Source organism: Cygnus atratus, chromosome 1 (genome assembly GCF_013377495.2).
Source record: "Cygnus atratus isolate AKBS03 ecotype Queensland, Australia chromosome 1, CAtr_DNAZoo_HiC_assembly, whole genome shotgun sequence".
In the NCBI taxonomy this organism is placed as follows: Eukaryota; Metazoa; Chordata; class Aves; order Anseriformes; family Anatidae; genus Cygnus; species Cygnus atratus.
This window is the reverse complement of record NC_066362.1, coordinates 79791822-79863308: the sequence shown is the minus strand read 5'-3', so window position 1 is coordinate 79863308 and position 71487 is coordinate 79791822. Positions and strand designations below refer to the sequence as shown.

The 71487-nt window shown below is 38.2% G+C and overlaps 4 protein-coding genes across 10 annotated transcripts in view; 2 read left to right on the top strand and 2 right to left on the bottom strand.

Annotated features, from left to right (window-relative positions):
* LIPI (lipase I) overlaps positions 1 to 7365 on the bottom strand; it is a 20704-nt gene extending 13339 nt beyond the window's left edge. The window contains exons 1-3 of one of the 2 annotated variants that reach the window (XM_050708256.1): positions 7193 to 7365; positions 3454 to 3830; positions 2183 to 2291 (exon numbers count right to left, since the gene is read on the bottom strand). In XM_050708256.1, the coding sequence (XP_050564213.1) occupies positions 2183 to 2291; positions 3454 to 3830; positions 7193 to 7271 (565 nt within the window). In that variant the 5' untranslated portion in view covers positions 7272 to 7365. The remainder of the gene's footprint in view (positions 1 to 2182; positions 2292 to 3453; positions 3831 to 7192) is intronic. The other variant, XM_050708257.1, reaches the window with a different exon arrangement.
* A 5244-nt stretch (positions 7366 to 12609) lies between these two features.
* Positions 12610 to 21463, top strand: RBM11 (RNA binding motif protein 11). Of its 2 annotated transcripts, none has more exons than XM_050708258.1 (5): positions 12610 to 12777; positions 16405 to 16567; positions 17429 to 17507; positions 18195 to 18288; positions 20193 to 21463. In XM_050708258.1, the coding sequence occupies exons 1-5, from the start codon at positions 12670 to 12672 to the stop codon at positions 20535 to 20537; spliced, it is 789 nt and encodes a 262-aa protein (XP_050564215.1). In that variant the 5' UTR covers positions 12610 to 12669; the 3' UTR covers positions 20538 to 21463. The 2 variants fall into 2 exon arrangements, with proteins under 2 accessions (XP_050564215.1, XP_035396701.1); XM_035540808.2 differs by having other exon boundaries at positions 12613 to 12777; positions 20205 to 21463.
* Positions 21464 to 24391: 2928 nt separating this feature from the next.
* Positions 24392 to 60091, top strand: LOC118245127 (multidrug resistance-associated protein 1-like). Of its 5 annotated transcripts, XM_035540809.2 has the most exons (28): positions 24392 to 24582; positions 26014 to 26075; positions 29704 to 29845; positions 30284 to 30447; positions 31497 to 31674; positions 33442 to 33696; positions 35234 to 35299; positions 35924 to 36061; positions 37447 to 37593; positions 38810 to 38894; positions 39008 to 39074; positions 40359 to 40485; positions 41933 to 42109; positions 42499 to 42666; positions 43736 to 43922; positions 46617 to 46686; positions 47656 to 47716; positions 48815 to 49034; positions 49509 to 49663; positions 50781 to 50936; positions 51928 to 52127; positions 52966 to 53092; positions 54500 to 54601; positions 55494 to 55637; positions 56746 to 56904; positions 57890 to 58056; positions 59016 to 59210; positions 59705 to 60091. In XM_035540809.2, the coding sequence occupies exons 1-28, from the start codon at positions 24541 to 24543 to the stop codon at positions 59814 to 59816; spliced, it is 3873 nt and encodes a 1290-aa protein (XP_035396702.1). In that variant the 5' UTR covers positions 24392 to 24540; the 3' UTR covers positions 59817 to 60091. The 5 variants fall into 5 exon arrangements, with proteins under 5 accessions (XP_035396702.1, XP_035396703.1, XP_050564211.1 ...); XM_035540810.2 differs by lacking the exon at positions 54500 to 54601 and having other exon boundaries at positions 24439 to 24582; XM_050708254.1 differs by lacking the exons at positions 24392 to 24582; positions 26014 to 26075 and adding an exon at positions 28503 to 28537.
* A 2534-nt stretch (positions 60092 to 62625) lies between these two features.
* HSPA13 (heat shock protein family A (Hsp70) member 13) lies at positions 62626 to 70206 on the bottom strand. Its single transcript, XM_035540814.2, is given in 6 exon segments — positions 62626 to 66153; positions 67684 to 67851; positions 68393 to 68414; positions 68416 to 68607; positions 69545 to 69885; positions 70090 to 70206. Coding segments are annotated over 6 exon segments (1410 nt in total). The 5' UTR covers positions 70115 to 70206; the 3' UTR covers positions 62626 to 65491.
* Positions 70207 to 71487: the final 1281 nt, after the last annotated feature.

The window sequence follows — 71487 nt, the reverse complement described above, 5'->3', positions numbered from 1 at the left end:
TTACTTCATAAAAATAAAATATGAAATGTAGCTGCTCTCACCACCAGAACCCAGGATAGAGACATCTTGGATGGGAGATGATTTCAAACAAGCCTCGATCATTTTACCAGTTGGTGTTGGAATTAATTATAGAAAAAAGTTGTTAAAGGAAAAGAAGTGAAATACTAGTTTTTTACACAATTTCACCTGAAGCAGGTTTGGAAATATTATACTCAAATTGAAACTGAGCTATGACAAAAGAGTTTTCAGCTGAGATCCACAAAAAGCACTTGATATCTAAGAGGAGAGAATTTGGGTGGTAAAGTATTTGAAGCATAAGCATTGCTTATTCTCCTTCCTTTTAGCAATAGAGAATTATTGTTGTGCAACCCTGAAGCCTAACAGTTTTCAAGATAGTAATTACTGTCCTTCACAGGAAAGAAAAGTTGTTAGTTGAGGTTTGCTCTGTTCCTATTTTCTTGACAACAAAAGCAGAGACAAAGGGAAGAGGGTGGCAAAAAAGCAGCAAAGATGGAAAATGTAATTGTTGAGACAAAACGTATCCTTACGCTTGACTCCTAATTTCATTCTCACTAATTGTGAGATGGGTCTAGCACATGACCTTAGTTTATTCAAGACCCAACAAATTTGTATTATGATTTAACTGGCAGATGTGATTTAAGAACTGGTCTAGAAAAGTTTTCTCTCAAGATCAAGATAACCAAGATCCAAACTACCACAGAGGCTCATGGAATGCCAGGATTAAACATTCATAGTATCCCAGGTGACAAAGTTTATTGTTTCCATCCATTAATCAGTTTTATGTTTCAGAAGTCTCCTTTTTTTTTTATTTATTTATTTTTAATATAGTTTTTCCAACACCAGTTTGGGCCACTTTCTTATAGTTTTACACCAACCTTGTGAGTTTGGACTATCTAGTCTTTGCTTTCATCTGTATTTGAAATGACAGGAAGGTGATTGGAATGTTTCATACAATTCCATTTACTCTTGACAATCTGAGTTCAGAAATGACATAGATCTACTAGCTCACAATTAATATAAGAAGTCAGAAAGGCAGCAGACTTGTTGGCCTAGTATTGCCATCAAGATTGTCCCCAGCCTGTGAAGCAAAAAAAAAAAAAAAAAAAAAAAAAAAAAAACTCTAAGGAATTGTGTAAAGTGGAAATGAATATTTATAACCAAGGGAATATAGCTTATCAACTTTTAGAAAAGGCCATGGCTTTCAGATTACTGTAGTAAAAGAGGAGGAGTATCTAATTCCCTTTCATAAAACTGGCTACTGGCTTCTATTACATTTGGAAAAAACAAAACAAAACAAAACAAAACAAAACAAATCACTTTAGTACCACAAAGAGATGGTTAGGAGCTATGAATCTCAAGGTGTTTCCTTTCAGCCTGAAAACAGCTGCTCACTTAAATCTTAGAAAGTAACAGAGCTTTCTTACCACCTTTTCTAGTAGTTAGCTAAATCAGCTTCCTCCTCAGCATGCTAGCTGCAGTGAATTTAGCTCTTGCACAATAATTATCAGGAGCCTGTGTACCCAAGTTAGCACTGTGGATTCTGCCCTAGGAACTAGCATTGAAAAGTTATTCTTAAACTTCATGTGCCTGAAGGAGGTACCCAAATAAGGGTATTCAAATTTTCACTGTATACACCATTCCCACAGATAACAATGATGATTTGCAACAAATATTAGGTAAGATCTGCAGTATCCATACGCAGGCTGCACACCTGATTTAAGCTTCCTGTAGCAGGTTGCCCAATATAGTAAAGCCCACACCATGCTCAGATAATTCAAACTGAAACTAAATGCTTGTGCCTAATTCCTGTGTTCTGACCAAAAGCTTTTGAACCTCCCTTAAGAGGGACCTCATTTTCTTCATCAACCAGACTGAAACTCAGCACATCACTTAAGTGGCATCTGAATGCAGCATTTAGTTTTCATTTGAAAGACAAGAGGTAAACACTGGAAAAATGGGAAAATTCACCAGTAACTTAAGTCCTCAAAGAATAATTTTGCAATTTTCTGAACTTACATCAATGACTAATTTTTCTTCTTGTATGTTTCTAAATAATCAGTTCTTATTTGTTGATATTTCAATACCAGCATCTATGTGATCTGTAGCAATATCAACAAAGCAGGGTACACTAGAATACAAGTATCAGGATTAGAAGCCTTACCCGTAATTCTGCCAAGTTTGCCATCATACTTATGGCCAACAAAACCAGCAATATGAGCCCCAAGACTGACTCCAATCATGTGCATAGAGTCAAGAGAAGCTCCATCTGCCTATCAGAAAAGAAATACAAAACAAAACGCACACGGAGTTAACAAAGCAGACATCAGCAGACTGTTTTAGTATTCACATTTGGTTAATACTCCAGGCTATATATTGTAATTCTGTAACTTTAAAAACAAATGGAAATTCAAAACTTATTTTCAGTTTGACTTTCTGTAATAGTTATATATTGTAGTAATTATGAAATTATTTGACTATAAAACTGTAAAAAGGAAACTTGAGTCACATTTCTTCCAAATTGTCACACCAGTTTATTTGAAAAAGGAGAGTATAGAGATGGAAGAGGAAGACATTTACCAGATACAAGAAAGACGAACCAAAACTATGAACAAGGCGGGCAGGGAAAATCTGTTCGTGCCTTATTTTTCCAGTATAGTAAATTAAAACCATAATACCATTAACAAACCACAGAACAAGTGAATAATGATGCCAAATACACACCTGCAGGAAAGTCTTAACAGGCCTATTCTACAAGGTTAACAGGATTTAAAAAAAAAAGAAAAAAGAAAAAAAAAAGCTCAAATTCCACAAAAACATTTTATTACAACAAAGCATTAGGAATGCAGAGAAGAAAACTCGGGTGATAAAAACTCAGTTAATAATGAAAAAAAATGATACAATTACATTTTTTGTTGATTTGATTAAGGATATAAATCTACAGCCCATTGAAGAATACTGGCATCAGCAACTCTTTCAGCAGCTACTGTAGAATCAGGAAGTTTATATAAATTTGTGACAAATATTTATATATGTTGGTGATTTCTTTTTTATTCAAGATCCTTAACTATAGTAATTTAATATTGGAAAGAGTAGTGTGATGTTTTTATTTATTGCTGCATACTATCTGAATAACTCTCACTTCTCTTCCCCACTGGTGCATTCACTCTTTCCAGAAGACTTAAAATTTCCATCTGGCTAAAGAAATGAGATGCAGTCTTATACATATTTCAGTGAAAGGGAGATGAGAGCTCAGGTGAGGTTAAAGATATGCAGTAATTACTGCATGCAAAATTAGTAAATACTTTGTTAAAGAAACATCACTTGATATTCTCACGGGGCTCCTCTTTAGACATAACTATATTTTAAATATTCATTCCCACCCGAACTATGATATTTAAACTTGTTCAGAACAGATACAACTCTCTGCCTTACCAGCATCTGGTCAACATAGTTCTTCAGTGTTTCTGCAACTTTTCTGCAGTTTTCAACAGCAGTTGTATAAATCACAGTTGTTGCACCACGATTCCAGTCAACTATAATGAGATTAATATCCCCAGAAGACAGTAAGAGCTCCTTTATATCACCTAGCCATGCTGGTGGAGACCCTGTTGGTCTGAAGCCATGAATAACAAAGACAGTTTTCTTGGAGGTATTAAGGTACTCAGATGCAGTAACATTATGTTCAATAAGTCTCTCAGAACAATTTGGATTTTCCCTTGTGTATAGCAGTAGCTGGACATGGAGTTCTGTTCCAGATAAAGCATTGCCTATATTAAGGTCTGTAAATTCAGGACATTTTTCCTCCTCATCTGAAAAAGATGAAAATGTTATTAGACAGTAATTTGATGAGTCAGACCAAACAAAATATCACCTCTTCACTTTTCTTTCCACATTTATCCACGGAAAGTGAAGAACCTGAATTTTATTTACTCCAGATCTTTGGAATGAGGTGCCAGAAGGTGTGCTGAGTGAGTAGGAGCCACAGTTAAATTAATGACTTTGTAGATATTACTGTGATCCTTTGAATAATTCAAATATGAAACTAACCTTTCTAATTATTTCTGAACCACATATTTTCTCCATAATAAATAAAAATTAGCAACCAATGTTGATAAAATCATTTGCTTAACCATCAAATTTAGGTTCTCAGAATTTTTTCACAACCAGTGTGTGTTGAATAAACAGGAAGACCATTGTGGTTGGTTCTTCCTCTTTTCAGCCTGGGTGTCAAAGCTGCTAATCCTTATGCCTTATTGTTCGATCTAGCAATAAGAAACAGTTATCTGACACTAGGGGATGATCCAGAATCCATCCCCAATTTTGGATCACCATAAAGACAGCATTACCAAGAAACAAAGAAACAAGAAACAAAGGATACTGTCCTGAGTTTGAAAAACTTAGCTGTATATAGAGGACACAAGAAAACCTGCAATATTTAGCATTTCTGTAGTCGGACAAAACAAGGTTAAGCTTTTGTTGTGGTTTAGCCCGGCTGGCAGCCAAACACCACACAGCCGTTCGCTCACCCTCCCCCCTCCCTCTCCGAGGTGGGGGAGAGAAACAGGAAAGTGAAGTCTGTGAGTTGAGATAAAGACAGTTTATTAAGACAGGGAAAAGAATAACAATAATAATAATAATAATAATAATAGTATTAACAGTAATAATGTGTACGAAATAAGTGATGCACAATGCAATTGCTCACCACCCGTTGACCGATGCCCAGCCTATCCCCGAGCAGCCGGCCCCCCCCTCCACCCCGGCTAGCCACCCCTATATATTGTTCAGCATGACGTCAGATGGTATGGAATACCCCTTTGGCCAGTTTGGGTCAGCTGTCCTGGGTCTGTCCCCTCCCAGCTCCTGCTGCATCCCTAGCCTGCTCGCTAGGAGGAAAATTAACTCTGTCCTACCGGAAACCAGGACAGCTTTAGATCAATCAGGATCAATAGGAGGATGGCAATTTCCAAGAGTCTTTTCCCCCAAACATCAAAAGGTAGGTTATTAAAAAGTAACCTTCAGCTACTGACATCATAATGTGTGGAAAGTGGTTTCAGGACGCTAGGCATAAATCCTTTGCCTGTCATAGTTTTTCTGTACGACCTGTTCACCTTCTCTGTGGTTTAGATGTTTCATGAGCAAAGGTATTTGGGCCAATCTATTGACTTCTAGTGGTTTTAGTGGGCTACTTTAACTTTACATAATTCCTTTCTTTTCTTTTCTTTCTTTCTTTTTTTTTTTTTTTTTTAATATTTGATGGCACTTGTGTCAACTTTCCTGCCATTAACAATTTTGTAAAACAAGTCAATCAACTTCTAGAAAGCAAAATTAGGAAGAAGAATAATGCCTACTCAGTTCCCTAAAAAAAAAAAAAAAGAGTAACCTGAAATTTCTCAGTATTTTTGAGTTATAGAAGAGGCAGTTCTAGCTCTTCTTCTTTTCCCAGCATCTGGTTAGCAGGCAGAACCAAATTCACCACATTTGCAAATCTGAGGAAGAGGAACAACCCTCTACAGTTTGTAAAGGCTTGCAAAGCAAGCACGGGGTTAAAAGGTATCTGAAAAATGTGTTTGATATAGCAGAGGTCTAAATGAAACCAAACAAAGTGAACTGCAAAATTTAAGATGCAATAAAGATGAAGTGAAAACACTAATTAGCTTAGGGAACTAGACCAATAACCTCTTGGTCAAACCATGTATCTACAATGATTAGACCAGTCAGCACTGGACTGGATATCAGGAAAAATAATGGGTATTTGCAACCCAGAGTAGAGCTGAAGTTACAGCATGTTAGAAATGGCCTGAAACTTCCTGTCGACTGAAAAAAAAAAATCATGCCTATCATTACCTTATCATAAATTACAATAACTTCAAGTATTGTGTCTGGGAAAAGTTAAAATTACTTGTATTTCAAAATAAATATCACAGTTCTCTTAATTTAGATATTGAACAATTTAAGTTACTTTTATTGTGATTACCGGACAGGTTATTAACTAATGACTGATACAGGAAGGCAACTCAGTTTCATTGCTGAGGCTTATAGAAGTTCAGAAATCAAACACTTCAGCTGCAGTTTTCTTGAATTTAGTGGAAACAGCCACTTGATTACAGTTTTGCTGTTCAGATTCATAGCTATAACACAGCTCTTTTATTTTTGCCTAAAAGTGTTCTTATGTTTTGATTCCTTACCATATCATTTGACTGGGAGAAATAACAATTCATTTTTGTAAAGTCAATGGAACGGCACTGACATAAAACAGAGTCTGATCCATTGAAGGGAGAAAACTATCACAAGAAATATATTTTAACTGATGAAACCTATTTACTTGCTACAAAACATCAAACAGAAAAAATCATTTACTAAAGGCTATGAAATAAGAGCAGAATTGTTCTTTGAAAAGTAAATTTAAAAAAAAAAAAAAGGTCATTGTAAAATTAGATCAGTCCTAGAAATAAATATGTAGATTTAATAGTTTAAGTTGTTAAGCAATGAATCATTAAGGAGAATTTTTTCGTACTCCTCTTTCTCTTTGACACCTGGAAGGAATGCCCAGGTGCCCTTTGCGCGCACTTGTGAGAGTACTCAAGTACACTGTTTTGTACAGTCAGAAAATACAAACAGGGGTTGGGCAGTTATATATGCAGTTTAATTCAGTTAATATACAATCTCAACTTTCCTGTGTGTGCTTGTAAGCATCATAACTGTCTTTTGTGGTCAAAAAGGGGGAAATCTTAAGTGTACACTGCCTTTTCGTATCTAAATTATACTACTTAAAATATAACGTAACTTGAAATGCTGTCAAACTATCAAATTGGCAAAAAATAATTTCAAATTTATAAAAATAAGTGCTTAATAAATATAAATAGTGCTTAATACACTAAAACTATCTTATAATTGCCTCTTTACTTTGTACAAAGTGCACATACCTGAGTGTGTCTCTGTCCAAAGTACAGCAAAAGATAAAGTATCAGGCTTTGTTCTATTTACTTTACAACTGGAACCTCTGGCTCAGTTTCAAAGCAATCAAATTCTCTTTACTAACCATCTGTTTCATTACTCACAGTTTTCACAAGATTTAATCTTTTGGCCAAATTACATAAAGAAATATTCGTTTTTTTATACTTGAATAAAGCCATGAGACTATCACAGAAGGAAAAAAAAATGTAGTTCTTACCTGATTTCACCCCATATACCAAACAGATGAAGAAACACAATTTCAACATACAGAAACGGAGAAAAGTAATACGTAACATCCACAAACAAGTGGCAAATTAAGTGCTTCCTTATAGCATACCAGAATTCTAAGTTAACTGAATGCCCCTGATGAAGTAGGTGACATGTAGAGTAGGAAGCAGAAAACAAAACTCTATTTAAGCTTCTGCAATTCATGACTCCTCCTATTGAATGACTTCAGTAGGTAGGGTGATCTCTGGGTTTTCAGGGTTGGGACTTTTTTAAGCTATTTCCCTCTCTCTTCAGTTATCACCAAGTTTACACTTAAGCAGTTGACGTTATGTATTACAGACAACTCCATTAGGAAGCAAAGTAGCTAGATGTACAACACTTTCAGAGATCCACCATGTCTGGTTTTTGTGCCTGTTTTTTTTTTTTCTTTTAAAGTGTGTCATTCAATTGTAATTAGGGGCACTGAAATGGGCAAAAGAAACGTGCAACAAAAAGTCACTTGGGTGGCAGAATAAGTTTTATGTAAGAACTTGAAAATAATCATAGAATCATAGAACAGTACACACTGAGTTGGAAGACACCCACAGGGATCATTGAGTCCAACTCCTGGCTCCACACAGAACCACCTCACAATCAGACCATGTGTCTGAGAGTGTTGTCCAAACACTTCTTGAAATCTGGCGGGCTTAGTGCCATGACCACTTCCCTGGGGAGCCTGTTCCAGTACCCAACCACCCTTTCGGAGAAGTGCCTTTCCCTAACACCCAGCCTGACCCTCCCCTGTCCCAGCTCCATGCCATTCTCTCAGGTCCTGTCGCTGTCCCCAGAGAGCAGAGCTCAGCACCTGCCCCTCCGCTCCCCTCGTGAGGAAGCTGCAGGCCACCATGAGGCCTCCCCTCAGCCTCCTCTGCTCTGGGCTGAACAAACCCAGGGACCTCAGCCACTCCTCAGACATCTCTAGATCCTTCACCTCCTTCAGAGCCTTCCTTTGGATGCTCTCTAATATTTTTATGTCCTTCTTATATTGTGGTGCCCAAAAGTGCACATAGTGCTTGAAGTGAAGACACACCAGCGCAGAGCAGAGTGAGACAATCTCCTCCCTCGACCAGCTAGCAATGCCATGCCTGGTGCTCCCCAGGGTACATTCATTCCTCCTGGCTGCCAAGGCACGCTGCTGACTCACATTCAGCTTGGTGTTGACCAAAACCCCCAGATTCCTTTCTGTGGAACAGCTCTCCAGCCTCTCTTTCCCACATCTGTATGTATATCCAAGGTTGCCCTTTCCCAGGTGCATAATCCAGCACTTAGTCTTGAACTTCATGGAGTCAATGATTGGCCCATCTCTCATCATGATCTCTCTACAAGAGGATCGCCACAATTGAGGGAGTCAACAGCTCTGCCCAATTGCCACACACAAAATTACTTAGTATAAATTTAAGTCCTGCATTCAAGTCATTTATGAACATTGAAGAGAACCAGCCCTAAAATGGAGGCCCCACTAGTGGGAACCCTGCTAGTGACTGGCCGCCAGCCTTATGCCACCCCATTTACCATAAACCCTTGAACCCAACACATCAGCCAGCTGTTCACCTATTGTATTATGTATTTATCTAGCTGTATGGTGGACATTTTGTCAAGAAGCACACCGTAAGAAACAGTATTGAACGCTTTGCCAAAATCCAAAAAGATTACATCAACTGTCTTCCCTTGGCCAACTACATGGGTAACCTTGTCATAAAAAGAAATTAAGTTAGTGAAACAGGGTTTCTCCCTCATGAGCCTGTGTTGTCTATGGCCAATGACTGCATTGTCTTTCAGGTGTTTTTCAACCTGCAATTCTGAGAACTATATCTCCATGGATTAATTTTTACACATAAATACCTTCGGAGCCTTTTCCAAGAAGTCATTCTCCAATCTAAATCCAGAGGAGGTCTATGAAAGCATTTCTGTAGGAAAGAAATGGAGAATACAGCCCCAGGCTTAGGAATCTCACACAGACAATGACTTGCTGTGTATCTGGGGTATGTCACTGAACTTCATTCTGTCTGTGTTCCCGAACTCTAAAACAAATGAAGGAACATCTACCATTGTGAAGCTCATTTATTTACAAACCATTTCACTGGGTAGGTACAAGAGGACAAACTTAACTTTCTTGGACTTCACGGTAAGGCAAAGAGGCAGATAGACTCTGAATTACTGAAATGAGAAGTCTGGATGCTTGGTTTGTCTATATGTAGCTCCCAATTATTTCCACTGTAGGAGAAAGAAAGATGTCAGAACCACCCAAATATGAGGGAGACATGTCCCAGAGATGTTTGCTGTTTAGTATATCTTTTACAGTGCTTCTAAACATATGATCTAGGTATAATTATTTTTCTTCAAGAACAGTTAGCAGGAGGGGTTCAGTATTAGCTTTCAAGCAGTAAGTCTCTTCAGGTAGTTTTACAACCATGAACAGCTCTACAAAGCTGTGCTACAACAGCTATCAGCTTCTTTCTGCAGCTGATAGCCTTTAAGAAGTCTTCAAAGTCTTTACCCCTTTGAATTCAGCTACAAGGAGAAGACAGTGCAGTACATCTGCTCATTTGAAATTCAACCCAGCTTAAACAGTGTCTTTTGATTATTTTTGTTCCCATTTCTCAATTTTGTCAGTCTATTTTGAGCAATGTTCATTAAGGTAACTCTTGTTATTTGCATTCCTTCTTCATCTCAAATCTTTAACACTTTGTCCAACTATTATTATAAAAGCACAGACCTACTGGTATTAAACATTATTTAGAAGAAGTAATGCTATAGTGTAAATTTGGTTCCTTTCCCCTACTTTTTAATATAGATCAATGTTACAACAAAAACTTAGTGATTATTCATATATGAGTTAAAGTATGGAGAGCTCAACACCACTGAAAATGCCTAATACTGGAACCAGTAATGAACTCTAGTAAAACATCTCCTGTATTTATCTAAGAACCTGTCACTTATCTTAGAAGAAAATCTTACATATGCACTTATACATATACCTAATGCCACTAGCTGTAAATAAATTGCTCACACTTGCTATTTTACACATGAACAAGGAAAAGAAATGAAATTTTTAGTTCCTTCTAAAGTGAAAACCAAAAATCCCAACTAACATGTAAGTACTGTACCCATGTTGATATAGTCTATGATATATCACCTATGTTGATATAATAATACATGTAAAAAAAAAAAAACAAAAAAAACCCACCAACACCAGCACCAACAAAACAGTTTTAAAGCCCTCTGAAATCAGGGTTAGGAAAGGTTTCCAGCACCAACTGAACACCCAGAAAATTTTGTGGTATTGATCAGCTTGTTGAACGAGTCCTCGTGGGACTCACCACTGTCACACAAGGGAACTATTCACAAACAGTCTCATGCCACTCGGAAATTCATAAATCTTAACTACAGTTCCTGTTTACAGTGTAGTTTCCACTGACATCCCAGTGTCAGGTAAATCTATCAAGGGGATTGTGAGTTTCAGATACACACTCACAAACAGATGTGAGAGCCTCAAAGTTCAGGTATTACCTGTTCCTCTTCTCTGCATATTGTTATGTCCCGTGCATTTCTCAGAAGGTTACACTTTTCTTGCATTGAAATTCAGTTACCTGCTGCTGAAGTGGCTTGTGCAACCACTGGAGGATCACTGCAGTACCTCTCAAGTACTCTGTGTTTTGCAGTGCTCAGAAATGTAAGGGTAGCACCTCTTGAACGAACCACAATTCATTTGGGAGAGCCCTCAGTCCATCAGCTTTTATAAAAACCCAAAAGACTGGCCAAGTATTCAAGTTAAAAAATATATAAAACCTTCATTTTATTGCAGTGCAAGATTATTGTGATTTACAGATATCAGAACAGCAGACTTACACTTCAGTTTACCGCCAAAAGTTTCTGATAGAATAACAGTTAAAGATACTACAGAATCCTTGCATGGTTTTCAAAATTAAGATCAAGTTCTTACACAAGTCTTGGTATCCTGATCTGCAGTCACATGTATTTCCCCTTCTAATCTTCTCTCTACCCCAACGATTTCCTAATCTTGGAAAATCCCATTCTTATAAGAATTCTCATTTCTCTTTTGAATGAAGCCACTTCTCCAGAACAATTACTGACTCCCCTCTAACTGCTAGCTTTTGAGCACTACTTCCTTCCAGGCAAGACGAAATCAAATCGCTGTTCCGCAATGCTCTGTGTTTAAGTATGGGGAAAAGAAAAAAAAAAAAAAAGCCATCTAAAGATTACAAAGTGAAAAACCCTGACTGTCTGGAAAACAATTAAATCTCATTGTTAGTTCTACATTGAGACTTGTAATTCCTGTAAAATGATTTTTAAATAGGTGCAAGAAAAACATGCAGTTATTTACTCGTTTTTAGCTGAAACTTGACAGGTCTGCAACTAAGCCTCCATGAGAAAATAATAGGCAGAGGGAAAACACTTTATCTATGCTTGGGAAAAAATAAGAAAATATTTGAAAAGATTCCTTACATTTCTGTCTTTGACCTCTGGAAATGTGCCTCTTTGTAAAATAACACTTTAAAATATATACACTGAACGTTATGCACAGGTATGTGTTTGAAACCTGAATGTAGCAATCACGTAACAGTGGACTAGCGTGCAGGTGTAACTGCAGCTTTAAAGACAGCAGTCATCTTCCAGTTCTTTTCAGTTCTTGAGAAAAGTACAACCTTTGACTCTTCACATGTAAATTTTATTAGTAACTATTACAATACTTGAGGGTTTTAAAGGGGAGGGTGTCAAGAGGGTGGAGTTAGTCTCTTTTCAGTTGTGCCTGGCGACAGGACGAGAGGCAAAGGGCACAAACTGAAGCACAGGAGGTTCTGGATCAATATGAGGGGGCACTTCTTTACTGTGAGGGTGACAGAGTGCTGGGACAGGTTGCCCAGACAGGTCGTGGAATCTCCTTCTCTGGAGATATCCAAAACCCGCCTGGATGCCATCCTGCACAGTGTGCTGTAGGTGACCCTGCTTGGCAAGGGAGTTGGACCACATGATCTTCAGAGGTCCCTTCCAACCTCGGCCATTCTGTGACTGTGAAGGGGTTTCGAACCATTTGCCGCTCGTTCCTGCTGCTGCAGCTGCAGTACCCACCGGTTCCACAGGACGGCGACCAGAGAACAAAGCTCTCTGCGTCTGTTTCACCTCGTTCTTCAGCGGCGCTTTACCCTTCATGCAGAACATATAACAAAACATTCCGGCGGCACGCTTCCTCCTGGCTCCGTGCGCCTGTACAATACACATTGCCAACGGCAGGGCTGAAAACAGTGTTTTCCTCGGGTCAGCTGTGAAAACTCGGAGAATAAAACCCGCAGGGCGCCTCCTCACGCTGATGCCCCTCCCGCAGTCGCCGCGTTGCTGGGACACCAGGCCCGCCCCGACGCCGCCGGATAGGGGCGCCGCCATGTCGGGGCCGGGGCTGGGGCCGCCATGTCGGGGCCGTGTCCGGGGCGGGCCGGGGAGGCGGACAGGACGCTGTTCGTGGGCAACCTGGAGAGCCGAGTGCGGGAGGAGATCCTCTACGAGCTCTTCCTGCAGGTGGCGGCGGGCCCCGGGCGGTGGGGAGCGGGGGGGCCCGGTGGCTCCGCGTTTCTTGCTGGTGTGCGGGGGGTTGCGGGGGGTTGCGGCCGCGCCGAGCTGCTCCTCTCTCGGCTCTCCTCTTTTCCAGCTTTTCTCCGGGGTTTTTTTCGCCTCTGCCGTGCTTGTGCAAGCTTTCACTCCAGAAAGGGGCTCCGAGTTAGTGAGGAAGTTAAACAGGTTAAAAACCCAAGGAAAATAAAATCTTTTATACTTTTTCTATACCGAATAAGATTTTTTTTTGGATCAAGATTTTTATTTAGAAAAATCAGCGCAAAAGCTGACAATGTGTCGAGCAAGGCTGCAGCTGCTAACAGAGTGGGACAGGCAGTAGGAGTAGTCTGCAGGTGGGTTGTGAGACTTCCACCTACATAACCTTTATAACAAAATGTTTTGTGTTTTAATGCTTGAGAAGATGCTAATTCTGTCAGTGGGGTCACCACCCCGTGCCTCCATTTTCTTGCCATTCGCCCCAGGAACTGGAAGGCATGCTGAAAGACAGCAAATGTGGCTGAGCCAGGCTTATTAACCTGAAAGGAGTAAGGAAAAGGCAGGGAGTATCATATCAATAACACAAGCATCAAATTGCAAGGTGAATTGATACTAGTTGGTGACAATGAGGTATTTCTCCAGTCCTGATACAATCACATGTATGAAGCTCAGCCTGGACAGTTCAGCTAACAGCATGGTGATATACTTGCATCCACTAATTACACCCAGTGTCAGAAGGAGCCTTACTTCCTTCGGGTGTGTTTACAGAACAGAGTACAAAAATAGAGGTGGGCAGAATAATCTGTTCTTCAGCTATGTCATTTGCTAACTAGAACTACTTCTGCTCACTGTTCTTATTCCACTGATTAATCTGATATTCATCTTGTTCATCTAAGCAAGGTATCAGCACGCTACTCTGTGTGCATTGGAAGGCATTTTTGTTTGGTATGTTCTAGCCTTGTGCTGTTTTAGGTGATTCCATTTCTTCCTAACTTCTCCCTAAAATTATCTAAGAAACAGTTGTTTCTTTATTTTTTATTTTCTACACAGTATTCCTACCTGTTTTCAATAGTATTCTGTTGTTTAACTTTAAAAGTTAAGTTACGAAGGCTTGTCTTACCAGAGGATATTAGTAACACCACACAATTCCCGACATAAAAGTGATGAAAACAAGTGGTTGTTCTCAGAATGCAGTTTTGTATGAATCTTCTGCATAATCTGCTTCGGTCATGCAACTGCTGACTTCTGTCTGGGTTTTCACATCGTCCAAATTAACACCTGCTTAACTTTTTCCTTCTCTTCATTGCATTCTCATTCAAGTTGCTCTGTCGTCGCTGCAACAGCACATGCTTCCCGTTGCAGTATTGTCCTTTCTTAGGCAGCATGTAGTTCAACCTTCCTGCAGTGGTACAGCCCTAAAAATGCACACCTGAGCTGTAGCTTTTCCCCATCAAATTAGGAGAAAATATCTATAATTATTTCTAAACTATTAATATTTTTTATTTATGAACAGGAAGACTACAGAATTGAAAGACTGATCTGCAAAGCATTTGAGCATGTTACTTGTAGTTCTTGAAGAACCAGATTCTCCTCATTAGGCAAATAATCAGAAGACTGGATGTATGCTGTTTTTAGAAAAACTGCAGTGTAGTGCAGAACAACAACAAAAAAATGCCTTAAAGAGCCAACTCAAACAAAAACGAGCATGTTCAGAATCTCACTGAAATCCCCTTTAAAAAAAATAAAATAAAGCCACCAAACTTGAAGATACTTGGAAAGACAAAATCAACATATTGAAGATTGCCTGCGCAGGACAATCTAGGTAGTATCCATTGGTCTATAGCCCGATCATCTTTCTGCACCAATAATAAAAACTGGTACATTACTTTTGATCCTTAATATTTATTGTCTGTATGACTCTCCTGCTTTCACAAGGGCTGGGGGGGGAAGAGGGAGAATAATACTCATGTTTCATCAAGAGCATCTTATTTAAGTGAGGAGTAGTTTATAGACAGCTTGCACAAGCATACAGCAATCAGGCATTATTATCACAGATGACAGTCCTTAATATCCTCAGTCTGACATAAGAAAGGGTATAATAAGGAAGATGGCTCCAAATCATCACTCTAAACGCTCACAGCAGACGAATTGCAGATTTGTTGTTTGACAATAATCATTGAAAGTGTGGAATAATAAAATAGATCACTTTCTATGGCTTATTTTCTTCATCTGAGCATATGCAGTGTGTTTATTATGAATGTTGAACTGTTTATGCACACTTAATTGCTGTGAAGCTGTTATAACGAATTAACCTGTGCTTGCCTAAAGCTGCAGATGACTTCTGAGTGACTTTTACTGGAAAGTGCGCATCGTATCACTAGCAGTAGTGTAAGCCAGTTCTGCTTTTTTTATTCAGAACAATAAATTATCCATCTACAACAGTAACAGACAACGTTTGGTAATTTTGTCACTGTATCTGATGGGATTTTTTGTCACTTTAAGACACCTCATTTCATACCTGGATATTATATCCTCTTAAAGGTAAGTTGTTGCCATCCTCAGCATTCCAGATCTGTGGCAGGAGACTTGCTGGCCATTTGTTTTCACTCTGCTAAATCAGCCTTACAGTTTGTTTTAATAAGAAATTGTTAATTCCATGACTGATATGCTCATTCAGCCTTGCATAGGGAAAATTTAGTATTTACTATGAAAATGACAGTTTCCTTGCAAGTGAAACCAGTATTTACGCAATATCACTGCCGTAGTTTGGTCCTTCTAGAAGGACTGTGCAAGGATTACTATGTAGGCAGAGATGGAACTTCTTTTCAGTGAAGATACAGAATATCCTGAGTTGGAAGGGACCCCCTAGGATCATCCAACTTCAACTCCTGCCTCCAAACAGGAGGCATATAAGGGTGTGGTTTGGGGTTTGTTTCTTTTTTGGTCAGGAACACTATGCTATCTCCGATGAGATGGTAGAGTCTCTTGATTCATTGCCATGCGTTTGTGATGAAGGTTACATAGTACAGAAAATTGTGTTTTGTGGTGGTTTCAGAAACACTAGTCTCTATTAAGGTGTGCTTTCCTACAGTTTTGGTGCTTCCTGTTTTAGGAATTTAAGGAAAATAGAAATATATTACTGTATTTCATAGCTTTTATGTAACTGATATTATCAATTTGTTCAGTTGTGTTAGCTGTGCAAAAAAAGCTCTGTAATAATTGTACTAGCAGCTGTACATGCATAAGGTAACCTTTGCTATAGATGCAGTAACTTAGTAGTTACTAAGTTCCTTGCGGCTGTCATCACTGTTTTTAAAAAATAATTTAAAAATCGGATTATTAAAGACTAAACATCATCGATGGAGTGATGGTTCGTTCTCCTTTTAATATTTTTAGAGATGATTTTTTGTTTTATAGGGAAAGCTTAGAATTTGAGCATGGGGAATGCAGAGAGATTTTTAAAATTAAGTAGAGAATCTTATACTAAGAAATTTGCACTGTTTCTGACTATGGCAAAATGTACATTATTATGACAGGTTTTTTTTTTTTTTTTTTAATACTTAAGTTTTGTGAGAAAATAATGTAAATTTCTTTCAGGCTGGACCATTAACCAAAGTGACAATTTGTAAGGACAAAGAAGGAAAGCCGAAGTCTTTTGGATTTGTCTGCTTTAAGCACAAAGAATCCGTGCCTTACGCAATAGCTTTGCTGAATGGAATCCGTTTGTATGGAAGACCAATTAAAGTACGGTATCGGTTTGGTAGGTTTACTGGTCACGATGATCACATAAGTCTTTGTAAAAATTAAATTGTTTTCCTAAATGACTATTTTTTAATCCTACAGTCTTTCAGAAAGATGACAATTTATAGCTGAATCTACTGCAGTCTTTTTTATTTTCAAGGAACAAAATCTTTTTGTGGTTTTTGCATAGCGAAGTATTCACCGTTTTTATTTTTTGTTTACTAAGAAAAGACAATGGGTTGGTTCACAACAACACAACTTGCAAGCCAGCAAAGACCATGCTGTATGGAATACAGAAACAGCTCTGGTGTGGCCACAGTTGTCATGACACATTACATTTAGTAAGAGCAGCAACACTCAAGCTGTTTGGTGACTTTTATACACAGAGTTATTAGTTTTAAGTGGAAGAGATTGTAGGTAGAAAAACAGTCAAATCAAAGTTTTATTCTTCATTTTATGTTTATGAAAGTCAACCTGCTAGAAAGTTAATGATTAGGCAGTATTTGCAACCCAGACATTAAGGAGTTGTGTTCCCACTATGCACTGTGTCGTTCTTTACTTAGAAGGCTGTACAGAGCAGTTGCTGGTTGTATGTAAAGTGGCTGAGGTTCCTAAATCAGAAGCAGTGAGAACAATTTTCTTTGTGATTACTTCAACAATCCTGATTTATGCTTCTGTAAGTGACTGAGTATAAATGATAAACATTTTCAAGCAGTAAATGGATGCTGTAGGTTGTCAGCCATAAATTGACACCTCACCATTATATGCTAACTTTTATATACTGGTGCACTACAGATAACATAGAACACTTTCTGTGTCTTTAACTTGTAAATCAGATAGTCATAACTGAATAGTCATTACAGTATTGTCTTATTTACAGGGAGTTCGCACTCATCAGAACTAAACAGCCCGACACATGGTTTCGAGAACTATGTTGACTTATATTCACCTTCATATAGGTAACAAAGATCTACAAATTAATTGTATGATTATAATTCAAAGAAATCCTGTTAAGAAAGTGAGTTGATGTGGTAGAACAATCAGCAGTTGCACACTTTAATTGCATCCTTGCTCACAGCAGGTTTTAGTTAATGTTTGGTTGTTCAGCTTGCCAGACGTTCAGTTAGTTGAATGTCCCAATCCTATTTGGTTTTGCAAGATACAGGCACATGAAAAAATATTTAAGTATGGTGTCTGTACTGGCACTGTTTGTAGTTCTTAGAGAAAAAGAAAATCTGGCAATGGAAATAATCATTTCAAACCCCATTGAGTTAATATCTGTAGCTTTGTGTGTGTGTATATACAAGCAACTGTCACGCACATATGACCACAGGTAGAACCTGTTATAATGGAACTCTGGACACCCCAGTTTCAATCTTGAAAAATGATGAATTTGGAATGTTAAAAACAAGTGTGATAGAACTCCCATGGTAAAATCCAGGACTCTGAGTCTGCGCTTCAGTATGTCAGGGTTACTTGTTGAGTCTTTGGATGTGTTTTCCTTGTTTTATTAGTCTTTCATGTAACTCCAGATGTTAATATCTGCATTGGATATACTCATTATAGCCTAAGAATTACATCTCAGCAGTCTACTAGGCAGTATTTGGTGGAAGTCTGGTCTCTGTACATTTGCTTGTTTTTCCTAGGTATCAAGAACCTCATGGAAATGTGCCATTTCCTGTTACTCCTTTTCCAACGAACAATAGTTTACCTCAGGAATACTCAGTCTTTCAAAAGATGGTGAGTTTGTGTTAAAAGTTATAAATGTGGGAACTTTTTTTTTAACCTGAAGGTATTCTGCATTTTGGCAAACAAGTGTGCTTATTTAATGACTCAAAATTTGGCTTAGGCTTCTAATTTGACTATTAGGTCTGTTTCTCACTTAAGGGATCTACCTAACCAAACTGTTTTGTTACTGCAGGAATGTCTTAAAGGTATAGCTTAGGGAGGCTAAAAAGTCAGTCTACAGAAGGAGCTCATTGCTGTACTATGTTTCAAATCAAATCCCCTTGGTGAGACAAGATAACCTAGTAAAATTACAACCATGAAAGCAATAGGTTCTTCATAAATGGCTAATTCAGTTGGTGGCCACTTAGCTCTTCTACTTATTTCAGATATGCCCAGCAGAAGTTTGAAATGTAGTTCTGTTCTAAAACTGAACTAAAACTCCTCCAACAAACCACCACTGCCATTATGAGAAATGTTTAAGTTAGGGCAACAGCAATTTAAGGGTTTCTGGCCTGAACCTTTTCATGCCTCTGCAGTTCTCACATTGAATTCTCTTTCATTGCAGTAGGCAGTGAGAATTATATTCCATTTCTCTCTATCAGACTCAGGTGCGCTGGTCTGTTGTCCTAATCTGAGATATTCCCCAAATCAAGTGAACTGATCTCTTCAGATGATAACCTATGGGCCAAGCCCTACTCATGAAGCATATCATGGAAATTCTGAATCTGATGAGTATGAGTTGGTAGGACTGAAGAAACCCAGCATTTAACGTGAGGTACAGACTGTGGACAGTCCAAGTGCCACCTAGTCTGACCAGGGAATGACCCTGCCTGTTGTAACCATAGAAGGGGTGAACTCTGGATAGATCATACCTGATAGCTGCAATCTGATCAGGAAGATGGAGAGGGTCTCTATTCCTTGCCACACAGATCTTTCTGGTGGTGGCCTGCCTCCCCACTTCACGGGCTCAGTCCTCAGAAGATGTGGTGCTTGCACAAACTTTCCCATCCCCTCCGTTGTGGTTGGATGCTTTGGAGGGTACCATTGCCCCCACTGTGCTCACTGTCAAACCCATTTCTCAGTAACAGTGCAGTACACAAATGTTGAGAGACCAAACTCTCAGCAGACCTGCACACACCACCAACTTAATTCCATTTTCTACTTGCTAGAAGAGACAGACAGTATCACAGCATGTCTCCAATGATTGCTTGTTGCAGCTTCAGCAGGAAGCAATCTGCATGAATGTATGCCTTCATCTACCTCACCTTTATGTGAGTGTGTCAGGCTTACTTGGGAGTCTCTTTTGCACACAAGGACATACTCAGACATGCTTCCCATACTTTTTCGGGTTACTGTCAGTCAGTAGAAAGCTGCTTGCTCTCTTCTGACCTTTGTAATTCTATTTCTGTATTTGGACTGTGTATTTTATATGAGAGACTCTTGGGATACTTCAGAGAACGTAGCAAGAAGCTGTGCACTTATTGTGGTGTTTCAAGTGCTTTAATCTATGGATTCACTATACCTTGCTGGAACTTGTTTCAACAGTAACTTCAAAATTAGTTGAATCAAACCAGACTAAAAGAAAAAAAAAAAAAAAAGAAAAAATCAGATGTGCATGTCTTTTTATTAACAATAGGTATTGTAGTTACAAATATTTATAAAATGCATAGATGAAGAAAATAAAGGAATGCTGTGTTTGGTCACCTTACACAAAGACTTAATGGGCAGTTTAATCTTAAATCAGATTGTCTGTTTTTCAACTATACAAGTTGAGCTAATAAAATAAATGTTTTGCTTTCAAATTTTGTGTTTATTTACTATATGTAAGTTGCTGTCAATATTTTCATTGTAGAAACTGTAATGCATGTGAAATTAAGCTCCTCAGAACTTCCTCTTAACAGTATTAACAATTCAAGTTATTTCTCCAGATGAACCACTTTTTAGCACAGCAGTATACAGTTCACAGCCCAGTGGGTCAACAATTTCCTTACTATCAGATGACTCCGCCACCGCCTTCAAATTTATCCGTTCCTCCTTATCAGAATCAAGCTGCAAATTTTAAGTCTGGACAGAGTTCCTTTGAATTGGCCTTGCCGCATTCAAGTGATTGTGAAGTGTACCAGGTGGATGAAAGCACTTCTAAAAGAAAGAGAGAACAGCAAAGCTGTGACAGTGACACTAGTACTGAAGATGACCAAATGAAACAGAGAAAATGTAACCAAAAATACAAGAAGTGCAAAGCCAAGAAAAAGAGGCATTAATACTGTGTAACTGGGTTAATTTTTTAACTATATTTGCTATTTTTATTTGAGAAATTCTCTCATCCTTGCACTTTATTTAAAAAAAAAAGGAATGCTCAAGATTCATATTAATTTTGAAATGGATTATGCATAAATTATGCTGATATCCTTTATCTAATCTCAACCAAATTAAAGAAGAAAGTACTTTCTTTAAGCTATGGGAAACATTTAAAAAGTTAAAATTTTCCTATTGAAGGAAAAAAGTAGCTAGTTTTGGTTTTGTTTTCTAAGAATTGTGAAAGGCAATTATTTCACTACTGTGGAAACTTTATGAAAATATATAATTTCAGCCACTCATAAAGCATATGTATCATTTCTATGATTTATGGAATTTATTTTTGGGACTGGTGTAAGAACTTTCTGGAGCAGTTGAAGAACTGAGCAGGCTAGAAATTCTAAGTGTCATACTGGAGATGTGCTCATCACTGAAGTATCAGCACCTATAACTTCTACTCTTTTCTGATTTAGCTCTGCTGTTATGTTCCAATAGGGTCACTTTGTATACTTACTCAAACTGTGGTGTGTTTTTTTCCCCACAGTATTAAATGTGAGGTAAAATACGGGCATTTGCACTAACCACAAGACTTACATAATGTGTCAATACTTGAATGTATGTACTTTATGGCCACAATATGTACTGACTAGAACTATATACATATATATATATATGCATATTTCTATGAACTTATTCTCTAGTGGTTTATTTGCTTATTTGAGACTCTATTTGTTAATTGTAACAAATAGATAAAAAAACCTAACAGAGTATCTCCATTACAGTTCTAATTGGTACCATAAAAGTCAACTGAGTTAATACTGCCTCTTAAGAAGAAAAGTTCCTACCTTGTTTGCGGAGGAAGAATAAACTCTCATACAATGGTGAATCAAAATAGTGACCTATTTTCTATCTTTCACAACTTTAATTATTCACAGCTGCCATCAACAACCTACAGACAGAGAGGTATTTTTCTATATTAGACCAAGTAAAGGTGAAACACTTTCATGATCCTTTTATGAGAAAGCAAAACACTTCATTTTCAGCTATTAATTGCTTAAAGTCTTCTATTGAGACTGGATGTAGGCTCCAAACAGTAAACTGAGTTTAATAAAACCAAAATCCTTTTTTCTTGGATATAATGTTGGGTTGCTCAAAAGGAATACTTTTCATCCTCACAACAACAGTATTGAGAAAGAATACCCAAGTTTACTGGTTTATAGTTGATGAGTTTTACAAGTCCAAATGAGTTTAAGAGATGGAAGAAAACACAGCTTGCAACAATTCCTATTTTTTCTGATACTCTAAATCACAGCTAATGAATTAAATTTCTCAAGGATGCCACTTCTAACTTCCTAAAGGGATTACTTCTTCAGCTGAGGAGACTATTGCTGTAATACATATACATATGTGGCACCCTTGAAATGTCATTAGCAGCAATTCAACAATCTCTGGAAGGAACTTACATAACAGGTTTGTGCCTTAAATAAGATTTATGCCTTATCTCTTAAGAATCTTGTTAAGCCTGCCCAATCACTTTTGCTTTTCCCTTCCACACTTCCATAAAAAAACACTTGTCCCTTTATCTTTTTTCTCTCACCAGTAGCTTTAGGGCTAAGCTATGTAATCTAACTTATGTTGAAATATATTGCTGACGTTATACCAGTAAGTCACTGATCGCAAAACTTGCCACTGGTTTTCTTTAAGTCCATGTTAAAGAAATGTAAATACGATCACTTAGAGGAAGAAGATGTTGACATCAGCTTAATTTAGAAGTGAAGTTCATCAGACAAAAGAGAAAACAGATGCCCTGGCCAGAGTTGGACAAGATAAAAGAGAAGCTTAGTCTATGCTGACATGTCCTTACCAGACTTACCCTTGAATAGGTATCTAAGATCATCTGTTCTGTGCAATTATACTCTGCAAAAGTAATAGGGCTAATAAAATACCAGTGTGATTTGTTTAATGAAATATTTTTCTCAGGCTTTTTCTTCCCAGTCTTTTTTTCCTGAGTGAGGTGTAGATTTTAGCACCTTTCAGTAACCACTGAGAACTCTTCGGTGTATTAGAAGAAGAAAAGCTGGACCTGTAGGGATGTGCTACAATTACTTTAGCCATAAATAAATTCTTCTCATACATCCATTAACTTCATCAGGACCTCGCTTCAGTTAAGGCAATGCTGATATTTTCATTACTGATATTGCTGATATTTTCAAACTTTGGGCTGCTCAGGGAACTAGTTAGCAAGGTCCCCATGGAAACTGCTTTTGAAGTCATGGGCATCCATCAGTGCTGGTCAGTCTTTAAGCACTGCCTCCTAAAAGCACAGGATTGGGCAATTCCAAAATACTGGAAGTCAAGCAGGCAGGGCAGTAGGCCAGCTTGGCTGACCAGGGATCTTCTAGATAGAGCTGGCAAATGTACCAATTTTCAAGAAGGGCAAGAAAGAAGATGGTAACTACAGGCCTGTCAGTCTCATGTCAGTGCCTGGTAAAATTATGGAGAAGATTATCTTGGGAGTTACTGAAATGCACCTGGGGGACAATGCAGTCATAGGTCACAGCCAACATGGGTTCACGAGGGGTAGGTCCTGCCTAACAAATTTGATTTCCTTTTATGATAAGATCACCCATCCCATCGATCAAGGAAAGCCAGTTAATGTAATCTTTTTGGTTTTCAGTAAAGCTTTTGATACAGTTTCTCATAGAATCCTACAGGACAAAATGTCCAGCATACAGCTAGATAAAAACATCATACGATGGGTGTATAAATGGCTGATGGGTAAGGCTCAAAGGGTTATGATAAATCGGGTTACATCAGGCTGGTGGCCAGTCACCAGTGGGGTCCCCCAGGGCTGCATTTTAGGGCCAGTTCTTTTCAATGTTTTAATAAACGATTTGGATGTAGGAGTAGAAGGTGTTTTGAGCAAATTTGCTGATGATACTAAACTTGGAGGAGTTGTGGACTCGGATGAGGGTGGAAAGGCCTTGCAGAGAGATCTGGACAGATTGGAGAGCTGGGCAATCACCAACCACATGAAGTTTAAGAAGAGCAAGTGCTGGGTCCTGCACCTGGGACAGGGCAACCCGGGCTATACGTACAGACTGGGTGACGAGATGCTGGAGAGCAGCCCTGCAGAGAGGGATCTGGGGGTTGTGGTTGACAGCAAGTTGAATATGAGCCAGCAGTGTGCCCTGGCAGCCAGGAGGGCCAACCGTATCCTGGGGTGCATCAAGCACGGCATTGCTAGTCGGTCGAGGGAAGTGATTGTCCCGCTCTACTCTGCGCTGGTACGGCCTCACCTCGAGTACTGTGTGCAGTTCTGGGCACCACAGTACAAAAAGGACGTGGAACTGTTGGAGAGTGTCCAGAGGAGGGCAACGAAGATGGTGAAGGGCCTAGAGGGGAGGAGCGGCTGAGGTCAGTTGGCTTGTTCAGCCTGGAAAAGAGGAGGCTGAGGGGAGACTTCATCCCGGTCTACAGCTTCCTCATGAGGGGGAATGGAGAGGCAGGCGCTGATCTATTCTCCTTAATCACCAGTGATAGGAGCCACGGGAATGGTGTCAAGCTGAGGCAGGGGAGGTTTAGGCTAGACATCAGGAAGAGGTTCTTCACTGAGAGGGTGGTCGCGCACTGGAGCAGGCTCCCCAGGGATGTAGTCACGACACCAAGCCTGTTGGAGTTTAAGAAGTGTTTGGACCATGCTCTTAGTCATATGGTCTGAATTTTTGGGTAGACCGGTGTAGTGCCAGGAGTTGGACTCGATGATCCTTATGGGTCCCTTCCAACCCGGGATATTCTATGTTTCTGTGATTACACTCTCGCCGTATCATGCGGCACAAGATAGAGGCCGCCACCAGCTCTGCGGCCGTGCAGCGGGGCTGACGGGGCTGCCCTGCCGAGCAGGGCGGAGGCGGTGGGGGCAGCAGCGCCCGCCTTGTCCCCGCCCGGTGTGTGCGGGGGGGCCCAGCCATGGCCGGCAGTTACGAGCGCCTGAGCCCGAGCGGCGAGAAGGTGAGGGCGCCGGGCGGGAGGGGGGAAGGGAGGGAGGCCGGGCCCAGCCGGGTCGGGGAGGTAATGCCGGGCTGGTTCAGCCCAGGCCAGCCGCGGGGGAGCTGCCGCAGTGGGACAAGGGGGAGGCAGCGAGAGGGAGAGTCGTGAGGAAGGCGGCGGAGGGGCGTAGTCGTGACGCGGTTTCATGCAGGTGTCCCCGCAGTCCCGTGTTAACACGCAGTTAACAAGGACTGTCGTGTGTTGCATGACAACAGGCGTCCTGGGGCGTATCCTTTGAATTCATACGGGATCTCTAGGCCGGGGATTTGCTCAATAGTTCTTTTTTTTATCTTTCTTAAGGAAGTAGGAGCTTTGCCAGGGATAGAAATAGGAGCAGGATTTGACCAGAAAATGTTCGTGCCCAAGGCTTCTTCAATAGTAAAAGACGGCATTTCAAACAAGCAATGCTGCACGGATATGAAATCCAGAAGTTGCAATGATCTGTGGCAAATATTTACATCTGGTAGTGAAGGGCAAGTAGGTGCACAAGGAGATGCGTTTGATACAGAAGGAGCATGTACATTGTCCTTACGTACTTGTTTCCTGGATTATCATTCAGTCCCTTTTCACTGAAAGTACAAGAAAAATTGTATTTACCACATTTTTTCAATATAGGATCTCAGAGCACCGGCAGCGTACATTTTTGATAGGTGGTTTCTTCACACCACCTACCGAAAAGAACTGTAACTGCGTCTTCTGTTAGAAATGAGTTTAAGGTGTTGCTGAATTACTGAGTGACGGAAGTTACACCCTAGGGGTGCTAAAGTCTTTCTTGGGTGTGGATACAAATTCCTCAGGCAGTTCGGGACAGTTCATACTTGCTTTCCTGTATTGCACTTATCTCCAGTAGGATATGAACAGGCAGCAGTACATAATCCTCATATTCTTTTCTCCTCCTTCACCTGTACAGTACACTTTAGAAGTACCTCATCTCTTAATGCCTGCAAGGAGGTTGCTTTTCTTTAGATATTAGCAGTTGATCGCTTCCAGTAGCCAGGTTTTCAAATAGGGGAAAAAATAAAACAAGATTTTAACTCTCAAAATTTAAGGAACACTTGCTTATATTGGGCATGGTTTACTGTTGGTGTAATACTCCAGAGCGTGTGTAAACAGTGCAAAATCAAGCTAAAGTGATGGTTAATTATACTCTCACTGCAAGTGAATTGTGAAATTTATTAAGTCATGAAACTGAAGATCTCTCATTCGTCATGCCTTGTGTTAGAATGTATTGGTGGGAGCAGGAACCAAAAAACAAACAAACAAACAAAAAAGTATAAGCAGTGTTGTAGCTCAGAATTAAATAGCTCGTAAGGATTATTAAGGAATACTAAGAGGGAAAGAAAATCTTTAATCTTTCAAGCAACATTTTTTTTTCCTTTTTTTTTTTAACAGAAATGCAGCCCCGAGGAAAATGTTTTTTGTGTCAGTAAATTAACATATTCCTGGTTTAGCAGGTAAGAATTTAATAAGTAGCTTGTTAAAGTTCATTGATGCACTCTGAATTACAGAGCTTGCACATTCCTCACTGTCATTCAGGCTTGATCCATAGCTTGAGGCTGAGATTGCTGTTAGCTTTTTGTATAAAACTCAAAGTTTACCATTTCTAGAGATCATACCATCTTTTGATAGCTGTAATAAAGCACAGCATTCTGTTTGTGAAAGAAACTACTTTTAGCCACAGGATTTAAACTTCCAAAATAGACTATATATATATATATTTATTTATTTATTATTTCTCTTTTGTAAAGTTTGGCAATAGACAAAAAATAAATTAAGGTTTTCTTTGTGCTTTTTATAGTGACATAACAATTTGCTAGATCTCCAGGAACAAATACTCAGTGGTATATTTAAGGTATTTTCAAAGTAGCTGACTTCATACTTGTCTTCCTCCCTCGTTTATGTCAGGCCGTACATCATTACAGTAGATCACCTGTTCAGGAAGACCAGTAGAGTTCCCCTGCTTCTTAAGAATTTTTCCACTCAAAAATAGGAACTGAAAGTTCAGCTGTATCAAGTCATGCAGCTTCCAGTCAATATTTTGGATGGTATTTCAAACAATCTCATGTGTTATGAATGAGTAATAGTCACAAGATATAACATTTTCCTTTTTTTTTTTTTTTCCAAATCATTTAAACCAGACCTGTATGAACATTTTAAGTGAGAAAAAATATTTTAGGAGTATTATAACTACTGCTTGCTTTATTCAATATTACTATTTTTAAGCAAAAACTGAAAATGGTATCTGCACTTAATAAGCTGAGACAAAACAATCAGATTGTTTAAAGCACTGAGAGCATTTGGTTAACTTCAACAGGGCTGGAGTTCAAGAGTACACCATCATTTTCAGAGTAGCTGTGGTTTTCACCAATCCTTCTATACCATACCAAAGTATGCAGTATACTGAGTGCAGTACATTCATATGATTTTTATTTGTTCATTATGTCACAATGTTAACCCAAATGTCCAATGTGGGACTTTTTTTTTTTTTTTTTTAACAAAACGTTGTGTTTTTTAAACAATTCACAATGTTTAACAAAAAGAAGGGAGTGGGCTGGGGTGTTAAGATTTCAGTTCTGCTCAGTTAAAGCCTGCTTTACTATGAAATAGGTTAAGGGATTGTCCTGGTTTCAGGTAGGACAGAGTTAATTTTCCTCCTAGTAGCTGGCAGGGTGCTATGTTTTGGATTAGAATGAGAAGAGCGCTGATAACATGCTGATGTTTTAATTGTTGTAGAGCAGTGCTTACACCAAGCCAAGGACTTTTCAGCTTCTCGCTCTGTCCTGCTAGCGAGCAGGCTAGGGATGCAGCAGGAGCTGGGAGGGGACAGACCCAGGACAGCTGACCCAAACTGGCCAAAGGGGTATTCCATACCATCTGACGTCATGCTGAACAATATATAGGGGTGGCTAGCCGGGGTGGAGGGGGGGGCCGGCTGCTCGGGGATAGGCTGGGCATCGGTCAATGGGTGGTGAGCAATTGCATTGTGCATCACTTATTTCGTACACATTATTACTATTAATACTATTATTATTATTATTATTATTATTGTTATTCTTTTCCCTGTCTTAATAAACTGTCTTTATCTCAACTCACAGACTTCACTTTCCCGTTTCTCTCCCCCATCCCGGAGAGGGAGGGGGGAGGGTGAGCGAACGGCTGTGTGGTGTTTGGCTGCTAGCCGGACTAAACCACAACAGGGATGCAATTAAACTAATACTGTAAATATTAGATATGGTCCCTCTTCCCAAACAGAAGCAAACAGGAGTAATAAATTGTTAAACTCACCTTCAGTGCTTGCAATCTAAATGAAGAAGTCTCAAATTAATTGTTACATACTAAACACATAATGCCATATTATGTTTCCTTAGAATTCAGGCAATCTGGAGATTGCACTGAGAAGGGCATTTGGTAAATCTGTTTACCAAATAGGTGGAGGCAGCAGTGTTTTTTAGCATTGAGATGAATGGGCATTGTCATTCTGCATAACTCAAGTATTAATTGGTCTGCTTTCCTCATCTTCTCAAAAGCTGGTGCTCATAGTACAAGGCTGTGTTTTTGCCTTAATTTATGAAGTGTAGGACAAATTTGCTTTGTCTTTAATGTTACAGCTTCAGTAGAAAGGAAGCCCATATGGATAGTGAGGTCCACCCCCACTAGGATTTTGTTACTTCCAACAAAAAGTTTCTGAATCTTACTCTATGTCCTGTACAATGGCACACACATTAACACGAAGCCCAGCACTGGCACTGCACTGGAAGCATGCTCTAGAGAAGATGGACACTGCATCTGCATTTCAGCCCTCAGGGAGGGAAATGCCCACCAGCCTAAAAGCATTACAGCTGCCACTGACAGGAAACACTCCCGTGTCCATGCATGTGTCTCTTGCTGCTTCCTAGATGTTTGGGCTTTCTTTAAGGTAAGATTGTCCACATTAGTCCTGCTGCATTTTTTCCATCTCAGAAATGGGATGGCAAGTTCTCTGAAATCTGTCCTGCCCGTCAAAAAATACAGATCAGCTGTTATTCTTTGAAATGGAATTCTTGTAGCTTGTTCATCAGCCCTATTTTGCCACTTTTAAGACTGATTTCACATCTTTCTAACAATTAAGTGAGTAACAGCACTTTGCTGAAACAAAATTTTAATATATAAAGATCTGCAGTAAGGAAACTTCCATCATACTTGTGCTGAACCCCAGTAGTTTAAGGTTGTTACTGTGGTTAGAAGTGAGTCACAACATAATGCAATCTGAGAATTAAAAAATAAATAAATAAGATTTATTTCCCAATTATAATAGTAACTGTAATGGTGCTACACAAGTTTGTTTGTGAAATACTGTATTTTCCTGTGGAGAAATGTGGGATCAGCAATGTAGACAGACTTTGAAGTACAAAGTTCACTCAGAATTTGCTGTTATGATGTGACAGTCTCAGAATCACAGAATCACAGAATCGTCTAGGTTGGAAGAGACCTCCAAGATCATCTAGTCCAACCTCTGTCCTAACACTAACAAGACCTCCACTAAACCGTATCACTAAGGGCTACATCTAAACGTCTTTTAAAGACCTCCAGGGATGGCGACTCAACCACTTCCCTGGGCAGCCCATTCCAATGCCTAACAACCCTTTCAGTAAAGAAGTTCTTCCTAATATCCAACCTAAACCTCCCCTGGCGCAACTTTAGCCCATTCCCCCTTGTCCTGCCACCAGGCACGTGGGAGAATAGACCAACCCCCACCTCTCTACAGCCTCCTTTAAGGTACCTATAGAGAGCGATGAGGTCTCCCCAGAGCCTCCTCTTCTCCAGGCTGAACAATCCCAGCTCCCTCAGCCGCTCCTCGTAAGACTTGTTCTCCAGACCCCACACCTGTTTGGGCCCTTCTTACTTCAGGTAAATTTCAGTATACTTAAAGTGACTATAAGTATGTTCCAGTATTAGGCTGTAGCCTTTATAAGATTACATATATTATTTTGAATATGGAGTTTATTTATATACCCAAAATGATATCCTTAACTTTTTGAGTTCATATTTGTTTGTTTTGTTTGCTGTATTTCATGCTCTCTAAATTCATTGTTTGTTTTTCAGACTAATATCTATAGGCTATAAAAAACCATTGGAGAGGGATGACCTGTTTGAGCTGAATGAAAGTGATTCACCGTACAGCGTGTGTCCTAACTTTGAAAAGCAATGGAGGAAAGAAATCCAAAAGTCTACTGCAGGATTGACGGTAGTGATAATTAAGAACAGCTAACACCTTTTTTTTTCAACCTTAGACATAAAGTTCTTAAAAGTCTGCTATAAATGAAAGTTCGTTTCAATTTTTGTTCAAGCTTTCCTCTGGCTTTCTGATACAAGTTTTTTGACCTGTGACAATCATTTGAGGATTAAATTATTTTCTGATTTTGTAGGGTTTCTAGGCAACCCTAGAAACAATATTTATCCTTTCCTAAAAGATTTCTAGCCAGACTAAATAAAACCACAGTTCATTTCTTACCGCAAAGTTTTTCTTCTGTCCTGACTGTAGGAAATGTGCTTCTTCAGAACAGAAGTACAAAAATGACTTTAAATGGATACTTCAATGTTACGTATGTTATATTTGTAGGTGGGGTAGAGGGGAGAAATAATTTTCTTTGTTAATTATCTACATATTTTTGTAATCTTGCAGGCTTCTTACCTCAAAAGAATGCTGTGCAAAAGAAAGACAGCAAGTTTCCATAAACAATCTTTGATTCTGCCACTATGGCAAACATTTAAATTTTTATTGATTAAAGTTGCATTTCTAAAAGTTGCAGCTGACATTCTGCCTTTCATGAGTTCACAAATAATGAAGTAAGTTGTTAATCTCTTTTACCTTATGTTTAAAGATGATTAGTAATAATAAAGGGTTACCAGTATCAAAACCAAATTAAGCAACAGCTTAGATGTGTAAAGATGGGGTGGTTTAGGTGTTTTTTGTGGATTTATATATTTTTTTTCAGTGATTATCTGTAAATGATCTAATGAGGGAAGACTCAAAGTGATCAGGAGTTTCTTGGCTGACAGACTGCGATAAAAGCAATAGAAACTCATTTCCACAATATTTAATTAAGTATTGAATATACTTAAACATAAAACCAAATGTAAAAAAAAAAAAAAGTGAAGTGCCAAGATGTTTAACTTTCCTGCTTTTTGTTAATATTTTTGTGTCTCTACTTTTAACAAAAAATTTAAATGTGCAACAATGTCTACAGTTCCAACATTTCCAGGAAAATTGTGGTAACTCTCTTATAATGTTATTAATACCATAAGGTGGATGGATATTGTGCTTAACACAAAAGTACAAAGAATGTATTGTGTGCTTTTATAAAGAAAAATAATAATGAACAGAATTATTGTTAACCTCCAAACCCTGTGTCAGTGAAATTATATTGTATTCTGGGATGCTGAACAAAACTGTTGACTTCAAACCTGCTTAAAATCTGTTTGAAGATATCACAGTTGCTGGTTATTTAAGATAAACTTTTTCTAACACCAACATAAAAATTAATTTTCCTTCAGATTTTCTTTCTGACTTTTGTAGTTGGTAGTTGCAGCCTTTGTGACTACATCTAATTAAAATGCTCTTTTTTTCTTTTGTGCCATTCTTTATTTGTACTGCATTGTCAGTGAAGTCACCATTAGCCAATTAATTTTTAGAATAGTGTTTGATAGTTTTTTCTAGGCTAACAAATAATAAAACACTATTTTTAATGTGGTTTGTCTTCATGACATTCGACCATACCTGGATGCAAAATGGATTTAATTAAGCAAGTTGCCAGTATGTCAGTTTAGTGAACTTTCTATTGTCAGATGTTGACTATGTGCACAGAATCTAAAATTTTATTTTGCTTCATTTTCAGATCAATGATAACTCTAAGTGAAAATCACCCTAGTTCATACGGAAGTGGATATGGCTACGCTATTGCCTTTTTTTTTGTAGCTCTCTCTCAAACTCTCCTACATCAGCTATACCAGCGTAACAATATGCTTACAGCAGTCAAAATCAAGACTGCCATTGTTGGCCTGATATACAAAAAGGTAATAATGCATTCTGCTTTTCTTTCAAAACAAAAATTTAAAATAAGCTTCTCAGCATGATAAAAACCCAAGATACTATAAACTGGTGACAGGCTTACAGATTGCCTTTATATTCTGATGATTGTTTCTGTATAATAATTTGTAATTTCAACAGTGTTTCTCTTCGAATGCTCCAATCTCACAGTTAAATTTTTTTTAAGCAACCTGTTACAAACTGAGCTCTTCCTATTTTTATTAGATTTAGTTTGGATAAGGAAGAAATCTTTCACAGTGAGGGTGGTGAGACACTGGAATAGGTTGTCCAAGGAATTTGTGTATGAGCCGTCACTGGAAGTGTTCAACGTTGGGTTGGATGGGGCTTTGAGCAACTGGATCTAGAGAAAGATGTCCCTGCCATGGGCAGGTTGGACTTGATAATTCTCATGGGTCCTCTTCAACCCAAATGATTCTAAGATTATGGGATAATTTCCCCAAATTTACTGAATGACATAGGAAAATATTTCAGGCTGGAATTACAGAGAAAAAGCAAGGATGTATGCAATCACAACTTTTACTGCATAGTAGTAGTGAATATAACAAACTAAAGTTTGGCACTTTGTCTCCTCTGGAGGTTGAAATTTTTCTCCTTGATTTAAGTGAAACTGATTTTGAGTTGATTTGAATGTGCAGTAGGTTAACTGCTGTGTAAATCTATATATAACTTACATTACCCACAATATTTCTAATTAAAGTTGAGATTATTACTAACTGTGAGAGAGGCAGGTGCTCATAACGTAATACTGAAAGTATCTGTGTGTGACCTACAAAACATTAAAATGTTTACAATACTGTCACTGTATAGCTTATGAGATGAAGCTGGTTTCTCAGTGCTGCGCCTTTAATTCACTCTGTTACAAACACAACACATTGGTATTTTTACTGCAGTATTTGACAATGAAACAAACGTTAAGGAAGACAAGACATAATCCCAATCTGAAGTAAATTAGTCTCTGTTGCCAATTTAAAATACAATCTTTTTTTCCTCAAGATATTCAAATAAACCTTTCCTCAAGATATTCAAATAAACCTTTCGGCACAGCCTTTTCAGGTATTTTCTGAACCACTACACAGTATTTCACTTGTCAGCTGCAACTCAGGAAAACAGAGGAATTCTTTCTCTCATGTCATGTATGAGGGTGTGTCAATACATCAAGTCATGAACAGGGGAATATAGTATGAGGCTGCAACTAGAGTGGGTATGTCATCTGGCAAGTTTCCACAGCTACAGGTCACAGAGATAGCTTGGTCCTCTGTCTGAATAGAGTCAGTGAATATCAGATCAGGTTGTGCTTTGCACGTGGAATGGATGGTGGAGTGAGTTGCTGCAGCACTGTCTAGTTTCGTGCAGGAATTCTAGGTGATACAGTGGAAAAATGTGAGTCACTGTGAGAGAGCATGTATGTGTGTGACCTGTCTGGGTAACTATCAGTCCCCAGACACTTGGACATGTGGTGCCATCCTGCCACACTCGTATTTTACGTGTGCTTGCTGTGAAGCCTGCCGTTCTTGCTTCCTGCACTGGGAAGTAAGCTAGCCATAAAGCTGAGCCTTTCTGAGCTCTCTTTATGCTATGGTGTCATCTTTATTTACTGTGAGGAGTTGCAAGTTTGTTTCACTGAGCTCAGCTTTGCTTTACTATTGTCCCTTCTTTTAGCTTTTCCTGGGAAGTTAAACCCATCAAAATTGTTGATTTTTGCAACTTCTACCCTCTCTGTTTTCTGGTTGCAGGCCTTAACTTTAGCAAATTCCTCACGACGAAACTATACAACTGGGGAAATTGTGAACCTGATGTCAGCAGATGTTCAGCAACTCATGGAGCTAACTGTAAACATCAACCTGTTGTGGTCAGCGCCTTTTCAGATCATCATGGCTGTTTTCTTTCTTTGGAAAGAACTCGGCCCCTCTGCCCTAGCAGGTGTAGCGGTGCTTCTTTTGGTTATACCTATAAATGCACTTATTGCAGCCAAAGTAAAAAGTCTGAAGGTGAGACATTTAAATAGGCATGGTAAGGAGAGGTTTAATTGTCATAATGCAGAAATGAAGGGGGGAGGAAGGGTTAAAATTATGCAGGTATAGGAATTATATTGGTACATCAAAATTAAAACCAAAACAATAAACAACCCAACCTTGTAGCTGTTTTCCACTAGGGGGGAAAGTGGGGGACCATAACTTTAGTAAGAAAGCAGTATGTTTCATAGCTAAGCTACTATTTAGATTGCATACCTAAATTTTCATTATACTGAAACAATACATTTGTATTAGTAAAAATTACTACATGACTCAGTTTAGAAGCAGTTATGTTTTTGCATATTACACGAGTTAATTCTATTAAATAAGGGATTTTGTAGGATTATGGCCCTCTTCCACTTCTATTATTCAGGCTAAGCAGCTCTCTCAACCTCAGGAGAATATGTTATGAATATGTTATGTTTATGAGAATTCCCACAGAGGTACTACATGTGTTCCTGCTTCCTTCCTGCTTCTCTGATGCTACGGTTCTCTTGCACTGCATTGCTTATTACTATAACTGACAATTTCACGAGGTCTGCTGGAACAAACACTACAGTCCTAAGGTTTGCATTGCCATCAAAGGCAAATACCTGTCTGACTTATTCTGCCTGTGATAGTGCAGCATGCAGTGAAGATTCTTCACAGATCCATAGACTTTTTTTGTAAGGCTGTGATAGTATAGAGGCATCACAGTAAGAAAAGCCCTCACCTCTTTTGCAGATGCAGCAGGTACATATGCTCTTAGATTCCTACTAAGATATGAGAGAGAAAAGAAGTACTGAAGTGTTTTCCTGAACACCCTGAGAACTGGAAGCTTGTTAGGTCGTTCTAGTACCTAAGGGACCTACAGGAAAGCTAGGGAGTGTCTTTATAAGGAAGTATAGTGATAGGACAAGGAGGCCTAGGACATGAGATAGGAGATAGGACAAGGAAAGGACGGCTTTAAACTAAAAGAGGGTAAGTTAGATTTGATATTAGGAAGAAATTATGTGTAATTAAGGTGGTGAGGTACTGGAACAGGCTGCCCAGAGAAGCTGTGGATGCCCCATCCCTGGAGGTATTCAAGGCCAGGCTGGAGGGGGCTTTGGGCAACCTGGTCTGGTGGGAGGTGACCATGCCAATAGCAGGGGGCGGTATAGAACTAGGTGATCTTTGAGGTCTCTTCCAACCCAAACCATTCTATGGCTCTATGATTTTTATTCAATATGAAGGAAATAATGGTAGCAGAGAAGAGATTAAAAAAAATTAAAAAAAAAGAAAAAAAAAGAAATGTCCTCCTTAATATATATTTTAGGGGGAAAATACTGTTATAATGTATTTAATAATCCTTATTTTAAGTAATGGATTATATGACTTACACATATATCTGAAAATGATATAATTGCAGTGCTAGTGTGTTTTTCAGCAAGGCAAAAGTAATGTAAAAGATAATGATTGCCTAAATATACTGCATATTTTCTTTTCTTTTTTTTATCACTGAAAAATGAAAATGTTGCTGTCTTTTAACCAGAAGAGTCAAATGAAATATTCAGATCAACGAGTCAAGCTACTAAGTGAAATGTTACATGGAATAAAGGTAATGCCACAACTAATGAGGTGTGGTTTTTGTTTTGGTTTGGTTTTGTTAACTTGTGAAGACTGAAAACAAGTTATTTAAAAAACTAGGGTTCCGTGAGTAATCTTTCAGCCAATATTGATAGAAGCTTAAAAAGAGGACATTTTAACATAATGTACTTAAAGTTTTTTTGAAATATATTTAATGGTTTAATGTTATTTGAAAAACTTTATCTGTGATGCATTAATTTGACTACTACATTTTTATTAGAATGTAAAATGTGCTAGTAGATGTGTGAAAACCTTTAGCAGACTAAAATTTTGGTATATAAAGAAAACACTTTTAAAAGTTGACTAGTTTTATTTGTTATTTATACAACTCTGAAATAAACCAACTCATCATTTATGATGCATAGGAATATGTTGAAATGTGTAGAATTAAGGGGGACCGGAGCATGTCTTCCATAAGAATAACCTAAGTTTCAGCTACCTCGGCCCATACTTTGATTTGTAAAACATTAAAATTTTTATAGTTTGGTGTTGCTGTATATTTGAAAATGACATTTGGAGCTTAAGCTTATTTTGTGAAGCATGATCGCTATTTTTTTCTTTTATTCAAATACTTCTTTTTGTTTGATTTGTCTAGATCCTCAAACTTCATGCATGGGAACCTTCATATCAAAGAAAGGTCATGAACATTAGAGAAAATGAAGTGGGTGTTTTGAAGTCATCTGGCTATCTGACGACTTACTCCATGCTAACATTGACATGTATTCCTTTCATGGTTCGTTTCATAAAAATATTAATTCATGGAAGACTGTCTGTTGTATTTCCAGTTGCTTTAGTAGCTCACAATGTTCAGTCACAAACATTGCCTCACAGTATCTTAGAAAGATTATTAATGCAATATGTCTGAAGTCAAAGGTTCTAATGTTAATTATATGACTGGAGAGGGACAAGACAAAGAGGTTATGGATTGAGTAAGCATTTAGAGACTTCTGTTAGAAAGTGGAAAATCAAATCTATGTCTCCTGAATCTCATTTCACTGTTTTAATTGTACTATTTCTGTTGCATAGAAATAACTATCTTGTTTATACTCCTGTTTTAAGGGAGTGTATTTTCAATCTGAAATTTTTAGCAAACCCTTCTCAAATACTGAACCTCTAAATAAATGGAAAAGAAAAAGAAAAACAAAACAAACAAAAAACACAACAACAAAAACAACAAAAAGACAACCATAAGCTGAATTCATCCCAGCTTTGTTTCAGTGGAATTGTATCAGGAAGCCATTCATGTCTTTGGATCTTTAAATCTTTAAATTTGGAAAGTAAATGGATCAAACTGAAATTTTCATTAGGGATAAATGACCACTGTTAACTTTAGTTACACAGATTGGAATATTATGATGCTTAACTCACAATATGTGATTAGTGAGGATGCATATTCCTTAGGAATAGTGAGAGGGAGCATTAAGGCCATCCAGTTTGTAACCTTGATAACTGAAATACTTGAAGCAGTGGGTGAGAAGAAATCACAAAGTTAAAATTAAGTCCAGTGAAATAATCAACTTATTATTTAGGACTTCCTTATGACTCCTAGTTTAGGACTTCTGTTTTAGTTCAAAACTCCTCCTAAACTCAAGAAATGGCACATGAGACCCCATAGGACAGGTTCTTAACTTTAAGCTTTTCTGGGTAATTCTGAAGGCTCGAGTATCTGCTGTGTAGGAGCCCGTCTTATTCTCTGATGACTATACATTACATTTTTGGAAAAAAAAAAATCCAGGTGGTAAAAATAAAGATATCTGCAGTAAATAATTTTACTTTATGACCAATATCATAGAGACAGCAAAAAGAAAAAAAATGTGAATTTGCTGAAATGTCAGCATGAAATGTCATGTCTAAGTGTTTTCAAAATGAAGAAATCAATTCCTGAGATAGGAAAGTTATTTCATAGTTTCATGCATGTCCAGTTGGGTCAACCACAGTAACCAAGTATTTCTGCACTCAACATTGCAGCCATGAAATAATTCCCAAGTGCAGCAAATGCAGAGAAGTCCCCGTTTATATGTGAACAGAAATGGAATTCCACGTCTTTGAAATGCAAAAAAAAAAATAGATTTTATTTATAATGTGATTTTGCTTCTTTTCATTTTTTGATTTTAAAAGGTCTCATTGGCTACATTTGGAGTTTTCTTTTATCTGGACAAAGAGAACGTTTTAACAGCAACTAAAGTTTTTACATCTATTACTTTATTTAACATTTTGCGACTGCCTTTGTTTGATTTACCATCTGTGATCTCTGCTGTGGCCCAGGTAAGCATATTTTGACTAAGGGCAGTAAAAGGCTGATGTTTGTTCTGTCTTCTTGTTCTTCTGTGGTGTTTCATCTATATCTAGGAATGATTAAGTCATTCAGTTATTTGAAGTTACACTTTGCTAAGATGAAGCTGCACAGTATTTTTACAGAAGGGGAAGCACAAAGGCTGTTTAAAGGATGCCTCACAGTTTTTTAACTGGAATGATAATGGGGTGGAATACTTGATTGCAACTGAGCTTTCCATTTCTGGCTTTTCTTCCTTGAGTGAGCTAAAATCATCTTCTGCTTTTACTCTCAACTTCTCCTCTTCACAGTTCCAGTGAAGAGAAAAGTGGGACCAGTTTGTGCCGCACCTTTTTAAATAACTCAAACATTGTTATATGTTGGAGCCCTTGGTACCAAGTAGGGGAGCCCCAGCATGGCCTCTGCATTACTGTATTTCACTAGTCACTGCTGAAAGAATTAGAGAAAAAAAGAAGCAAAGCTGCTGAGGGCACTCCATCAGCAACCTTCAGCCCCAATGGTGTACTAGCAGGGATATTATGTGGGTTGGGAACCGTTAGCTTTTAAGGCTTTATTAGATGTATATTATATGAGCTGCTCATGAATGTATGCTGTCTTTGTCTATGCACAGCTTTTATACAACCCAGGTTTTGTAAGGATGGGTACCAGTGTGAACAGATACTCATCCTGATGTGACTTCATTTATGGTCAGCGTACTATAAGATCAAAAACTTGTGTTTTCCCAAGGTTTAGTTCCATGCTTAAAAATTAGCAAAAGTGTAAGTTCAGTTCGTTTTATGTCACAGTACAGTGACGGACAGCTCATGATGCACTCACAGTAAAATAATGTCTTTCATCTTCATTATTTTATGAAGATAGTTACTGTGCACTACTTCTTTAAAAAAAATCACGTTTTTGAAAACAATCTGATCAGAAGAACCAGCCATTCAAGGATTAACTGTATATTGTAACATTGGATATGTCAAGCATGCTCTGTTATTTTGTAGTTACTTAGCAGTGTAGACCCTGGGGGAGAGGGAGGTGAACACTTGCTTATGGCTTTATTTACCCTGAACACCAATTTTTGTCTATCTTTAATTAAGACAAGGAGTATGTCTTTTCATACTGTCTAGAGGGTTTCGTTGTTGTTTTTTTAAGTATTATTTAAGAATTTAGGTAGCACAGGTATGCTGTATGTTCATCTTGCAGACCAAGGTTTCTCTGAGACGTTTAGAGGACTTTCTGTGTGCTGAGGATCTTAACCCTGAGGATGTTAATACAAGCTACAGTGGAAGTAAGCTGCAGTTACTCATTTTTAATTGGTCATTAGTTTAAATGGGTGATCATTAAGAACCTCAGCTGAGGGGATAGATTAGCAACTGTGCTCTTTTTTCTTTACTACAACAGATCATGCTGTTGGGTTTATTGGTGCTTCTTTCCGCTGGGAGAAAAATGGCCTGCCAATCTTAAAAAAGTAAGATATTTATTCATTATTTTTTATAAGCTCTTTTAGCAGAGTGTGACATCTATAAAGATTTTCAGGATTAGGACTAGTTCATGATGGAGACACCACAAAGAACATACGCTGTTATTTGTAGAGTATCCCATGTGATCACTGTGTTCTGGAAAGTCAAATCTGACCTGGCCTCCCTCATGCTCTAAGAGGAACCACATAGCATATGGTTCTCCAACATAGCACTCCTATCACTTCACCCTTCAGTTTGCACAAGGAAGGTTTAACTTTCTTTGGAAAGAACAAACAAACAAAGTTTGCTTTTCTTACAATGGTATCTCTTGCCTGAAAATGCTCCTTTTTTTGTCATTTCTTAATAAGGTATTTTTTAGGTATAAATTCAGATATTTTTAAACTGCTACACACTGAATTCATTGCAGGGTTAGTAAGGAAATGGAGTAACCATGCTCTGGAGTAGAACGAAGAACCTACTTGATAAGCTCTGTTCAATTTTACTAGGGCAGTTGAAGCGGTTACCACCCACCCAATCTAACCCTCTCACCATGCTGTCTACTCTGTTCATCTCAGGGATAGAGGGGATCACTTGCCATGACATGGCATTGGGTGTCCACATCTCAGCCACCATAGCCTGCAGTATAATATCCAGGCATAAGCTAGCTTCGGTAGACTTCAGTAAAGCCTGGTATAGTCTCTGTGTACAGTCTTTCTCAACCTTATTTGTGCTTCAAACTCTAATCTGAAGGGGCTACGCTTATTTTACCATAGGGCCTTCGGTTTAGAACATGCTTAGATCCAGATAGCTGGAGTACAGGTAGAGCAAGTGGCTCTCCATGTATGCAGAAGTTTATGAGATCAGATTGTACATGTTTTGACAGCAAAATTTGTGGAGGATGAAGAGCAGCCTTTTTTACTCAGATATTTTTCACACGTTGCGTACAGTAGGTTCTACATGAGAAGTCTAGCTGTTGATTGTCAGAGCAAGGTAAAAAGCAAACTACAGGCCTGAGACGAGTAAGCGCATGTGTGGTTAGACGTTCTCCCATTTGATTGCATTGTGACCAGATGAAAACACAACCTCTTAATCTGCAGACCAGCAAATTTATTCTTAAAGTCATTACTGCATATTTCTGAAGGGGTATATAGTCAAAAGGCATGCAAACTGAAATACTAATTTCTCATTGTCCTGAAGCTAAAATAGAGTATTTCTTTCTTACAGTGACCACAACCCATACATAATGCAGTATTTACAAAGAGGGTAACTAATTTCCTTGTCAATATTTCCAGCTTGAGTGTCAGCATTCCTGAAGGCTCTTTAGTTGCTGTTGTGGGACAGGTTGGATCTGGAAAGTCATCTTTTCTTTCTGCTGTTCTTGGAGAAATGGAGAAACTTGAAGGAACAGTTCAGAGAAGAGTAAGATTATCTATCTGTCCCTCCATGCCCCCACCCGACCCTCTCACCAGTAAATAAATTAAGCAAAATTGCTTTTGGAAGTGCCATTTTATCTTTTCATCTATTTATGATTGTAATAATGCTGATAAGTGAAGTTTCAGCACTTAACTTCTTGAATCTTTAATCTTCAAAGACAAATAACATGATGGCATTTTGTTAACTGTATAACTATTTTTATTTGGTGTCAACCAAAGTGATTGCAAAGCCATTCTCATATTTAAGAATACATGTAATTCAGTGCAAAACTCAGAAATGTTTAAGTCATATGTTGAACCTAAACGTCGAATGTTTGCTGGCTGTGAACAGCTGTATGGACACGATCTATTTAGAGCTGTGATAAACTCTGCAGAATACAGTCATCTCTCTTGCAGTGGCTTATTGGTAGAGAAGATGCAGGATGTAGATACAGAGGGGAAAAATGTAGCTTTAGGCAGAAATAGAAGTAAGGTGCTGGCTTTCCCAGTGATAGAAAATCCCGTAGTTTAACTTACCTTGTAGTTACATAGGACAGTGAAAGTCCCCATCACAAAAAAAAAAAGAGTTTAGGGAAGGTTTTTATACATTACAGATATGGAGGAAGTTAAATTCTGATTTCAGAGTACAGTAATATTTTTCAATTTCTATTGCTTGAGCCAAAAAATGTCAATGTATAGTCATGGTATCAGCTAATCTGTTTGCAAGTGGATGTGGTAACACTAAAACATTTATCAGCCTTGAAAATCAGTGTAGAACAAGAACCTTCGCTCCTCTGGAAATCTAGTGCAGTATCCTCTCACTGAAGAGGAAAGAAAATGAAGCTGAAGTGTTCTGAATCTGAGAGTAGTAACTAAATGGGAAAAAGAGCCGCTGTGTAAAATTTAATAATGAAGACATACCTAGAAAATGTATGCAGACTGTAAATTTGTTGTAAAATTAATAGATTTTTACAGGACATACAGCTTATGTAAGAAAAGATCTAGGAGCATTACCGGTGATGATTGCTATCCTGTAATCTTAATTTTTAGGGGTTTATATATTCCACAGAAAGTTAGGTAAAAATACAGTCAGACTGTATGTTGACACATACCTAATGTAGAGCCAATTTGCTGCATGTAAATATTACCTTTAAAATATGTCACTTTTTGTCACCGAGATCTTTCACTGAAAGACTTCGCTCAATATATGTCCCAGCTCTGTCAGTTTTATTTGAAGTATGTGCTCTTATAGTAATTATCGGCAAGCTGTTGTACAGGAATATTAAACCGATTGTTTTTTATTAGTCAAAATTTTAACACTTTAATAATGCTCATGTTACGGAAATAATGTCACGTTATTTTGAGATAAAGCTAGAATAGCAAGCGTATATTAAAATGCTATTTTTGGTGTTCAGAAAGCCCAAGTAAAAATGTTTCCAATTCTTTTTATTTAGGGTTCAGTGGCATACACTGCTCAGCAAGCTTGGATTCAAAATGGCAGTTTACAGGAGAATATTCTCTTTGGCGCAAATCTAAACAGGTCATACTATGAGCTTGTTTTAGAGTCTTGTGCTTTACTGCCAGATTTGGAACAGTTACCAAAGGGAGATCAAACAGAGATTGGAGAAAGGGTGAGAATTTGAAGTGTCAGAATTGATATAATAAGTTGTTGCTTTTTTATTTTTATATATTTATAATTAATATTTATATTAATATAAATATAATGATATATCATGTATATATAAGTAAATATTAATATTAATATTGCCCGTATGCCTGTAAAGAATAATTGATTTTCCACAGTGTATTGTATTTGCCCATTTTGAAATGAGAAGTTGATCAACAAGGGGCAAACTTTGCTCTAATTACTTAAAAATACAACTTTTAACTTTTCTACTTTTATAAATATTATAAAATTTACTTTGGTTACCTGAAAAATACAATGATGAAATTGACTGTGATATGCTGGACTTCTGTAGTATTTTGTATTAAAATGTGGATTTTGGTTTTCTTTTCTTAGGGCATCAATATAAGTGGAGGGCAGAAGCAGAGAGTGAGTCTTGCTAGAGCTGTGTACAGCAATGCTGACTTGTATCTTCTGGATGACCCCCTATCTGCTGTAGATGTACATGTTGGGAAACATCTTTTTGAAAAGTTAATTGGGCCTTCAGGCCTCTTAAAAAATAAGGTAAAGTAGGGAGGCTGCTTTTCAATTTGGGGATGAACTGCTTTGTACAATGCAACAGACACAATGTCTCAGTCATTCTGCAAAAGTTCATCTCTTACCTAATATGTTGATGAAAAATATTCTGAATAAAGAGGCTAAATAAAAAGCACAGCTGAATCTACCAGTTTGAAGTCTATCAGGTGGCCATAGCGTAGGCAGAAGACAAGATTGAGAGTTGGCCTGACCTTGAGGTCTGAAAAAGTCATATAATACTTGGTCATTTCTCCTTTGCTGGCAGTTGTTGAGGCGTGCTGTGATGTGCATATACGAGGCAGGGTGGAGCCCTTTGTGGTCACTCTTGATGCTTCACTGCCATAAATAAGTTATAGCCAGCATAAGTTAGAGAAAGAAGGGCTTCTTGTTGACTAGGGAAATTCCCGAAGGGAAAGTGGAATGAGAGGGAATAAGTCCTCCCATCTGTTAATGTGGGAAGGCAAGATGGATGGTAAAATATTCTCTCTTCAGTGCTATGAGTTAGTGCAGATTAATCCTGCTGATGACTGCAAAACACATGTATTATCGTGAAATACTTGCTTATTATTAATAGTTTACTTACTATGAAGTAAATGTCTTTCACTTCCCTCTCTCCCTTCTTCCTTTTCTTAATTTACGTGCTCTGTAGGTGATAGGTATCTGGCAGAAGAAAGAACTCTAGTAATGGTAGACTTCTAGGCAGATTTAATGGTAAGACTGTTAAACTACTGTACTGTAATATGTAACAGCTGTGTTATCTACCTCTTCTCTTTATGATGTAATCTAAACCACCCCTGAACAGAAGACAAACATTAAGAAACAGGTAAGTACGAGTAATACCAAATAGCTGTAAGCATAAACAGTTTGACATTACAGTTGGCAATTTAAGGAGAAATGTAATAAAGTAGGCAATAAACAACAGTAATAGTAATAAAGTAGACAAATAAGCAAAATCCCAGAAAATTTCCAACCGATCATTCCAGCTACCATAATAAAATGCCTACTCTTAATACATGCTTTGATTTTATATGGTGAAATAGAAAATGCTGTATTTCAGACTCGTGTATTGGTGACACACAACCTAATGCTCCTGCCTCATGCTGATCTTATAATAGTGATGGAAGAGGGCAAAATAAGTGAAATGGGGACCTACCAGGAACTCATATCAAAGAAGGCTAATTTTGTTGAGCTTATTCACGTCTTTGGTGCAGAGAATAGAAGTGAAGAGACAACCCCAAAGGAAGGTGAGAAAACTTGTGTACTGTGTTTATTTAGTATTTTTCCTTTTCATTCAAGCTTCCTAAAATATTCCTCCGTCCCTTCCTTACAGTTTCTGGGAAATATAGAGTATTCCCATCTACGTTTTGATTATAAACTAAAATAAAATTTAGGCTTTAGTGCCCTGACATCAAATGCTTTACTCTTTCAACTAAAGTATGTATTACCAAGCTGCCTTATGCAGCTGTTTTCTAATCTATGTACCGATGGATTACCTTGGAAAGTTACTTGATTCTGTTAAGGTTTTATTATTCAATAAATAACTAATGGAGATTTCAAATTCTTCAAGTATATCCTTTATATTGGATGCTTCCCATTTCCTTCACCTTAGACTGCTGTAATCATGGCAGAAGGCATAGGAGAACACTGTCCATTTGTAGGATAAAAAATAAATGAATCTGTTTGTACTCTAAAAAGATACTTCCAGCAAACTAAACAAAAATGACATAGTACCTTGAAAAAGCATACCTACAAACTATCTGCTTGGATTGGGACTCACTTCTGTACCTCATCTGTTCCATATGTGCTCTTTATTGAGCTGTGGAAAATAGGTACATATTCAATGCAGTCTGTTTGACTTGATTTCGTCACGTACTTTAGAAGGAGATGAATTGTGAATATTTAATTTTGAGAGAATGCATCTCTCCACATAACACAGAAGAGGACTCTTAACAGATAAGTGCCTGCAGATGGTTATAGTGCTGCTTTCCATTTAGCGTAGCAACTCTAATTTGAGTTTGTAGCGCACAGCACAGTTAGGTGGGCTTAATTCAGGCCCTACACTGAAGCAAGCAGTCTCAAATGCTCTCAGAAGCTGGGGGTTGATGGGGAGGAGGGGAAAAACAGAACCACACATTTGTAAAAGGGTAGTCTTAGGTTAGCTGTAGGGCTGATGGTGTGAGGAAACATGCATTATTCATGAAGGATGAGTAAAGACTCAAGGGAAGGGGAGCCAAGGTTACAAGGAGGAGAAACAATATACGGTGTGTTGTGATACAAAATTATACAACAGAGGTACATGCAGCAGGATAGATGGATGTAGAGATCATATAACTGTGTCTTAAAAGGGCTGTTGACTTAAATTACATTAGGTATGAAAAAGAAAAAAAAATCCGTTCTTGAAAAAGTGTTGTTTCGTTTTGTTAACACACAAAGAACAGAGAGTTCGGTTTTCCGACTAAGATGCATGAATATTTTGAGATAAACACTAGCATTAATATTTGTAGGGAGTTATAAAATAGTATTTTCAGTAAGAACAGAATTCCAAAGGGACTCTGCAAAGTTTCTCTGCTAGTATAGTTGCTTCTGCTTCAGTGAAGATACCATAGCAGAAAATACAGAATAGCACTTCCTTTCTGAAGGTTTAGACAGTATTTCTTAAGTACTGTTAACTCTGAGTTCCTCCTTTCATACAGTCAAGCAAACTATAGTGTGTGGTGGTTTTACCCTGCTACGCAGCTGAACTCCACCACAACTGCTCTCTCACTCTGCCTCCTCAAAGAAAAGAGGGAGAAAATATGATGGAAAGGGGTCAAGGGTTGAGATAAGGACAGGAAGATCACTCAACAATTATAGTCACAGGAAAAACAGACTCAGCATAAGGGAGATTAATGTAAGTTATTGCCTTTCACTAGCAGACTAGAGCAGTGAGAAACTAAAACCAAACTAAAAACACCTTCCCCCCAATCCACCCTCTTCTACTTCCTACCCCCCGAGCAGCGCAGGGGAATGGGGAATGGGGGCTGCAGTCAGTCCCTGACGCTTCGTTTCCGCCGCTCCTTCTTGGTCACTCTCTGCCTCTGCTCCACGTGGGGTCCCTCCCATGGGATGCCATCCTTCCCGAACTGATCCTGCAGGAGCTGCCCACAGGCAGCAGCTCTTCAAGAACTGCTCTCACCTGGGTCCTTACCACGGGGTCCATCCCCCAGGAGCAAACTGCTCCAGCATGGGTCCCCCACGGGCGGCAGCTCCCCCCAGACCCCCTGCTCCTACGTGGGTTCCTCTCCATGGGCCACAGCCTCCTCCAGGCCACATCCACCTGCTCCACCGGGGGCCTCTCCACAGGCCGCAGGGGAACTGCTGCTGCGTGCAGGGAGCACCTCTTGTCCTCCTCCTGCACTGACCTCGGGGTCTGCAGGGCTGCTTCTCACTTCTCTCTCAACTGCTGTGTCTCAGCAGTTTTTTTCCCTTCTTCAATCTGCTCTCCCAGAGGCCCAACCAGCGTCATTCCCCGGCTCAGCTCTCGCCAGCGGTGGGTCCCTTTAGGAGCTGGCTGTAGCTGGCCCTGGTCTGACATGGGGCAGCTGCTGGGCTCTGCTCACAGAGGCCACCTCTTCAGCCCCACAGTTACCGAAACCTTGCCACGTACACTCAATACATAATATTGCAAAATATATATATATATATATTAATATGCTTTCCAACTTCTTCCACATTGGGGAGAAGATTTACTTTGTGTTGCTGTTCTAGTATTTGGTCATAAATGTCTCTGTCTAGTGTAGTAGCTGTATCAAGACTAAAGTGACTTAGACAATTCATAACTTAAAATGCGCCTGTTCATCACTTTGTCTACTTTTTATTTCTAAGTTCTTTCACTGTACCCATCCACTCATGGTATAATGACTGAAAATATTTTTCTGTTTTTTTTTTTGCTGTTATAGTGATTTCTTCAAAAGAAGAGTGCCAACTAGAGAGAAGTCTGAAACAAAGAGAATTGCAGAAACTCAAACAGTAAGTGTAAAAAAGCAGTAGCCATTGCCTATTTGATGCAATGCCAGAGCAACCCTAAGTGCTTATACTGAAGGCTGTGGTGATACTCTGCTGTGTAAACATGGGTTAAGACTGAATGCCTTTAGCAGTTGGCTGCATAGTACGTATCTGGAGCTCATCTTCTGGTTTAGTTGTATACAAAAGAAGTATAGTTAATGTACTAGATTATGTTATTATTACATATACTAATGTACATGAGTTCAAGGGATCTGGTTCGTGGGCTGCTTCTCTCTGTGAACCAAAGCGTATTAAGTGGGAGTGAAGGGGAGTTTCAGAAGTTTCTGATGTCGTTGCACCCACAGTTCCCTGGCAGCAGCTTGACTTCCTGATGTATTAACAAGCCACTAATATTCTTTGTTTTTCCCCTGTAGCATTATTTTTTTCCACCTTTAAGAAAACTTCTGATCTCTCAAGTAAGGGGACAAACTCCTTGATTAATTTGTAATGCACTATAGTGGCACATCTCCAGTGGCAGAGGATAGTGCTACGTTCCCTGCAGTAGAACAGGCTCTACCTAGCAAATTCAGACAATGCAGGTCACTTAAGCCTAACCACCTTGGTCCAGAAGTAGTAGAAATGGATAAGGCAAATAGTAAGACCTATTCCTTGGCCCAGACAAGGACTGAGACCCAAGTTGTACCATAGTTGCATGCCTCAGAAAAGGACAATCTTACATTTCTAGCTGCAGAGTCAGTCAGGGCAAGCTGAATTTTATCTACCTGTAATAATACAAGAAATTAAAAGGCCATACCTAGTACTGTCTTCTGACCATAAAGTTATTCTAACAGAAAAATAGAACATCAGAGGGCAGTTCCATATCTCCATAAGAAAAGAATTACAAGATTTCATAGTATATATTTCTGCTTAGACATAAATGGATGTACTCTTTGTATGATTCACAAGATTTGACAGTGTGTTTCTTGTTTGCAGTTCTTCTTTTGATCAGTGGAAAATACTCACAAACAATAAAGAAAAAGTTGCCACTGGTGGTGTAAGTATCAATAATAGAAAAGACTTCAGCATGTTGTTGTTGTTGTGTGGATGGTAGGTCTGTTTGTTTGTTTGTTTGTTTGTTTTTACACATAAAAATATATATTATTTTTCAGTTCCACTTTTCTGTTTCTTTTTAAGGTTGCCTGAGCTCTAATTACTGGTTTTAAAATGAATTTTATATTTTTTACCAGATTTTAAGTGTTTAGCTTGAGATTTTCTTTTTTTTATTATCTGCTACAGGCTACGTTTTCATTTTACATCTTGGTTCAGTCTGTTTTATGTATTTCAGAAAGAAGAATCTTAAAAAAGCTTTTATCCCCATTAGGAAAATAATCTGTCTGTCTCATCTTTAGGAAGTTTAGATATCTGTGTGCTGGAGTAGAGATTAGAAATTTTGCATGGTAATACTGCTGCAGTATTGTTTTATGTTAGAAATGCACTTTCTGCATTCCCCATTAAATTTTTTTTCCAGTTGCTAGGGAGAGGGAAAAGAACAAGTGAGATAGAATGTGGGGAAGGTCAGAAGTTCCGGGGAAGCAACATGTGAATTAAAATACGAATGGGAATGTGGAGGAAGACTGAGTTTCCAGGAAGAGGTAGAGATAAGCACCTGGGGAAATAAACAAACAAACAAAATTCCCTTGTCTTCAATAGCCCATGGTGTCAATTCTAAAGTTTCTAACTCCAATGATGGAGTAATATTTGCTTTAAACAAGCTGCCCAGGTATTGCATACTCAGGGTTTTTTTGTTTGTTTATTTCCTGTTTTTGTTGGTGGTGGTGGTGGTGATTTTTAATTTGTTTGTTTGTTTGTTAGTAATCTGCATATCAAAGATTTTCTTGTGACACTGGTAAGTGTCACAAGCAAGGTTGCCTAGGATAGGTATGATTAAAAATCAGAATGCAAAATCAGACAAAACCTTTTTACAGTATGATTTTATATACCTTAGTTATCAGATTGAATTAAGAAATTCTGTAGACTTGATCTGAATATAAGGTATTCAGTTCCCATTGTATAATGTGTATTTGACTTCAACAGTGGTATTAAGAGTAACTCCTTGTATTCTTCTTACCATTAATTCTTTTTTATTGTTTAGATGAAGCTGTCAGTTGTTTTAAAGTATCTCCAGGCCTTCAACTGGCGATGGATGTGGCTGACCATAGCTGCTTATTTAGGACAAAATGCACTAGCCATTGGACAAAATCTGTGGCTTAGCACCTGGACTGCAGAGACAGCAAAAGCTAGTGATTTCACAGAATGGAAACAGTCACAAAACTACAAACTTGGTATTTATGGGCTTATGGGATTCTTACAAGGTAAGCACGAATATTTATGACTGTTTTCCCACCATTTGCTGACATTGATCTATCTAAATGTTTATTACTAAAGAAATAATCTGGCTGTTCCATAAACAGAATTATGTGCAACAGTCTAATTGTTTAACATGGGAGAAGAATAGTAGAAGAATGTAATTTTTTACAGCAATGTAAAAGAAAATGCTATTTAATTTATGATACTTCTGTGAGTTCAGTAGCATCCACGTGTGACATAATGAAGTTATGTTAGCATCTCAGGGATAGAGGCATGCTTGCTTGAAACTTAATTGCAGGAAGGAGATACATTTTACCACTTTGTAAGAAGTATCAACAAAATGCAAATACATCAAATTATAAAAATTAGGGTATGAAGTATAGATTGGTCACCATGGTAGAAAACAGGGACGGAAATAATCTCTATCTCTTCTCCCTCTCATACCATTCATACTGTCTTTTAATTTATCCATTCCCAAGGTCTTCTTGTTTGCTGTGGAGCCTATGTGCTCACCAGGGGCTCTCTTTGTGCTTCTCGGGAGTTACATCACCAGCTGTTAGACAGTGTATTGCACCTTCCTCTTCAGCATTTTGAAACTAATCCTGTAGGTCAGATCATCAATAGATTCACAAAGGTAAAGGGAAAACTGATGTATTTTCTGTTTTAAGAAAATGAAGCTTGAGTGACTACAGATTTAATCCTACTTAGTATTGTTGAAAAATGAAAGATATCAAAATAAATGAATGGATTATCTAGCAGTTGAAAGCTGCTTCAGTGCGTAAGAATGGCAGAACTGTCTCTGGCTATTTTCTTACAAAATTATCAAAACTTATTATTAGGAAAAGTTGCATGGACCCTATCTACAATCATTAGGAGGCCATTCATCAAATACTACTCTTGCAGAGTAACAAGTTTTCCAGACCTAAACCTGATCTGTTTTTGTTGTTGTTGTTGTTTTTTAATACAAGCTGTTTGATATTTTATTTCAAATCAGGATCAAATGATATTGCCAAAAACAATTAATACATCAAATTCACATTCTCTGGGGTATATAGACTTACAGTAAATGTGTTTTCTGTTTTTGTAGAGCTTTGACTTGAGTTGGAACCTCTAATACACCAACAGATGTTATTTACTGTGACTTTAATACTTCCGAGTCTTGTCATAACTAGGTTGTTGCAATGCATTACAGATTACTTCAAGTGCAGTCAGTAACTGTCAAAGACTGTATTTTTTAGACAAGACTAAGGCTTGTTGTGTAATACACTAAAATGTCAGTTGATGTAGATTTCAGTCAAGCCCCTAGTCTTTTGTAGCATTTTATTATAAACTGGATTTGAAAAAGCTTTACTGTATACAGTAAGAGATTAATAATATTTCAGTACACATCAGAATTATTAACAGGAGTACATAGAAGAGTTAGGATTTGAACTCATGGCCTGATTTCCAGTCCCAAATGATTTACATAAGCTAAATAGTAGCAAGTAGCAAAATAGCAAGAGCGGTCACTTCTTGACTTCATGCACCCCGTGTCTGGTCTCTGACATGCCATGAGTACTCTATCTACTTCTCTTTTAGACAAAAAATAACGATATATGAATAAATTTCATTAGGATGTAATCGGTTGGGGGGCAATCCTACCAACTTTTATTGAGGATATTTTAGTTTGATTCTGATTTTAAAGGATAGTTTCTTGAAGTCTGCAGTGCAATTTACTCAGAAAATCTTGATTCTTCTATGCGTTGTTACAGGACTTATTTATAGTAGACATACGTTTCCATTACTACTTACGAACTTGGCTGAATTGTACACTGGATGTTATTGGAACCATTCTAGTTATCATATTCGCCTCACCACTATTCATAGTGGCAGTTATTCCCCTGGGATACTTGTATTTTACTATCCAAGTAAGTTCATTAAGTTTTATAAGGATTTCTAGATGTATGTGCATAAAATGTTCAAAACAATCAAGGGTACTGACTTAAATTATTACTTGCAGTGTGGAAAAAAATCTATAGAATACATCTGAACTTGCTTTCAGAAAAAAAAAATCTTCATGCTTCTTAGAAGGAAATTAGTACACTTCTTGAACATATCCTGTAATACTTGTGAACTTTTAACAATTTATATTTTTCTTATATTTTTCCTTTCTTAGCAAGATACAGTATTGATGTAGCTCCCATTAAGAAATTGATGATATTACCTGAAAAAATGGGCATATGTTACAGAGAAAGCTGAAAGCTGAAGAATAACCTTGAGCAGTATACGTAAAAATAGAATGATGCCTAAACTACATGTGATATTTTTTGGCAGAAGTGTCACTTATGCTACTAAGAAGCCAAAAGATAAAGTCTCAGAAAGACTAATGTTTACATTCCTGCTTCTTGATGTTCAAAGTACAGTACGTAATCAAGACCTTAAAGATTTTAAAAATAACAATATAGATGAAGGAAAAGAGTGCCTGGATTCAGCCTCTGCTGAGGAATTTACATACAGACATTATTATGTTAAAAAAATAAAGGACAGTTTTAATTTGAGTAAGAAAGAGGGCAATCTGATTTAGAAGTTTCTGTGGAAATTGTAGTTGGTTGCTACATACTTCTTGTAGTATAGCACATTTTCTATAGAATTTGGAAATCATGTTCTCTTACTTCAATCTACCCAGTAATATATATTGCAGTTATGTTGGCATTACAATGTTGGTGTGTCTGAAGACAGAGATTCTTTTTCTATGTAGAGATTTTCAACTTCATATTCAAAATTTACAGGAATTATTTAACAGATTTAAAAGAACTGGAAATAAATATGGCAAATATTTCAAATATTGTAAGATAATGCAAAATTATGTAAAAGAAACTGTAGCAACGTAAAACTTTTTTTTTTTTACTGTTTTATTAGCGATACTACATAGCAAGCTCACGACAAATTCGACGTCTAGCAGGAGCGTCACATTCTCCAGTGATCTCCCACTTCAGTGAGACTGTCCTAGGAAGATCAACAATTAGAGCATTTGGCCACCAGGAGAGATTCATTAGAAAAAACTATGACATTGTGTATGAGAATTTAGTTTACTTCTACAACAATGTCATCTCAAACAGGTACTTTACAGCAGTTATGCATCTCTGACTGAGACCTTTGCATGTAGAATTCCAAAGCTATGTGGTACCTTTAGTCAGAGTAAACTCACTTGAAAAACCAAAGGATAAGAGCAATTTATCCAGCACTCTTTGTAATGAACGCAGAGATTTTGTGTAAGCACTGGGATGATTTCTTCTTTATGTCCCAGAAGCTAGCAGGTTTATAAAAAAATGTGTATGTATTGTCTAGGACGAGTGTTTCCAAAACCACCACCACAACAAAAAGTTTACTGGTAGGTCATGGACATGGACTGTGTACTAACTACATTGCAACTGTAACTGTTGCTATGTACAACAAGCCTACAAGCTTCTTGCAAGCATATGAACAAATCTAATTTATATTTCAGTAGTTCACGTGGTAGAAAGCTGGTCTATACCTAGAGCACAAGTTGATTCTGGGATTGGAATCCTTGTTTTTAAGGAAATACGTGCACTTCACCTCCCTCATTTGTGATTCAGTTCTAGGTAGAGGTTAGTAAGGAGAAGCTTTTCAGTTGTGGTTTTCACTCATGTACCTGAATCTTTTCCAGATAGGAAGAGTAGGAAAGTCATATGAGTAGTGAAGAGAGCACTAGCCATTAGTGGAGAGACTACCTTTTTTCTTAGCTGTTTTACTAATTGTAGACATCATATTCCCTTCCCTGTCCATCTGTAAAATGGGAATGGTGGTACTTACCTGTTCTCCAAAGCAGGTTGAGAGATTGATCTCAAAGAGCCGCTATATTAGCAATATGTTCACTACACTGCTAAAAAAAATGCATAGGTAACTCACTTTTTTCCTTTGCTTTGATTACCGCAGGTGGCTGTCTGTCAGGCTTGAATTTGTAGGCAATCTAATGGTGTTCTTTGCTGCACTGTTTGTAGTACTGGCTGGAAATACAGTGAGTTCTTCTACAGTGGGTTTATCAATATCATATGCTCTAAATGTAAGTAATTTTTCTCTTTTTTATTTTTTTTGCTGCTATCACATTGCATATGAAAAGGGAATAACACTTAGAGTGAAGTTGAGTAGATGAATATATACGTATACAGTGGCAACAGCAAAACTAAAACCATGAGTAGAACAGAGCTTTCCTTTAAGTCCCATTAATTCTGGGAAGCTTCACATTAATTATTTTTCCATTTCTGAATTTAGATTAAATAATAATTATTAAAGAATATTTAAAAATCAAATTAACTATATATGGCTTACTTTTAAGTGTTATATTAAACCACCAAGAATAAGAAGCCTAGTGATTTTCAAATATAGTTCATATTTGATTTCTTGTTCTTGCTCACTTACTGAATATTGTGTGGGAATGCTTACTTAAAAGTTTGTTAAAATCATTTACCTTTTGCACTGTGCTTGTGAAAATAATATGTGAGAGCTACATTAGGAATTTGACCTGTAGTAAGGTAAACTGATAAGCTGCTAGTTAAAATAAGCCTTAAGACATATATATTCAAACTAAGCATCTTTAATCTTGTGATGCTTGGAACCCTATTGGAGTCCAGATTCTCACTGTTGTGCTTCAGAAACACAGTTGACAGATACTAAATGAGAGAGAGAGGGAGAGAGAATAAATTACCCATCATCCGCATAATGCCCAATTCACAAGAGTTCCCTTGTCTGTTGTTCTCTCTCTATCATCACTGAGTATATGATGATATAAAGGAGATTATTCAATGACAGGTACTGCATAGTGTTTCACTTTCATTTGATGTCAAATTGACACCATTCTCTATTTAGTTACTTAAGGCATCTCAAAACAGTTAAATGTAAAATAAATAAATAAATACATCTTTTGGCTCACTTTTTTTCCTATAGAATTGGGAGTATCTGGTGACAGAATTGTTACCTACTCCATTATATAGAATTGGTACCAATTAGGTCTGCAGAAGCATTCCCCATGTTTGAAGACAACAAATTTGGCGTGCACAATAGACCAGACCTGTATCTCCACTATAGATTCTTCGCTCCATGTTACTGGCTTACTTTATCTAGGAAATTGTGCAATAATGTACCCACAATATGAAACATATATGTTCTTCCTTTCAACATATTATGCAGTTACTGTGCACTTTCTGTTGATCTTGAAGGAGTTTCAGATCTCTGGAGCTGTTACGTTAGTGAAAATTATAGTAGCCATTGGGTGTATATATATACATTCAGATCAGTGCTTTTCAAAGTGATAATTCCTTTGGCATGCCACTATTTTCTGTATACTTTTTGGCTTCTGTGATTAAGCATCCAGCCTAGGAAATTATTCAATTGGGATTAAATTTTGAAATCACTAGGCTGTATTATAGTATAGTTAAATTTTTACATTCTACAATGCAACTTTGTTCCCCAGATAATTCAGAGTCTCAATTTTTGGGTGCGTAAAGCATGTGAAATCGAGACCAATGCAGTTTCAATTGAAAGGGTGTGTGAATATGCAAACATGGATAAAGAGGTGAGAACTCTCATTGGAATGGCAAATAAATATTTATGTGCATAGAAAATAACTTAGATTGAATTTAATATTGGTGAATGGTAATATCAGGTTAAAATTTGTTATTACATACTTTGTCATTTTTTTACATTAATATGCATATTCTTCATTACATATGTAGTCATAGCAGCTTTATTATTTTTATTTTGACCAGTAAATTGCTTGGCATCCTTCTTAGTAGTAGATTTTATAGTAAGACTAATGGAGCTGCATCTCGGGTCAACGTTTTATGCTATGTGCAACCACAAGGAGCATTTTAAGAGGAACAGACAAGGAAGAGAGGCCTTCCAGATCTCTAACTATTATTCACCTCATTACTGGAGAGGCATTTGTTTTTCAAAGCAATTGGCCTTGGTTATTGTACTTTTCTGAAAGTGGCACCCATATTGGAGAAATAAGAGCCTTGGTCTTCTTGGAGACAAGTCTGTCTTCTAGGTCTTCATTTTCTTTTACCCTTCCCTATGTTTCTGCTTCTTTACTTTTGTTCACATCTCTGTTCTCTCTTACTCCATAAAAGAAAATGTTTCTCATTAAATATGTATTTGAAGTATCTGGGAAGTTAGGCATCAGATTAAATTCAGGTCCATGCCCGTCAAATGATGGAACAGATAATAGACTATTAGCAACTATGCAGTTAAACTTTAAAATGAGTGCGTATGATTTAAAAAAAAACAAGTTGGAATGTTGTTGCTGCCCAGCATCTGTTAAAGAAATTTTTTCTTCCCTTATATCACATTGGAATTATCATAAACCTACTGGGATTTCTAGAGATGTATATAATTTTCCTACTGTTTTCACTGACTTGTGACACATTTACTGTCATAAACTGAAATTACAATGGTTTTAATTCCAGGAACCATGGATAACATCGAAAAGGCCACCAGTAGGGTGGCCTGATAGAGGAATAATACAGTTTGTTAACTACAGAGCTCAGTACAGGAAGGATCTTGGTTTAGCCCTGAATGACATCTCTTTTCAGACACGGAGTAAAGAGAAGGTATTGTATATAATAAGAAATAAATCCAAAGTACAAACTTCTGTTTCTGAACTTTCTACTTCAAAAATATTTCATATGAAGAGACTCCAATACTACATATAGCAAGATTATGTTGAACAAGGAAAAAGGTTAAGTAGACAAGACACTAAAGAAATAATGCATGAAAAAAGGAAAAGTACTCTTCTCCTACTCTGTAGAAATTCTTATCCCTGTAGGAAACTGAGATGATGTTTTCTTCCCTGTCCCTCCCTCCATACTTTGGGAAAAAATGTTTTTGAATCTGAGATAAATGTTTATTTAACTTTTATTCACTTGGAAAAAATAAATGAATAGTGGAAAAATACTGCAGTTAAAACACTTTTAGAGCTTATGCTATTTTATTATATGTCAATCTGTTGCTTATTTTTAAGATTAGTCCTGAACTGTTCTAGATCTTTTTCCAAGCCTTAGCGGCTGCAGAGGTGAAGACAGTAAATCATCATGGGCAACTGATGCTATTCATGAGAGTAGGCAGCCCAACAGTGCTACGTAGTGTTAGAGTAAGGTAGTGTAGTAGAGTTAGATAAAGGAAGATGTAAACTAATTTGGTTCCATGCTGTTTCAGTGCTTGTACGAAAAGGTGCTCTCTTGAGTAGGTGATCCTAACGTGAACCTTCTGAGGAGAGCCTTACTCTAAGAAAGTGAATAATCACATTCCCAATTAGATTTTCCAACTGAATTTGGCAGTTTTAAGGAAGATCCAAATTTGAAATTAAAACTCATCCACTGTGCTGAATATTTATGTAGAAAAATATATGCTGCCAGATTGGTGTTGATCAGCTGTGGTTTGGGAACAAGGTAGTTTTGAGTCATTGGTTGGAGCTGAGGAATGCTAAACAGAAGGTAAGGGATAAGGAAAGGCTTCCCACTGAACCAGGCATGGGCTGGATTGTCAGTCAGGTGTTCCAGAAGTGAGTTTTAAACAGTTTTATCCAATTAGAATATTGCTTGTTGGTAAAAGAAACCGAAGTTTTGTACTGGAAGTTAAAACTGAATTTGCTAGTCACTTTTCATATACAATGCACTGCATAGAAAGTTATAATCTTTATCAGAAAACTTTCCATTTCAGGTTGGAATTGTTGGAAGAACCGGAGCTGGTAAATCAACGCTCACAAATTCCTTATTTAGAGTTATAGAGGGATCTGGAGGCAAAATAATTATAGATGGAATTGATATATCAACTATTGGACTCCATGACCTACGTAGAAATCTTAACATTATTCCACAGGTGAGATGTGTTTTAGAGATGACTGTGGTTTTTATTATTATTATTATTTTACTAACAAGATATTTCAGGGTGTACTTTGTTTGCTTGTTTGAAGAATATGCACAAGATCTCATACCATTGTAATAGTCCTTTTTGGCCACTTAGCTCTCAAAAGTATCGCTGTGCTGCTTGCGTGTAACTTGCTAGTGAATGTTGTTGGCCTTTTGCAATCTACCTATTGGGTTACAATGCACTGACTGCACTTACTTGAGAAGTCTGTTCGCTGCCTCTAAAAATACCAGTTCTGTTTATAAATCTGTGCAGCTATTTGCATATTGCCTAGTATTTATATTTGCCCGTTTAAGAAAAAGGCTTTTGTGTGCACCCAGAAAAGTTTCAGGCTTGATTAAGACTGTAGAGACAAGCATTCAGTAATTATGGAATACTGGAGGTAACTCATACCCTCAGTCGTGCTTTCCTGGCATCTTCTAGTCCACATATACTTTTCCAGATATCCCCTAATGTATTCAGTGCACAGAAGCTAGTGAATGTGCATTCATGCAATAATTGCTTTTGTTCTCCTTGCTGAATACTTGGCCTTTTCTGCAGGTAAACTAAGGAAATTTCACTTAAAAACATGGCCTTCACATTTTTTTTAATTGTGTTCATGAATGTAGTATCCAGTGCTTAACAAACCCGACAATACCAATATTTTCATACGTTGTTTCAGTTGCCAGATGCTGAGCAGGTCCTCAGTTAGCCGTTGAATGGGTAGCACAGAGTATGTGTATGAAATTTGTTGCTCTTTACATTAATATAGAGCTTAGCATGCTGAAACCCAACATGATTTTGTATTTCCATCCATCAACTTCAAAACATTACAATTTCCCTCACAAAGCTTCTTTTCCAAAATTATTCATGCCAGTTTCCTATATTAATGTCAGGATACAGCATACTCTTTTAGGTTTGTGTTGGAGCAGTGCACTCAAATTTTGCTATTATTTAGGACCCTGTCTTGTTTTCTGGGACGCTGCAGTCAAACCTGGACCCACTTGGAAAACACTCTGATCTTGAACTGTGGGAGGCACTGGAACTGTGTCACTTAAAGACTTTTGTTGAGTCACTCCCAAAGAAGCTCCTTCATGAGATTTCAGAAGGTGGTGAAAACCTCAGGTATATAAATAAGCAAGTGCTGTTGTAGTTACTTACTGAACTTGTAAAATTCTGTTTTCCTTACGGACAATTTACTACAGAAATTATCAGTACAAAAATTACAATTCTCCATGCTGAGTAGAATTGTTCAAGTAGTAAGGGTTTCCTTGACGTGACCAGCTGGTCACAACTGTATGAAGTCTTACAGCCTGTGCTGAAGGGAAGCAGAGGAGGTAGACTAGTTTCATCTCAACTATATGAATGGGTGCCAAGGGACAAACGGACAGGGGCTTCATACACCACCAAGTTATATTTAGATACAAAAGGATCCATTCATTTAAAAAAAAAAAAAAAAAGAAAGCAAACCTGCAGAGAGCTTGACTGTTTGCTTTATTTGCTTAGGCAAAGCAACTCATGTTTTCCTTGTAGAACATTGCACCATAGATATCTGTGGGAAGTGACACTGGAAATAGAAGGACTCTGAGAGACAAATAGCGAAGCTTTCAGCAGCAAAGGGACAGGCCATAATTTAAATGGAACGTATTTACAATTAACTTGAATTTTTAGGATGGATCTTTTTTTTTTTAAAAAGTATCTAGAAGGCATACACCAGAAGTAACATACAACAGTATCCAAACTTTTACTTCGAATGTTATTAAGTGGTTTAGCATTCAATCCAGCCTATTCAAAGTCCCCATTATGATATGAGTATCAAAGTTGAGGGCAAGACTAGGTTTAAAAGTTGCACCTGAGCTTCTACTTCTGCTCAAAACTTCCAAAATGAGGAGAACATTTTTCTCCAGTCTTTGTACAAGTATAAGGTGTTGTTGAGGACAATAGAACAGATAGGCTCTGTGCTAGTTTCAGCTTTATGTCAACGGTATCTGCTCCAATGTCTAGGGCTAAGTAGTGAGGAAACAACATCCGTCTCCCCTTCCTCAAAGTGCCTGACCTGACCTTCTCAAATGTATTTTTAACAGTGTTGGCCAGAGACAGCTGGTCTGTCTGGCCCGTGTTTTGCTACGAAAGACAAAGATCCTGGTCCTTGATGAAGCAACAGCTTCTGTTGACATGGAAACAGATAACTTGGTGCAGTCCACCATCAAAAGAGAATTTTATAACTGCACGATATTAACTATAGCACACAGGTTACACACAGTCATGGATTCAGAGAGGTAAGTTTTGATATGCCATTTTAAAAATAAATGTCTACTTTTAAATGCGTGTTTTCAGACCTACAAAATTTTACTCTAGCACTTTTTACCTTAGTATCAGTACAATTCAAGGTACCACAAAAGACTTGCTGTCAATATTAATTAAATATTGATAACCTGTGTTCTGTTTCCCCACTGTAATTACAGAACGATTTTTTTTCTGATTAGATGCATGTATAAGCTACTATTGTGACCACTTAATTCTCTAGAATAAAGGGACTACACTGTAGAATTTTTACCAACTTTTTTTTTTTTAACCAGCTAAGCAAACCTTCCCTTTTCAAAAGGCTTTCTTAATATAGGCATTCCTAGCTTGAGAAACCAATGAATTACCTAATGCAATGATAATTTTTGCAAATAAGAGTTCCAGTTAATATGTATTTGTAGTAGGGCTGGAAAATATGGTTGAATAGCACATTTTTTTCTTCTGTAATCTTCATGCTTTCGTATTGTAGAGTGCTTGTTCTGGATGCAGGAAGGCTTCTAGAATATGATACACCAAATAATTTGTTACAACGAAAAGGTGCCTTTTCTGAAATGGCTGCAAAGGCTGGAATAACAAGATAAAGAAAACTAATGAAGATAAGAATTCCTTATACTGATAAACGCTCAAAAGATATTTGGCATTCCTGATGTGATGAAATAATTAACTTCCTTGTAAGCTCTTGACAACATTGCTTTTTACTACAACTACAATCTGTATATATTGATCAGCTTTCTGAAATTAATTTTGTTTTCATACAAATCACTTTTTTGATCATCTTGGCACTGGACCACAATGAAGCAGTAATTTTCATGGCGTATTTTAAATATTGCACTAGTAAAGGTGGATTTAAAAGAAATCTTGCTGTTCACAGCGTTTTAATTAAGAAATAGTGCTTAATTAGATTGCTTGGATGTTATGCCCATTTAGTTAATACATTTTTATATGATTGTGAATATATAAAAACTCAGGTTTGCTTATTGTGTGACCAGAGAGGCAGATCCCCCTTGATGCTGGTTTTTAGGACATACATATTTATTTGCTTTGGTAATAGCACAAAATTATTACCAAAATTGTAGCAAAATTATATTTGCTTATACGTTGGTAATTCCTGATGCAACGAACTTGCCATGGCAAGTTGATTTTTATCTTGACTTTGTGATTTTTGAGTAACTGAAAAATGATTTCAAACAGCTGAAAAACGCGCAAAAATAATTGAGCATTACAAAACCAGATTGTGAAGAATCCCATGAAAACGGGGTCAGGCGCAGCTATTTGCCAGTAGATCTTAATGCAAACCTCAGTGCTATTTAATGCTGCACAAAAGGTTATTCATGTTTACTCAAAGTGTCAGTTAATCGTGCCTGTGCTTCTGTAGGCCATGTGAATATTACCTTTTTTACTATACATCCTAAGAATCTCCAAATTGAATACCAATGGTGGGGAGGAATGGATTAAAAGCAGAAGAGGATGGGATGAGAACTGCAAACTGGTGAGGAAGATGAAAAACATGCTCAAGTGACCTTGCAGCTGTGATGACAAAGCCTGGAGAGTAGGAAAATACATGTATCATACCTACTGCTGTTAATCCTGTATCTTTGACAACCAACGCATCCACGTACAGATAACACAGGTGTTTGGTAGACTTGGAGGCACCCTATCGGACATGCTTGAGCTCCCTGCCTTGGGACAGAGATCAAAGCACAGTGAAGATCAGAGCACGGTGGTAAACTACACCTGTGTGAACCCTTGATACATGAACAGGCATCAACAGCAGGCCTGTGATCCTCTAGCATGGACCGAGCTTAGCAGTGCCTGCATCCCTGTGTGTGTGCGTCTGCCCGAGTGGTGCTTTGGGGATCCCCCACAGCTGGCTGGGTAACAAATGTACTCTTTGCATTTCAGCCCTGGGTCTGTGGGCATCCTTGCTGCCTGCTGGTGCTGACTCACACCACCAACTGAAGTAAGCAAACCCAAGTTTGCAGTTTTAGAAAGGTGGTGAGAAAGGAGGGAGACTTTCTGAAGAGATTTCCTCAAAGATGTGGTTCTACTACAGTGAAGGTAAAAAAAAAACTTCTCTGTGCCTTCCTGACAGCAAAACAAAAAGTCTTCCTACATTTAAGACAGTACTACATAGTTTAATTGGCTACAAAACACAACTAAATATACTACAGCTTGCACAAAGCTATTAGGAGAATATAATGATTTTAGAACCCATTAGGAACAACCCAAACCAGGTAATTACAGTTTTCTGACAGTTCCGGAGAGATGAAGTTCCTCAGGAGAGAGATCAGCTACTTGCTTTTCACCTTCTTTTCCTCTTTTCTCCACCTGAGGCCAGCAGTGGCTTTACAATAGAGCAGAACCTTCCATCCAGACATTTAATTTCTTTGGCCACATTTGAAGTGCCCTGGGCAGGCTCTTCTTGGGTCCTCATCTCTTAGCCACCTTCACACTCCCCACCAAACCCACTCTTTCCTGGAAGAATAAGAGGAGGAACTGGAAAGGACCAAAGTGGGTGCTATTCATCAACGGGTCAGCATATTTTAGGCTTTATGCTAGGATAGGTAAAAACTTCAGCACTCAGAAACCAACTCCTTTCACAAGGTGCACAGAAAATAGTCTGAGGGACTATTACCACACATCAGTGTGTGGTAATTTTACTTACTTAGGTGGACAGATTTCTATACTTACTGGTGGACTGGTATTTGGAGAAAGCTGCAGAATGAGTAATTGCTAAGTCTGAGAGAAAACAGCTTTAGGGTAGGCAGGAAAAGTCAATTTGCAGCAGGAGCATCACCCAGCACCTGCAGTCTCTACTGTCATCACAAGTCTGATGTCAAAGACAGAGACTAACTCTAAGAAATGAAGAGGAGGGATCATGTGGCTCTGGTGGACGTTCCCTATGTCCAGTCTGCAGCTGCTGACCAACACAGGGAAGGTCTGTTCCTGCCCAGTGTCCTGTGATCCAGGAGGCAACATACAAGGAACATAAGAGTAGGAATGGTGGGAGCTGCTGCCACTCCCACAGGAGCAAGATCATCATCACTGCTTGGCCCCCTCTTCCCCTTTGACTAGGGTTTCATGACGTATTAGCATTTCTGCATCCCTCCCAGTCACTCCTTGCTTTCCCCTGTACCAACATGCAATCCTTTTTCTCAGTTCTGTTCATCCACCCAGAATTGCAGCTTCAGGAGCCAGAGATTTTTCCTTCCCACCCCAGTTCCTAATACTCTTTGTCTCTTCCTAGAAAAGATCTGTCACTCCAGGCCTTAGAAACCCTTTGACAAATTGGAAGATTATAATCTCATCCTCTAAGCTCCAAAGGAATTCAAGGAAGAAATAGAAAAATACTGCTGTTAAAGTATTTTGCCAATAAATTGAGACAACAGATTGAAAGGACAGAAAATGCTTTTAATAAAAACATTTTAAAAGGTTACTTGTAAAATGCATTTCACCGTCTGCACTTAGAAACAAGTTCAGGAACATACAATTAGTGAGGCACCTTATGCTTTCAGACTTTCAACTCACAATACAAGCTTTAGCTACATAGATTTGTTACACATCTAACACCACAGGAACCATACTCAGAATTAAAGGACAGTTTGTAGAAAGATTTCAGCCTTCAAATATCAATTTGTTTAAACAGAGAATTTTGATAAACAGTATGTGTGCATACCTGGAAATGTCCATTTAGTACAGTGTTCTACTTATCTAAAATGTGATGGTTTGTGCCAAAATACAGTACTAAGATCAAATAAATAACTTGACCACAGAATTCAGAAAAGTTACCTAATAAATAAGGATGCATTGAGAGATATCCAATGTACAGTAACTTATTTACTAAAATAATCTGTATCGAAATCTGAACGAATAAATACCCTTTTGTGAAATTTTCACAAGTAAACAACTTACCCTTCCCTTGCAATTCCCAGATTAACACCAGAGGTTGCTTTTAATTATTAAACTCCTCCATACTGAAGGACTATGCTAAAGAAAAAAAGTACTTCATTTATTTGCATTTAAGAGCTTAACAGTTTAAAGTTACTCCCACGCTTCTGCATAACTTGTCCCGAAATTGCAAAAATCTTTTAGTTTTAGCTCAACTGCAACATTTCAATGCACTGCATAAAATGAACAGCTGCATTAAAAAACAACAAAAAAACCTACTGAACACCTACTAAAACTCCAGTACACTTTGACATGAATTTTTAGCAGGATAGAAAAAAGGCCACAATGACTCCAAATACTTTGGAATATATGTTGAATTATGTATATACACATGTATGTCTGCAACGTAAAGGCCCCAAACAGCAACTGCATGTGAGAACTGTATTGTATATTGGCATTCATCCATGATTTCACTGAAGAGACTTCTTTCAACTCAGGAGTTTTAGTTATATTCACCATCCCTTAGGACCCACTTTTTTTTAATTAACTGTACAAATTTTCTTTTGAATACGTTATCACAGTACTGGATGTCCCATACAGATGTAAAGGCAGGGTCACTTTCAAATAGATACAAAGGAAGAAAAAATCCTCAAAAATTCACTTTGGTTTTCAACTCAGTGAAATTAAACAGATGTTAGCAATATTGTGGGAGTCCTCTGTGAAGTTAAATAATACTGAAGGAATTGTTGCATGCAACTAAGATTCAATTTAAGAGGTTTTTAATAGGATTACTTCAAGCATATGTTTAGAGTATAGCTACTCAATTATGCTGATGCAACCATTTGAAAAGGCAAGTGCCGTAAATCAGATCTACCACCAGGAGAACAATAAACCTATTTTAAAATGGTTCTTAGTTAAGCTACAGATCTAAGCCCCACAGTTCATATCTTGGCACACTTAACACAATTATTTTTGAAGCATTAAAAAATGCTTAGATCACCTGTTACTAGACCTTACCTGATTAAGACTGCATTGATGGATGAAGAGACAGGTCTTACCCTGAATGAAGTGTTTTCACTGCAGAGTTCTAAACATAAATTCATCTGGCCCTTTCAGTATTAACTCTTCATAAAAAGCAGAACTGTCACCAACTTTCTTTTGTATCAACTTTTTTTTTCTTCCTCATGCATTTGCTAGATAGGTGGGTGGCGAAATATTTGCTGCTACCTCAAATCCTGAGTTACAGGCTATGCTTACTTCCCAAAAGAACAGCTACAATCTCTAATCTACATTCAGTTTAGAGTGGGGATATGACAAAACTTAAACCAAAGATACTATCTATCCAAAGTATAGACTTGGATGATTTTTCACTTACTAAGGGAACTAGACTTCATCCACGTGGTCCCTTCTGCCCCACACTTTCTCTCTGACAACAGCACAGTTGGGAGGTACTCAAGGGGAAAGATACCACACACCAGGAAGTGTGCAACAATGAAATTCATGTTGGTCAAATTTAAGGGAATATATACAGATGTAACTTTAAGATACCTAAAAATAAAATTACCACAATTTTCAAATAAGATGGGGAGAGGTATAAGGAGTTGATGATATGCACTTGTTCCCTGTTGAGAATGTAAGTGGTATGACAGCAGCACTTATGTGTTAACCATCAAGAACAGATCACGAAGTTAGCCCTTGGAGACACACTAAATAACTGTACATTAGCAAGAGCTAAATTTCTTAGCATGGCGTGACTGAAACATGAGGCAGGAACTTGCCACTTGATTTCAGTAATACTGTTATGCTGTTATGAACAGCAGAAGAATCAACTGAGTGTGTAAATCTCATTCAAGCTGCAACATGCCTTTTAGAAAGGTTCCTAAATGCTCAAATAACTCAATTTAATAAATAAATTTCAGCTCAAGACTACTAGTGCTATGTGTGTTAACACTGCTTCACATTCTTCCAAAGTAAATATATTTGATGTGGGAACACCTACAGCATAATGCCGTATTATTTCTAAGCTTTGGTCACACTCTCTTTATATTCAATTTTTCAACAAACACCTCTTTAGGATTTGCTAATAAAATTAGCAAGAAAATGTGGGTGTGTCATCATTAGCATTTTCATCTTATATCCAGTCTACAAGCAAACACAGGACACTTCAGAACTTTGAAAACCACTCATACCTTTGAAGTAAGGTCTAGTTTTAACACAGGCATCCAGCAGCACGAACTGGAAGTGATAAAAAAAATGATCATTATATGGCTAAGATTAGGCTCCACTGTCAGTCAGATAAGTACGCACCATCAGGGTATGCTTTTTAAGAGATGGAATGCAACGGGAAAGAGTTTATCTTCAGTTAAAATTAGTCTTCCTGTAAATGCTTATTAGGAATTTCTATAGCACTGACTTGGAGAGGCCAGGACCCACCAACAATTCCTGCCTGGATAGCTACACCCATTACAACCGCTAGGTCAGGGTCTACAGAGGTGTTAGGTTCCTTCCCAAAGAAATCCCGAATAACTTTGCGTATTTTAGGAATCCGGGTGGAGCCCCCAACTAACACAATTTCATCCACTTCGGTTTTGTGTAGGTGCCCTTCCTTCAACACCTGTTCAATGGGCACAAGAATCTTCTCAAAAAGGTCCTCATTCAATACATCAAATAGTTTCCTAGAGATTTCTCTTTCAAACACAACTTTGACAAAGTCATTTTTTCCATTTGAAACATCTCCAAGATCTTCCAGGTCTTTTGTTTTCTGTGAAGGCTTGTCTGTATGAGCAGCATTTTGTTTTACCTGACCTTCTGGAAGTTCTTTTGTAAGCTTTGTTTCTGGCATAGTCAACAACACCCTTAGTGTAGATGCCTCATGAACTGTCAAGTTTAATTTAACTGCTTCCACAGCCTGTCTGAGGCGATGTATTTCTTCTTTTCTTGATGGCAGAGAACCATATTTTTGATGGAGCTGATCGTATAAATGCTGCATCAACCTCTGATTAAAATCCTGTCCTCCGAGTTTGTTATTACCTAAAACACCAGAACAGAGAGGCATCAGACATTACCTTCAAAACTTCAGCAAGCAGCATGCGTCTTCTTGTACTGGGAGATGGTACTCAAGGGCTAAAACGATGATACTAAGACCGTAAGCACTGAGCAAGAGCTCAGAGAACTGGGGAAATAGACATAATTAACGTTCTACTGAAGGATACATGATGGATAATCATTTGCAGATTTTTTTTTATTTATCAGCTACTATGGAATCTATCCCTGTGAACATTTTTCCCTGGAACTGCCCTGTTAAGCTGTAACAGAGGAAAAAAAAAAGTGGTTGTTACCTCAATGGGAGTGTTCTCTGTAGACAAAAATATGTAACAAGAAAAGTCTGTAGCTGGTAGCCTATCATTGAAGTGCAATATCTCACAGTAAATTGTTTTCCCAGCTAAAATTCCTAGAATGCTTAAATTTCTCTGCCCAAAATTGACTTTTTTATTAGAAGCTACCAGAGTGCAGCATTATAGGAGTTAGTTTTAACATTTTCAAGTTACTCAGTGGCTTCATGCATTCACATGAAAAACAAGGCACTATTAAAGTAGATGGATACACTCTGAAAAAAGCAGAAAAAATGATAAAATGCAAGCAGTGAGCTTCAAGCTCTATTTAGAAGTATAGCTTATATTAGCCTTCAGAGAGAGAAGTATTCTGTATAGCCAATTTCCTTCTGAAAGATTATTTTCACACCACATTTCCAAAACCTTTCAAATAATTGTTCATGTTTTCCATTAAAAAATATTTTTAAAAATACCCTGCCAGTTTTCATCTGTGTTGAATAGTACTCTCAAAGTTTCCACCTTTTTGTTATGATTGAAAAGAGGAATTCACTTAATGGACATCCATCCAAATGGATAAGAATGAAGTAGCTGAGCATTTCTTGCTGTTCTGCTCTTACTGGACAGCGCAGCAGCTGACATTAACACTTGTTCATTTAAGGCAACACTGAAAGTAGCACTGCATCTCAGACCTGTCTGAATCCTGGTCACCCACAAAGCAGTTGTCTATTCACTCCAGTTTTACTAAATATTGCTTGCTTCCAGAAATCTTTGCCAAACAATGAATCATTTTGGCATATGCGTATTAAAAAAACACTTACTTCTGGGTTAACAGAACACAGTTTCCAAAGCCTACACAACTATGCTGGAGCTAAACGCAGAACAAGGACGTTCCAAAGCACCCATCAACAATTCAGTAAACACTCTCGGCTCAGACAAAGGTAACAGAAAGCTTTAGAACAAAGCAGTTTGTAATACACAGCAGCACTTGTACTAGTAGGCACAAAAATCAACAGCCACAGATAAAATTAATCCACAATGTATTACTTTGAGCCAGCTAAAAACTGAATCTCTCTTAACTGGTGAAAGCAGTTGCAAACCTAGTTTTATGTGAAGGGCAGTCGAGAACCCTTTGTGAGAGTGCTGTGTTTTAAATAACTTCCCTAATGGTGAATTCAGGTGCAGCTTTCTCTTCCCACTACCCCTTGTGAAAGTAAACCATTTTTCTCACCTGCCATGGCTCGTGTGAGGAACATCCCTCCCTGCTTGTTCAACAGAGAGACATCCAAAGTTCCTCCACCCAAATCCACCACCAGAACGTTAAACACATCAGCTTTGTGCAGTCCGTAAGCCATAGCTGCAGCTGTGGGTTCGTTGATTACTCTCAAGATTTCTAGCCCTAAAAAGAGCAAAGCAACAGTCACATAGACTAGAAAAACAGTTTTCACATCATAACATTTACCATTAGTTACTTTGTACTAAACGTAAGTGAAACGTGAAGGTAAGATAGTTCATCAAGTATTAGTGCTTAGAAAACTCTTTTCCTTATTTAAGCCTGAAGTAATACTACTTCAGTGTCAGGACGAAGGCATGAATCATGATCTTCCCAAACATGTTTTCTCCAGAGAAACCTTGCTAAGTAGATTTATTTCAGAACCTTTTATTTGTGTATAAGTTATGTCTAAGTGTGCTCTGTACATTCTATTTAGAGATTACCAAAAATACTATTTTCCTTGAGTAAGATTAGTTCTTCTAGCTACCTATATTTGCATTAGTCTACTGCATCTGTTGGTACTCAAGAGTTCTCTGCTATTCCTCACAATTGCTAGTAGTCATTGAAAAACAAGAACAAAAATCCATAGCCTTTACTGTTAGTGAAATAAATCTAAAGATAACCTTAAGGCTCCACGAAAGAAAATGCTAGGATAAAGAGACATCACCTGCAAGGTTAGCTGCCTTAACAGGTAGCATTCCGTTGCCTTTCATCAAACTCTGCTGGCACAGAGATGACTGCCTTCAAAATGGGCATACCAAGATTGTCTTCTGCCATTCTCTTCAATTTCAGTAGCAGCTGAGAGCCAATATGCTCTGGAGTGACATGAAAGGTTTCATTAGTTGTCACAGAAAATTCAGCTGATCCACCATTATTGAAAATCTAGGAGGAAAAAGCAACACAGCCCATTGGTAAGAAGTCCTTCTTACGCCCTTTCCCCCACTCCCACCAAACATTAGATTCCCATACAGTCTGTTTATTCTGGAAAAATATCAATGTAGTTTTGCCACTTCTTGAATCACTTTTATTCTTTGATTGTGAGTACTATGCAAAGCCTGCAACATAAAGGGTCGGAGTATATCCAGAGTACTGACAACTCCTTTGACCAGGTAAGATGCATTAAAAAAAAAAGTTAAGACCTAGCAACTACATAATCAACTTCAATGCTATGTGACAACAATGCATTCAATGATGAAAGTAATGCTTTTTAATCATTAAATTTACTGATAAAGCTTCCCACAAGTTCTTTGTTGAGAAAGGAAGCAAGGTATTGGAACAGATCCTCTTAAGAATACAGACTGCTTGCAGTAGCTGAAAATTAGTCTCTTTACAGAAAAAACTTCACCACAGCACCTGTGCTAAATTAATACAATATTCTTTTTTAGATAGCAGCTCTCAAGATCTGTTGCTTGTAAATTTAGCACTGAAAAGTACTAGGGAAAAATGCACTGGGACAGAGAATATGTTGACTTTTAGGCTTCTTTTTCCCCCCTTATATCAGAAATAAAATGAAGCTTCATTAAAGAACAGTTAGAATTTCAAGTTTAAGCTTATATTTTAAGACAAAGGAGAGTTACCCAGAAACACATTTCACAGTAGAGAATAGGGTCCTCTGGAAAATCACTGTCAACTCTCATGCAGCAGTACGCATCATACCCAGAGAAGGGAGAAGTAAACACTGGTGGAAGTCTTATGGTTTCCAGGCCTATCAGATTTAGCCAAATGACACAGGGTCAGAGAACCTGGTCACTTGTTGGTTATTGACTGAAGTTTTCTACACATTACTGCTTGCAGAGAAGTGATGAAGATGGCCGCTTACCTTAAACGGATACCTACTGCTTTCACTTTTCAGTTCTTCTGCAGTGAATATCTTCCCAATGAATCGCTTTGCATCGTATATAGTGTTCTGAGGATTCGAATCTGCCAGTTCCAGACCATCATACCCTACGTGCACATCCCTGTCAGTGAAGGACACTATGCTGGGTATGCTGTGGTGCCCGTTTTCATCTGCAATAACTTTCACCTGCCCCGTCCCAGGAAGAAAGACACCAACAGAGCAGTAAGTCGTGCCAAGATCAATCCCGATTACTTTTGGCGTAGGCATCGGTAAATACTGCTGGGCTAGATAGCCGGCTAACAGGAGCGCCAGGACAGCCGAGCCTGAAACACAGGGTTTAAAAGAAAAAAGGTCAACACATTACACATTACGTTTCATGCAGTTTTATTTCACGCCCCCAGTTTTATTATTTTATTATTTATTTAGCATTACCAGTTTTATTCATAGCCCCCAGGAGCACTTCGCACAGCCCCGAACCCCTCTCGTGAGGCACTAAACCAGCCCAGCCGCCCGGCCCCGGCCCGTACCCAGCACCGCCATCTGCCCCGCCATCGCCGGCTGCCGCACCGCCCGCCAGCGCCGACTGCTGACGGATCCTTCCGGGCCGCGCCCTACGCCAGGACTTGTAGTCCGCGCGTCTCGTACGCCCCGCAGATATATACCTGCTGTCCGGCGCGGCGGAACTACAGCTCCCAGGAGGAGCCGGGGCGCACCTCTTTCCGGCGGGCACGGGCCGATGGGAGCTGACTCTGCTCGGCGGCAGCGGAGGGGAGGAGCAAGGAGCGAGCGAGGGTGGCCCTGCCCGCGCGTGCGCGGCCCGGCTGGGTCGCGGTGCCTGCTGGGAGTGGTAGTTCCGCAGGCGGGCGGGCCTGCAGTAGTGCGAGAACCTAGTGATTGATCCAAGAAAGATGGATCTGTGCCTGAACTCCCCGTCTTCTATTCTTAAGTAGTGCATTAAGGGTCTGCTTCTTCTCAGCTCTGCTAAGCTCTGGTCTCATAAGAGGCGATAGATCCTCAGGTCCCTTCTGAGCAGGTCTCTGCTCAGGCAGAAATGGATGGCAAGAACTGGGCATTTTCCTCAGGCAGCTTAAGTCGGGTGTTTCCTAACTGGAAATATCCATAAACGAACAGCTGGTAGCAAACTGCACGTTGGGGGAAAACTTACACCAAGTTCTGTTGCACTCACCATCTCTAGTGCCTCTAGGGATGGGAAGGTGCATAACCTAAAACAATTCCAGGAGCTTACTTCTTACAAGCATCTATGTACCAAAAGTGGCACCACTTCAACTTAATAGTAAAAAACATATACATCCTGTGTTTATTGTTAACATAGTTACAGTGATATGGCTTGCTCTGTGCATGAGAAGGTGGAAACTCCTTCCTGAGGGAAGAGAAAGTTAACCCATCTTGGTGACTCATGATCTGTCTGGTTTTCTAATTATGCATCTAATGACTTTTCCAGACATTTGGAGTTGAATATTTCAATCAGCACGTTTAAGTGGCACCGTTGTGAAAGTGGCCATTCTGAAGTTATTTAAGTGGGGAAAACTCGTAAAGATTGCTCACAGCATTTCTTCACTCATATGACTCAATAGCTGGCACTTTGTATTTATGCAGCTGCTGATGGTAAGCAGGCAAAATGAATGGATTTAGTGAAAACGGGGCATATGCTGAAACTGGGGGTTGCTGATAATTTTGATATTTGGTAGTAACCAGTGCTTTAGTACATAGGGACCATCTGAAATCTCATACTTCTGAAGGCTGCTATGTACAGGTATTTGTTAAAAATACTGTGACAAAACCTCATTTTGGAGATTTCAACTTTTCTAAAGCAGAGGCCAGGCTTTGTTTTTATCCTCAAGGTTAAAACTGAGAGGCATTGGGTTCACTTGATCAGGTACATGCTGCAGGACAGAATTCACACT

Bases quoted from the DNA above. Each gene is read 5' to 3' on its own strand.
- RBM11 (XM_050708258.1), top strand. From the start codon at position 12,670: ATGTCGGGGCCGTGTCCGGGGCGGGCCGGGGAGGCGGACAGGACGCTG. The intron at 16,568-17,428 runs GTAGGTTTACTG...TCTTATTTACAG, and splicing joins TAAAGTACGGTATCGGTTTG to GGAGTTCGCACTCATCAGAA. The intron at 18,289-20,192 runs GTGAGTTTGTGT...TAACAATTCAAG, and splicing joins ACTCAGTCTTTCAAAAGATG to TTATTTCTCCAGATGAACCA.
- LOC118245127 (XM_035540809.2), top strand. From the start codon at position 24,541: ATGGCCGGCAGTTACGAGCGCCTGAGCCCGAGCGGCGAGAAG. The intron at 30,448-31,496 runs GTAAGTTGTTAA...CTTCATTTTCAG, and splicing joins ATGAGTTCACAAATAATGAA to ATCAATGATAACTCTAAGTG. The intron at 59,211-59,704 runs GTAAGTTTTGAT...TTCGTATTGTAG, and splicing joins ACAGTCATGGATTCAGAGAG to AGTGCTTGTTCTGGATGCAG.